At 40.2% G+C, this 72089-nt stretch overlaps 3 protein-coding genes across 10 annotated transcripts; 2 read left to right on the forward strand and 1 right to left on the reverse strand.

Annotated features, from left to right (window-relative positions):
* Nucleotides 1–2738: 2738 nt before the first annotated feature.
* On the reverse strand, nucleotides 2739–10052 carry LOC132398977 (pentraxin-4). The gene is made up of 3 exons (XM_059978814.1): nucleotides 9975–10052; nucleotides 9111–9693; nucleotides 2739–3629 (listed from the first exon to the last, which is right to left on the reverse strand). Exons 1-3 carry the CDS (start codon nucleotides 10050–10052, stop codon nucleotides 2989–2991), a joined length of 1302 nt encoding a protein of 433 aa, XP_059834797.1. The 3' UTR covers nucleotides 2739–2988.
* Nucleotides 10053–19639: 9587 nt separating this feature from the next.
* On the forward strand, nucleotides 19640–40820 carry eci1 (enoyl-CoA delta isomerase 1). 5 transcript variants are annotated; one of them, XM_059979423.1, is made up of 9 exons: nucleotides 19731–19939; nucleotides 21063–21088; nucleotides 23681–23822; nucleotides 28501–28638; nucleotides 29359–29486; nucleotides 30639–30785; nucleotides 32671–32792; nucleotides 37895–38073; nucleotides 40378–40820. In XM_059979423.1, the coding sequence occupies exons 4-9, from the start codon at nucleotides 28611–28613 to the stop codon at nucleotides 40542–40544; spliced, it is 771 nt and encodes a 256-aa protein (XP_059835406.1). In that variant the 5' UTR covers nucleotides 19731–19939; nucleotides 21063–21088; nucleotides 23681–23822; nucleotides 28501–28610; the 3' UTR covers nucleotides 40545–40820. The 5 variants fall into 5 exon arrangements, with proteins under 5 accessions (XP_059835402.1, XP_059835403.1, XP_059835404.1 ...); XM_059979419.1 differs by lacking the exons at nucleotides 19731–19939; nucleotides 21063–21088; nucleotides 23681–23822 and adding an exon at nucleotides 19640–19724; XM_059979420.1 differs by lacking the exons at nucleotides 19731–19939; nucleotides 21063–21088; nucleotides 23681–23822 and adding an exon at nucleotides 19640–19724 and having other exon boundaries at nucleotides 29362–29486.
* A 10497-nt stretch (nucleotides 40821–51317) lies between these two features.
* ints15 (integrator complex subunit 15) lies at nucleotides 51318–71251 on the forward strand. 4 transcript variants are annotated; one of them, XM_059979425.1, is made up of 7 exons: nucleotides 51318–52078; nucleotides 57587–57779; nucleotides 59338–59445; nucleotides 59797–59962; nucleotides 64182–64712; nucleotides 65833–65872; nucleotides 69523–71251. In XM_059979425.1, exons 1-7 carry the CDS (start codon nucleotides 51915–51917, stop codon nucleotides 69692–69694), a joined length of 1374 nt encoding a protein of 457 aa, XP_059835408.1. In that variant the 5' UTR covers nucleotides 51318–51914; the 3' UTR covers nucleotides 69695–71251. The 4 variants fall into 4 exon arrangements, with proteins under 4 accessions (XP_059835408.1, XP_059835407.1, XP_059835409.1 ...); XM_059979424.1 differs by having other exon boundaries at nucleotides 51320–52078; nucleotides 59224–59445; nucleotides 69523–71247; XM_059979426.1 differs by having other exon boundaries at nucleotides 51324–51676; nucleotides 59224–59445; nucleotides 69523–71242.
* Nucleotides 71252–72089: the final 838 nt, after the last annotated feature.

The raw sequence follows: 72089 nt of genomic DNA on the forward strand, positions 1-72089 counted from the left end.
CATTTAAGAGTTGATTGTTTTGCTGTGAAAGTATGCAAGCAGCCTTTAGGAGTTTAAGCTGTTCTCTACATAACAGAATTCGAACGTGGTCAGATAAAGTCTTGGGACAATCAGGTTCCTTGCTTAACTTCTTGTTTACAAATAACACAATTCCATCTTTAAATTCAAATATATTTACAGAATAATTCAAAACTTGCCCAGTTTGTTCTTACTCTGAGGAGGAGATTTGCTAAAACCCACAAGTGTCAATGTTAGTGCACCTCTTTTGGTATAGTACATATTGTAACCTTTACTTTGCATCAGGATTTGGCTGACAATACCATTCTAGTTCACAATGAACTTTACTGAATTAAAGATAAGTCTGCAATATTGAAACACACTCAAAGAAAATAATTTTAACAGCTGGTACAGATATTAGTATCCCTGCATTTCGCAAAAGGATTTAGATTCCATCCATTGTTATGTCGCAGGAGTAATTCAGCATGTCAGCTTCCTTCTTTCTTCTCCATTTTGTCTCTGAGACTTTTTCTTTCGTAACTGTCGCACTTTATTACTTTAGATGTGATGCACCATCAATAACTCTCTGAGACATGAGGCAAGATATCAGCTTTTATTGACTGGAAGAAAGAACAAGCAGCAATTGACCACCATGCTACATCCTGGAGACTGAGAGGCAGGGCTCAGGCCCCAATCGCTTTTATACCGGGGTCTGTGGGAGGAGCCATAGGAGCAGTCAGCGGGGGCGGGGGGGGGCGTGTCCAGACAGGTATATGTAGTTCACCACAAGATGCTGGTGAATCCTCACGTCAATCACCCACCTTTTCATTGCCCAGTTTCTATTCAGATGTGGCAAACCACATGACAGGGCAGTATCCTACCAAGATAGTACTCTTTATTTGTCATATTGCAAAGAAATGAACTGACCTTGTTCTGTATTTAGTACAATTAAATAAACTATGAAACATTTATATTATTAATTAATATAAAGATTACATATCTGTACATGCTCTGGTTTATTTTAATTAACATTATCATTCAATTCAATTTTAATTTTTGTCAAAATACCTTTATATATTTCTTAAATTTAGGAACACATTACCTGACAAAATTAATGTTTCTGATCAATTCTACACTTGTTTTGGGTCCATAAAAAGGGTGTATGAGGGGGTGGTCCGGTGACCAGCTGTTCTTTCTGCTCTTTCAAACCTCCAAGGGTCTGGGTTGCAATCTGATCTCAGGTGCTGTCAGTGTAGAGCAACAAACAACATGCTGAAATAGCTCGGTGGGTTGAGCAGGATCTGTGGGAGAAAAGGAATTGTAAGCGTTTTGGGTGGAAACCCAGGGTTGTTGCTCCGGTTTCGAGCATCTGCAATCTCTTGTGTGCCAAGCTGTCAGTGCAAAATGTACATGTTCTCTGTGACTGCATGGGTTCCTTCTGGTTTCCTCATTTAATCTCAAGTGTATGGTAATTGGCTACTGAAAATAATCCCTAGCAAAATCAATCAATGGGCAATTGATGGGAATATGTTAGTGAGAATACTTTGTAGGAGTGTAGAGAAAGTAGAGTAAGGGTACTGAGACTGATGGAACTGCTCCCCTGGGAATTGGTATCAATCTTCTTTCCATATTATTAATAGATAAAATTATCCCAGAGATAGTGCCTTCTATGATTCACTAACAATGGAAAATTGATTTATGCAAATTCATCAACTGCTGCGGCATTTTTTGACTGCTATTATTATCTCAATTCTTTATTTCAAAAAAACAGTAACAAGTGCTATGATGTTCAATATATTCATCAAGCATCAGTTATTACATCACCTCTCATGAATTTTGAATTAGTTTTCAGTTTAAGCAAAGTAAATTCCCAATAGCATTTTTATTGATGTAATTATTGGTAAGTTACAGAGATCAAGTTCATGTACCATAATATATTTTCAAAAATTATACTTGGTAACTTCTACTGAAGCTTCCCGGTATTCCCAGTTTATGCAAGAAAATTGTAGACTTGGAAGGGGGAAATGTTTATGATCTATCCACTGAAATCTCAATCTTTTATGAGTGGTTAGATCATAAACATATCCCCCTTCCAAGTCTACAATTTTCTTGGATAATTTTCCAATTAATAGAATGTGCTCCTTAAGCTAATAATTAGTCTAGTAGCCCTCATCTGAACTGTTCAATAGCTTTCAAAACCGGAAGCATTTTTATTGATATAACCAGTTCAAAACAACTATAGGAAACAGATTCAACATATAGTTTATTTAAAATTGTTCTATCTGTGCATACTAGCATTGTATTTTATTTTCAGTGTCCTAGCACTAATGATCATGTACTGAATTGTGGACTATTACTCTGTAGCCTTAAATGGACAGCCAAAAATTGATCACTGTAATTGACTATAGTGCTTTGAGTATTAAGAAAATGCAATTCGGTTAGCAGCTGTCTGATATCAAATCAGTTTATGAGTAAAATATATTACAAAAATACAATGCATGAGTATAATTAATGTGCCATTTCAAAAGGAGCCACCATACAAATCCATGAAAATTCATAATAATAAAGTACTGAAATACACAACAAAGTTTAATTATCAGTTTTCAAATTAGTATGACATGATTAAATTTATAAGTTATGAGTATTGTACAAAAAATAGATTCTGCAAGACTATCTTAGTCATTAAAATTGCAGTATCCTCATAATTGGTCATATAAATATTTCTATGTTATATTTTGTAACAATCATTACAAATATGTCAAACTTATTTTAATATATGTCACACAAGTGTTTTCTTTATTGTACTTGTTTATAATCCCACTATAATCACAAAGCTAGACAAATAATAGTTTGATTTCTGAAGTTATTAATTTTAAACTGTAAATCAGATTGCTGGGGATAAATAATTCAATTAAATTTCCATATGGTAAACTTTGCCTATGACCACAAAGGCTGTATATTGTTAATGAATCCCTATGCAATACATTGGTTTTAATAACAATCATCTAGGCATGTACAATTAAAATGCTGAATAGCACCACTGAGAGTGGAAATATCATTGAAAGTTAAAACTCTGCCTCCAGGTAATGCCTTTCCTGTAGTAATGCCTGAGATTTCCCCAGGAGACAAAGCACGGTTCCAAATTGTAAATCCGGCCAAATTTCCCACAAAGGACTCAGTATTATCAAATCCCCCTCCCATTTTATCCTGTTCCTGACCTATTATAAGTATTCCACCAGCTGGAATCTCATATCCTTTTTGAAATTTGGATCCAGCTGCTATCAGACGTCTGTCTATATAGTACCAGTATCTACCCTCAAAGGAAGACCATATAATGCAGACGTGATGCCAGTGGCCATCTAAGAGTGGAATCACAGGAAGTTCCCTGAATGCTGGATCTCCAATTACAAAATGAATAGTGCTCTGTTTGCTTGTATTTCTGCCGTGCAGTACCAATTTGTTGTCATTATCTTCTGTGGCATAGGATAATATGGTTCCTAAGTAATTTGAATTGGTGCTGATCCAAGAGCAGATAGTCATTTCAAAGAGCCCAGTTGAAAAACCTCTGCTGAAACTTGCATAGTTTTCAATGGAAGAATTGGGAAAATGCATCATTGATTTCACATTACAGACTGTAATACAAGAAAACAAATAAATAATAAATATGCATAGTATGAATAACAAAAAGGCATTCTGTTCAACATATATGCAATTGTTATTTGATCCCTATTTTACAGACTAACTTTTGATGCTTTGGCACCAAACATGCTTGAATGGTTAGAGTCTTTCATATGATTCTAACATCTGTTAAGTTATAACTATTTACATCATGTAGTAATGCATTTTTGTGTATATATTTATATCGGTTTTAAGGGATATTTTGTTGCATTCTGTAAACAAATTTAAGAGTTTTTGATAGAAATTTTAAAATTATGTAAGGATTTCAGAAGCTGAATTGTGAAGGATTTTTTATGTTTGTGGATCTTTCAGAAATTGCATAGCCCTTGGATTATCAGAGGAAAAATCAGAGGAAAAGTTTTCATAGAAGGAATTGTTCTAGTATAGAATATTTCACCTCAAGACTTGTGTAACAGAGATTGTTGTACAATGTATTCCATTTGATCCCATTTGTAGAGTACTGACAATTTTAAGTTTTATTGTGGATTTCCATTATTTGAACAGTTTGACTGAAATTCTTAGAAATTACAAAGAAAGCTTTGCAAATCATGCTGGATCTTATGGATGATATACAATTCTACTTCCCAGAGAGATTTTATAATACATATTCTCATTTATCTCTTATATGCTTAAACTTGGGAATGCAAAGTAAGTAGAGGACAAACAATATTACAGTAATGATAACTGAACCAATTCCTGATGAGCAGTTCATAGTAGCACAGGAATGAATGTTTGTCTCATGTTGAGCTTAATATTATAATTACAACACAGCACATAATATCAATCAGAATGTATTCTTGGTTGAGATAGAGTTGTTAAATTGAAGCCCAAATTCTGGTTTACACCTGTCTTAACTTTGCACAACTGTACACGTATTCAGCGACAAAAGAGTGCATGTACAAGTGCTATTTAGAGGAAGTATTTAAAAATCAGCATATAATTGTACATCAAGTGCTGAAGGTTGTTGCCCTCATTTCAAGTGTTGCTTTCAAGCACCTGGTTATTCTGTCCCAATCATATTGCACAATTGGAGTGCAGCATTACTTGGAAAATTAACTGAGGGCATGCAGAGTAGGACAAGCTACTACAAATAGGAATCCTCAGTAATGGGGCAAATTCAACAAATATGTTCAGAGAGCAGTTTCCCTAAATGAAATTCATGAAGAAACAAACTATGAGACATATGCACCTCAGCAGGAATACCTCCAATGTAATATTCAAGTGCAAGTTGCTTAGTCAATGCCAAGACTTTGAAGCTTATGCCTCAAATGTCTTCCCTGCTAGATCTGGCTAATATCTCACAGTTAATCTTTACTACTGCAGAACCATGCCAAAATTCTGTTTCAGGAGCAAAAGGTGAAGTTAAAGGCATCCTTGCAATATTTGGATTTCTCCATGGTGCTGGGTGTCATTGACTGTGTCAGTCCGGATTTATTAACACACATGTCAATTTGTATGTACCACAAACAGAATGGTTTATAGCCCTTCACTGGTGTATGCCCACATAAAGTGCCTCAGGGAACGTTTATCGGTGTATTGCTGGTGTGCAAAGCAAGGCCAAGTGTGCTTGCACACAAGTCAGAATCAGAATCAGGTTTAATATCACTGGCATGTGTCATTAAATTAGTTATAAATGTGATTATATTACATGAATAGTGCAAAAAGAGAAAAAAATAGTGAGGTGGTGTTCATGGGTTCAATGTCCATTCAGAAATCTGATGGCAGAGAGGAAGAAGCTGTAACTGAATCATTGGGTCTTTAGGCACCAGTACTTCCTCTCTGATGGTAGCAATGAGAACACGGTGTGTCCTGGGTGATGGGGGGGGGGTGGTCCTGGGTGATGGGGGTGGTCCTTAATAATGAAGGCTGCCTTTTTGAGGCATCACTCCTTGAAAATGTTCTGGATGCTGGGAAGGCAAGAGCCCATGATGGAGCTGACTGAGTTCACAACTTTCTGCAGCTTATTTTGATCCTGTGCAGTGCCTCCCCCCACCCCCCATGCCAGTCAGAGATGTAGCCATTTAGAAAGCTCTCCACAGTTACATCTGTAGAAATTTCTGAGTGTCTTTTGTGACATACTAGATCTCCTCAAACTCCTAATGAAATATAGCCAGTCATGCCTTCTTTGCAACTGCATCGATATGTTGTGCCCAATACAGATCCTCAGAGATGTTGACACACAGGAACTTGAAACTGCTTACCCTTTCCACTACCGGTACGAAGACTGGTGTGTGTGCCCTCATCTTAACGTTTCTGAAGTCCACAACTAATTCTTCGGACTTACTGACATTGAGTTCAAATAAGTTGCTGCAACACCACTCAACCAGCTGATCTGCCTTGCTCTTGTACACCTCCTCATCACCATCTGAATTTCTGCCAACAATAATTGTGTCATCTGCAAATTTATAGCTGGCATTTGAGCTGTGCCTAGCCGCACAATCGTGGTTGTAGAGAGAGTAGAGCAGTGGACTAAACACATATCCTTGTGGTGCATCAGTGTCGATTATCAGCAAGGTGGAAATGTTATTTCTGATCCGTACAGACTGTGGTTTTCCACTGAAGAGGTCGAGGATCCAGTTGCAGAGTGAAGTACAGAGACCCAGGTTTTGGAATTTTTTGATCAGAACTGTAGGAATGTTTGTGTTAAATGTTGAGCTGTAGTCAACGAACAGCAGCCTGACATAAGTATTAGCACTGTCCAGGTGGTCCAAGGGCCAATGAAATCACATGAACTATAGACCTATTGTTGTGATTGGAAAATTGCAGTGGGTCCAGGTCACAAGTCACTGAGAATCAATTTGCAGGTCCAGTAAGCATTAGAAGGCAAATGGTATACAGGCCTTTATGATGAGAGGATCTGAATCTTACGGTAATTGTATTTCAACTGGGTGAGGCCACAGTTGGGAGTATTGTGTGTTTTTTTATCTGTTGTCATGAGAAAGGATGTAATTTCCAAGGAAGGACTGCAGTGATATGAAAGGTTGGTGATGAAACATATCAGCTCCTGCCTGTGAGGTGACTTGGATCTGCTCCAATTTGCCTACTGGAGAAACAAGTCCACGGCAGATGCCATCTCATTGGCTCGTTACTCAAATCCTGAACACCTGGTTCAAGAGATGGAAAAGTTTGTTGCACGTGGAGAGTTGAGTGGAATGGCACTCAACTCTGGAGCTTAAAAGAACAAAAACTCTCACTGAAGTTCCAAAATTCTAAGAAGGCTCCACAAGCTGGATGTAGTGGAGGTCTGGCAGCAACGTCTACAACCAAGGCTCAGAGACTAGGAATAAAGGAAGTGTCAGTACCTCCAGTTGAACTCTGTCTTTTTGTGTGTTTCCCCCTAGCTGTCAGTCTGTGGTTTTGTATTGCCATGTGCTCCTGTCCCCACTCCTGCTCTACTCTGGCCCCTGTATTACTGAGCACTCTGTCTCTCATCTGCTTCTCATTATTACCTGTTTTGCTGCCACCTGTGTCTCATTCTGCTCCACCTATCATCTGCCTCTCTGTTTATTGCTCAGTGTATTCCAGTCCTGTGTTTTCACCTGTTTGTTGCCAGATTGTACCAGTGAATTTTCCTGAGTCCTTCTTACATTTGTATCTGTACTCTGTCTGTCCGAATAGCGACTCTGCCTGTTTCCTGATTCTGGTTTTTGGATTTCTCTGGATGTTTTGATCTCTGCCTGAAGTTTGACGCCAACTTCATTTGCACCTTGGGGTTTGGTACTCAATTAATATCACTCTGCGCGCAGTACTGGGTCTGCGATTGAATCCCTGACAGGAAGGCCGTTTAGGATTGAGTTGAGAAGAAATTTCTCCATGTTGAAGGAGGTGAATTTTCAGAATTCTCTACCCAAGAAGGCTGTGGAGGATCAGTCAAAGAGTTCATTCATAAAAGATAAGAATAAGAAATTTGAGAATAGTACAGGAAAATAACAGAGGCAGATTAGCCATGACCTTGATGGAAGGTGGAAGAGACTCAACAGACCAGATTATTTCTTCTTCTTTAGAATCAGATCCAGGAAAAGGTGGTTTCTGAACAACAAATACCTTCCATTGATGAAATGCCTCTTGACTCAATTCCTGCAGAGGTACACAGCACCCTACATCTTACCTTCTTAAAATGATATGCCATGTAAAAGAGTAACCTCAATTTCAATTTCACTGAAGTTGACAAAATCTTATTCATCACTAGCAAATGTCATTTCGTTCCATCCTTTTCTGTGGAGTAATTTCCCAGTGCAAACAACTTTTCCTCATAACTCAGCCCTCAAATTTCCAGAAGTACTATACTTGTTTTAACTCCGTGAAATAATTCTGCATTTTTCCCTGTATACAGAAAACAAAATCTACAATGTACACAGTATACTTACACGTGACGTCAAAGTGATCAACACTACAGTAATTCCGAATGACAAGTCACATTCGTGGGTATCCATTCATCATTTTGTTTTCTCACCTGAGGATGCTGAACATATAATTTGAATCGCCTTGTACAGGTTCACGAAGATCCGCATATTTCTTTCCTGAGTATAAATACTGGACTGGTGAAAGTGTTTCTGCATTTTACTAAATAAGTTTTAATTTTTCACTGCGAACCACGTAAACCTCATTTTCTCATTATCCACTTACTATCCATCGATCAAAAGTAGTTGTATATATTTACTTACTTAGAGACACAGCGTGGAACATCCGCGCCATCACAGGACATTTTACAATGACCATTTAATCTACCAACCTGTATGTTTTTGGACCGCGGGAGGAAACCCTGTTTAATTACATTTCTACTCTTTTGCATTTACAGAATGTTAACCAAGACACTTAATGGAAGTAATTTAGCAGCAACTGTACACTGGGTTATTTCTGACCTTTCATCATTCTGCCTGCTGGGTTCTTGAACACATTACTATTCTGAGATTGGGTGTTGTGGGCGGGGTAGTACTAAAGTGTCCGCGCTGTATAGCAATTATAGCGAAACATTTAATCGTTCCAATGCTGTATAAATGGGATACAGAATGACCTGTCCATAAGCACTCCTCACCCGCTGCCTTGATTAAATCACTAATTGCTTTTACAAAACATACAGTTATGTCATTTTCGATTTTTTAAAAATCCTGATTTAAGTATTAGCTATCTATTACCATCTCAATGCAAGAGTCAAATCCCCTTCGCTTTAACGGGGTAAGAGTTACAGCCGAATGATTTATTAACTCGATTTTTTTAAACTTTGCTTTGGAATTGGAGGGAGGTTGGGTTAAATTATTGCAGCGGACAACCATTAAATTACATGTTAAGGGAAATTCCAAGATGATTTACATAAACAAAGGAGAATCTGAAATTATAATCTGGGAAGAATGACGTTTGGTTGGTTCGTGTTAAACCTTTAAATAGCCTTGTAAACATAGAACCTGCGCCAGATTGCTAGGAGAATTTTGACATACTTGACCCTTCTTTTCTGGGCATTCGCTGCTTGCCCCTGGGCGGTTGGTTAAAGGACTTCGTATGGGGGCCTCGCGGCTCGGACAAATCAACGGAACTGGGTTTGGCCGAGAGCGCGCCATTCTGCAAAGCGCCCTTCATCTGATCCTGAAACCTTGCTATCTTAACATGTTGCCCCCTAACTTCTTCTTGAATACTCTCTACTTCCTTTCGCAGTTTCTTCTTGCCCGCAGCCAAGGAGATGATTTCATTCCTCTGATGTTTTACTTCGGCTGTCAGGTTAGACGTGATCTCGCTCTGGTCTTTCTTGTCTTTCAGGATTTGCTTGCTTCGCTCATTGAAGACTTTCTCTAAGGTTGACATTTTCAGGTCAATCTTCCTGGTTTCCTTCTGTAATTTTTTGATCCATGATTTCAAGCTCCTGATGTCGTTTTCTGTAACCGTTTGGAAGCCCTGCACCATTGCTGTGATATTATTGTACTGTTCTGTCAGAGATTGAAGGCGGGCGTCCATGTTAGAAGACGCATTGAAGTTCTCAGAAATTATTTGCAAACGTGTCAAGCTAATTTCTTGAAATCGGCGGAACTGTGGGAATAATGTGGGGGAGAATACGCATTACAACAAGAAATAGCAACAGATGAAGTTTACGGGATATATTCGCTCGGACTACCCTGACAGAGATCCCAGAAGCTCCCAGTTTAACACTGTAAATTCTAGGACATTCGAGCATCGAAAATTGTTCCAATTCGCGTTTAAATTCTAAATATCCACCGGGAGAAATCGGAACGACCGCGCTTCTCACCCTGATGTGTACAGCGATCCGACCGACCAATTCCTCCGACCCTCCGAAGTCTGTTGGGACCTACCTGCTCTTCCAGGCGCCGAAACCGTTCGAAAAACGGTTTCCTCTGTTTTACAGCCTCAGGGTATTGTGAGCAGGTCATAGGTAGGTTACAACACATCCACATCAGGAAAGTCCAAATAATCATTTTGCCGAAACCCATTTTTAACATTAGGATTCCTCTGTCACCCGCTTCAGGGTAGACCGATGACAAAGCCTGGAAATGGCTCGCTATGGCAAGCAATATTGCTTTATATAAGGCATGTCTATCTTTGAAATGAATTACGTTTTCATTCCAGCAGCACCCTCACTCCGGCTTCTGTTACAGGGAAAACGGAAATAAAGAGAGTCGCTTAAGAGGAGGAGGTTTCCAGACTTGACTCACTGGGCTGTCTAAGTGCATTGACATAGATTCCAAGTGTTATTGTAACTTGGCAATGGCAACGAAATGTGTTCTTCAAGGAATGCACTGGCGGGCCACTCAAGGTAACTTGGTGTGTTCTGCTTGAGTAGTTTTCCAGGTGTACCAAAGGGAGCCTGCACATTGTAAAGATAAACGGAACACACAGCTAAGTCAACACCTATAAAGAAAGGCAAAGGAGAAAACAGTGTAGGATAAACGGACTAGAGCCATATCCTCCTCTTCAGCAGTTCTGGCTATATGGGATGAGTTGTTTCCATTCTGGTTTAGTGGGTTCTGAACTGTCTGACATGATGCACACTGCAATGTTGGAACCCAAGTGTGGAGTAAAGACTGATTCCAAAGTACACACAGCAACTGGAGTTCATTCATAAGAATTCCAACAGAATGTTGGTTGCTCGGCCAAGTGACAAAGGCGTGACGTTCTCAAAACGAGGACCCCACGATCTGCACCTATTGGGTGTCTGCTTAAATAATACAAGTAACATGGAATCCCTGTGCCTATCAAAATAAATTTAACAAGCTTAAACAGAAGGCACCAGGAGAACGCATTGCAAAGAGCAAGTCACTTGAGAGAAAAAAAATCAAGGAATTCTAAAGGGTTATAATCCTCATTAATCAACAACTAACCAATTCAGGTTCTCTGAAAACCTTGGAGCCCAGTGGTCTCTGGCTTTCTGCACAAGCCCAAAGAGCTCATTACAAGACCACTGTGTGAACAGGATACTGTTCCATTATTGATTCGGGAGGTGGTAGGCGAGTGGGTGCACTCCTTGCACCATGCAAAGCTTCTGTCTGCTTCAGATGTCTGGAGTTCTCAATTCCAGTCCAGATCTGCTTTCTCCATTTTAGGCAACATGGGCTAGGTGTCAAGAAATGAATAGAACAGCTAGCAAAGAAATGAATTGGAGCATTTTCAAATGTATATTTATTTGTCGTACAGAAGAACGCTATTTACCCCTTGAATCTAAGCCAGGTCACAGAGCAATGCTATTCCTTTATTTCCATGAAATTTATTGTCTCATGTACTGTGTTCCCATTAAATCCCACCAATTCCCTTGCAACATATCTACATGAGGTAATTTACCAACAGGGATGTGGGGGGAGGGGGGTTGAATTTGAACGTCTGAGGAGAACCCATGTGATCCAAGGACGAAATGAAAACTTCATCCTGGAATGGTCGGTTACAGCCGAATCGAGGCGGTCCAGGCCCCAGAGCATATTAAGATAATTAAACCCAATGTTTGGACATGGATTTAGGCACTGGGCCAGCGTGAAGAGGGAGACTGGAGCTGACAGTAGCACCACGTTCTGCACCACCGGCCAGTCCTCAGATAAATGTTGAGGAAGCGTTTTTATGGCAAAAAAAAAACCTCACAGTAACAAACCTGCAATCAAGTGTAGGATGGAATGTTTTTCATCTTGGCCAAAATTGGGTTTTGTTTTGTGTCTTGGACAAAGCCAATTGTGGATGGAAAAACTTCCAACAAAATACTTTAACTAGACATTAAACTGAATTGAAAATACATTTGTGAAAGGAATTGTACACATATCATTGGTATTTACTTAAATATCCAGACTTCCTCTCAGTCCCTCTGCTATTGCCATTATACTGCTTCATATGATGGCCAAGAAAAATAGTTAATGGGCACACGAGTGTCCTAGCAGGAATAATAACAGAGCTCTGGCTAGGACTGGACAAAAGGTGGAGTGGAGGTTTTGAAATCTAATGATAATAATACAAACCTATCAATAGAGTGGTAAATATTATTCATTAACTTCCAACACCAACTGATACCACTATCAATTGTTCCATTTAATTTCTCCTAAATTCCATCCCACTCATAGACTTTCCCTTTTGTTCTTGCCACCACTCCCATCTTATCTCTAATTTAAAGATGCTTTTATGTCTGATTTTTCCCAGTCTTCTGAAAGACAATAGGCTTCTGTGTGAATTCTGATTGTCTCTCCACTGTTGCTCGACTTGCTAAGCATATAACTTAATAATAATTAAGAGAGATTTTGACAATTGTAAATAAGATGGGAAGCAGAGGAAGTGAAAAATAAGTGAATACTTTTTTCATGCATCCACTATACTTTTCTGAAAGAGCAGGAGAAGCCCAAGTAGGAGATGGAATTGAGGGTGGGGAGTGCAATGCATAATATATCTAGTACAGGGAAACAAACATGCAGAAAAAAGGAAGCAAGCATCAAACTATGTCTAGAAATAGAGAGTACAATATTTTATGAGACAAAATAATGATTCTCAAATTTTGAGAGAATGGGAAATGAAGTTGCACAGGTTGGTTGTTTTCGACCATGGATATTATGGAAACATAGAAATCTACAGCACATTACAAGCCCTTTGGCCCACAAATTTGTGTCAACCATGTAACCTACTCTAGAAACAGCCTAGAATTTCCCTACCGCATAGCCCTCTATTTTTCTAATCTCCCTGTACCTATCTAAGAGGCTCTTAAAAGACCCTAATGTATCCACTTCCACCAATATCACTGGCAGTGGCAGTGGGTGGCACACACACCCACTACTCTCTGTGTGAAAAACTTACCTCTGACATCCCGCTCGTACCTACTTCCAAGCACCATAAAACTATGCCCCTCGTGTTAGTCATTTGAGCCCTGGAAAAAAGCTTCTGGCTATCGACATGATCAATGCCCCCATCATCTTATACACCTCTCTCATGTCACCTCTCATCGTCAGTCGCTCCAAGAAGAAAAGACAAAGTTCACTTTACCTGTTTTCATAAGGTAAGCTGTCTAATCTAGGCCCAATCCTTGTAAATCTCCTCTGCACTCTCTCGATAATATCCACATCCTTCCTGTAGAGAGGTGATCAGAACTGATCACAGTACTTCAAGTGGGGTCTGACCACTGTCTTATATAGTTTAACATTGCCTCTTGGCTCTTGAACTCAATCCCACAGTTGATGAAGGCCATCACACCACACGCCTTCTTAACAACACTATCACCCTGTGCGGTATCTTTGAGTGCCTTATGGACACGGACCCCAAGATCTTGCTGAACCTCCCCACTGCCAAGAGTCTTACCATTAATATTATATTCTGTCTTAAAATTTGACCTATCACAATGAACCACTTCACACTTATCTGGGTTAAACTCCATCTGCCACTTCTCAACCCAGTTCTGCAACCTATCGATGTTCTGCTGTAACTTTTGACAATCCTGCAGACTATCAACAACACTCCCAACCTTTGTGTCATCAGCAAAATTACTAACCCACCCTTCTACTTCCTCATCTAGGTCATTTATAAAAATCACAAAGAGGAGGGATCCCAGAACAGACCCCTGCAGAACACCACTGGTCACCATCCTCCATGCAGAATACGAACCGTCTACAACCACCCTTTGCCTTCTGTAGGCAAGCCAATTCTGGATCCACAAAGCAAGGTCTCCTTGGATCCCATGCCTCAATACTTCTTAAAGGAGCCTTGCATGAGCCTTATCAACTGTCGTACTGAAATCCATATACACTACATCCACTACTCTACTTACGTCAACGTGTTTTGTTACCTCCTCAAAAAATTCAATTAGGCTCATAAGACACGGTCTGCCCTTGACAAAGCCATACACTGTAATTTAGAAGGATGAGAGTGGATCTGATTGAAACATATAAGATGATTAAGGGATTGGACACGCTAGAGGCAGAAAACATGTTCCCGATGTTGAGAGAGTTCAGAACCAGAGGCCACAGTTTAAGAATAAGGGGTAAGCCATTTAGAACAGAGTTCAGGAAAAACTTTTTTACCCAGAGTTGTGGATGTATGGAATGCTCTGCTTCAGAAGGCAGTGGAGGCCAATTCTCTGGATGCTTTCAAGAAAGAGTTAGATAGAGCTCTTAAAGATAGTGAAGTGAAGGGATATGGGGAGAAGGCAGGAACGGGGTACTGATTGTGGATGATCAGCCATGATCACATTGAATTGCGGTGCTGGCTCGAAGGGCCAAATGGCCTACTCCTGCACCAATTGTCTATTGTCTAACAATCCCTTATCAAATTATGTCTCTCTAAATGCTCATAAGTCCTGCCTCTTAGGATCTTCTCCAACAACTTTCCCACCACTAACTTAACACTCAATGGTCTGTAATTTCCTGGGTTATCTCTACTCCCTTTCTTGAAGAAGGTAACAACACTTCCAACCTTCCAATCCTCTGGTACTTCTCCTATCCCTATTGATGATGCAAAGATCATCACCAAAGTCTCAGTAATCTCCTCCCTCGCTTCCCACGGTAGCCTGGGGTATAACTTGTCTGGTCCTGGTGTCTTATCTAACATAATACCTTTCAACAGCTCCAGTACATCCTCATTCTATACGCTCAAGTGTTCAAGTCCGTTGTAAGTCACCTCCACAATTGCCAAGGTCCTTTTCACTGGTGAATACAGAAGCTAAGTATTTATTAAGTACCTCTGCTACTTCCTCCAGCTCCATGCACATATTTCCACTATTGCACTTTGGTTCATCCTATTCTCTCACAGCTAAACCTCTTGCTCTTCATGTACTTGTAGAATACCTTGGAGGTTTCCCTTAATCCTTAATCCTTCTCACAAGGCCTTCTCATGGCCCCTTCCAGATCTCCTCATTTCATTCTCGAGCTCCTTCCTGGCACCCTTGTAATTTTCTAGAGCTCTAACAGTACTTAGTTTCTTGAACCTTTTGTAAGCTTTTCTTCTTAACTAGATTTTCCACATACTTTGAACACCATGGTTCTTTTACCCTAGCATTCTTTCCCTGCCTCAATGGAACATACTTATGCAGAATGCCATGCAAATGTTCCCTGCAAACATTTGCCACAGTTCTGCTGTGCATTTCCTTGAGAACGTCTGATCCCAATTTATGTTCCCAAGTTTCTGCTTAATAGCATCATATTTTCCCCTACCCCAATTAAATGTTTCCCAAATTGTCAGCTCCTAACCCTCTCCAGGGCTATGGTAAAGGAGATGGAGTTGTGATTACTACTCCAAAATGCATGTTGCGACCCAGCTGTTTAATGTTTAGTTGATAAGCAAGTTGGGGCAGTATGATATGGAGTGCAAGTTGTTGCCCTTTCAGCAGGCACCCCCTCTCCATAGAAACATAGAAAACCTACAGCACAATACAGGCCCATCAGCCCACAAAGTTGTGCTGAACATGTCCCTACATTAGAAATTACTAGGCTTACCCATAGCCTTCTATTTTTCTAACCGCCATGTACCTATCCAAAAGTGTCTTAAAAGACCTTATTGTATCCGCCTCCACCACCATTGCTGGCAGCTCATTCCATGCACTCACCACTCTTCACATAAAAAACTTACCCCCGATATCTCCTCTGTTCCTACCCCCCCCCCCCCCCAGCACCTTAAACCTTGTGCCCTCTTGTGGCAACCATTTAAGCCCTGGGAAAAAGCCTCTGACTATCCACACGATCAATGCCTCTCATCATCTTATACACCTCTATCAGGTCACCTCTCATCCTCCATCGCTCCAAGGAGAAAAGGCCAAGTTCACTCAAACTATTCTCATAAGGCATGCTCCGCAATCCAGGCAACATCCTTGTAAATCTCCTCTGCACCCTTTCTATGGCTTCCACATCCTTCCTGTAGTGAGGCAACCAGAACTGAACACAGTACTCCAAGTGGGGTCTGACCAGGGTCCTATATAGCTGCAACATTACCTCTCAGCTCCTAAATTCAGTTCCACAATTGATGAAGGCCAATACGCCGTGCGCGTTCTTAATCCTGAGCCACAAAGTTATTGTAGATAATGTTACCAAAGTGCTAAATTTAAATTAAAAGAAGAGTAAATGTGATAAAGAGGCTGATTTAAGCATCATGACCCATGTAATCCTTTCCTTTCCTCCATTTTGTGGCCAAAGGTTGGGCACAGAAAGAGTTGGTAGATTGAATGGAGCTTGAAAGGATAGTGAGTTCACTAAGGTCTTTAACCTTTCACTTCAGCAGTGTGTGGTACCCACCTGCTTCAAGCAGACTTCAGTTATACCAGTGCCCAAGAAGAGTGTGGTAACCTATCACAATGACTACCACCCAGTTGCACTTCCATCTACAGTAACAAAGTGTTTTGAGAGGTTGGTGATGAAACATGTCCACTCCTGCCTGAGAGGCGACTTAGATTCGCTCCAGGTTGCCTATCAGAGCAACAGATACACAGCAGATACCATCCCATTGGCTCTTCAATCAACCCTGGAACATCAGAACAGCAACGATGCATAAATCAGCATGCTTGTTATCAACTACAACTCAACATTCAATGCCATCATCCTCTCAAAACTAATCAATAAGCTCCAAAACTTTGTCCTCAATACCTCCTTGTACAACTAGATCCTGGATTTCCTCACTTGTAGAAACCAGTCAATTCGGATTGGCAACAACATCTTCTCCATGATCCCCATCAGCACAGCTGTACCATAGGGCTGTGTGCTTAGCCCCTGCTCTACTCACATTACACCTAAGCCTGAGTGGCTAAGTACAGCTCTAATACCTTACTCAAGTTTGATGATGACACCACTGTTGTGGGCTGAATCAAAGGTGGTGATCAATCAGCTTATAGGAGGGAGGTTGAAAATTTGGTTGAGTGGCGTCATAACAACAACCTCTCACTCAATGTCAACAAGACCAAGGAACTGATTATAGACTTCACGAGAGGGAGACCGGAGGTTTATGAGCCAGTCCTCTTCTGAGGATCAGAGATGGAGAGGGTTAGCAGCTTCAAATTTCTCGGTGTTACTATTTCCAAAGATCTGTATCCATCATATAAATATAATTGCAAGAAAGCACAGCAGCACTTCTACTTCCTAAGGAGTTTGTCGAGATTCGGTATGACATTTAAAACTTTGACAACCTTCTATAGATGTACATATAGTGTAGAGTATATTGACTGGTTGCATCATGACCTGGTATGGGAACACCAATGCATTTGAATGGAAAATCCTACTAAAGGTAGGATTCAGCCCAGTACATCACGGTAAATCTCCCAACCATTGAGTACATCTACATGAAATGCTGTCGAAGGAAAATAGCATCCATCAGCGAAGATTCCCACCACCCGGGTCATGCTCTCTTCTCACTGCTTCCATCAGATAGAAGGTACAAAAAGTTTAGGACTTGCACCACCAGGTTCAAGAACAGTTACTACCCCTCAACCATTGGGCTCTTGAATAAAGGGGATACCTATAATCACTTGCCCCATCACAGAAATGTTCCCACAACCAATGATCTCACTTTAAGGACTCTTCATCTCATGTTCCCGTTATTTATTTTTGCATTTGCACAGTTTGTTGTTTTCTGCACTCTATTGATCCTGTTAACATATTCTGCAAATTTGCTGAGTATGCCCACAAGAAAATGAGTATCAAGACTGCATATGGTGACATATATGTACTTTGATAATAAAATTTACATTGATCTTTGTAAGGAAAATTCTTCTATATCTGTAATTTCATAAAACCACACTTTTGGACAAGTTTTAACTTCTTCCAAACTTTACACAATTGATGAAGTTAAATGTAATAAATTCATCAACATTGAACACAGAATTTACTTGGATGACTTAAGATGTACATATGCATTTAAGTTGCTGTCCATGCCAATATTATTTCAATAATTTCTTCATTATTCCTGTTCAAACTTTTGAAGTTAATGTCTGTAGAATATTTGACAATGGTACCATCACAGGAAAACAAAATGGCAAGCAGAAAATGCTGAAACTACTCTGCAGATGAATACTATTTGTGGAGGGAAAGAAAATAATCAGTGACGTTTCATTAGAACCCAAGCATTCAGTTTAACCATGCCACAAACTTTTCAAAGGTAACATCTGTGCTGTGGATGAATTAGAAAGACAAATTATTAATATGTAATTTATTTTTAATCACTTGTTTGTTTCAGTAGAAATGCAAATTAATAAAATCTGCTTCGTATATAATAACATGGAAATTGTATAAGTGCTGAAGTTTTAAATATATTATGCTGAAGCTTGTGTTTACTTAGACTGCAAACTCCAACAAATGTGAATAATCCACTGATGGATGACCATCTACTCACATACTCATATCAAATATTGTAAATCCAATTTGTAAAGGTGCACATTCCTATCCCATAATATAATCATTAATTTTTATAAACAAGGAAAAAATTCTTACATTCTGTAAGATTTAGTGATAATCACATTACACTCCATTATCTTAAAATTCCTTCAAGCCTTACTGAACACAATGATTTGACTTAAAATCCCACTCAGCTTCACTCCACTGCTTACTCCCAAGCCCCATGATCTCCAGATGTCAAGATCCCTGTCATTTTCCATAAACCCCTTGACTGTATTTCTAGTGCTCCTTAATCCCAGAACTACCCAAATGTTCCAGGCTTCAAAATCGCTAATTTACACGATATCTCTCTGGTTGATTTTAGTATCGTGAGCTCCACTCCAGCGTGCTTGGAATTCATTCTTCTAGTTTACTCTCAGAGATCACTAGATCCCGAATCTCATAATTTGGCCCCAAATTGGGTTCTCTTCCCAGTGCTCCTACGTGGCAGAGTCATCCCTGCACCTACTTCTAATACAGACTAATGCCATTGAATCTCATTCAGAATCCCTTACAAAAATGTAAACTTGATTATGTATTAAAGTATTATTATTCAATCAGAAAAATAAGCAGAGTTTAGTTGTGTAAAATTAACGCGGGGAGTTGAAGTCGAAATTGCTAGCAATCTTTTTTTTCCCCCAGAAAATGTATCTCATCTCATTGTTCTCAGTAAATTGGTGAGGCAAAGTATTCAATTTTTCTGCCCCTTCAGAATCATTACCTGTGGGTTTTACTTGTGCAACCTTTAGTGGACCTATACCCATACATTTTTTTGTTTTCATAACAATAATTCACTCCTCTTCTCTCTAAATTGCCACTCCTCTTTTACGAACCGTTTACTCAAACTGTATTTCATAGTTTGCTGATTTGTCATAGAAAGTAACAGTGGTGTTTTCAATCATACAAATCAAATGATCAGCGGCATATGTTAAAAATCCGTGTGATGCTATGTGCATACTTGAAACTGGACGGGAGCAATCAGCGAATGTATGATAGTTTCGGAGATAAAGCTCAGAGTGTGATTTTCGAAAAGACTTCCTCACCATCTGCAGGATCATCGTGGAGTTGCAGGCTGGGCAACACAAGCTGCAGTTTCATCGCAGCTCGAAAGGGGGCGCTGCTTCCGCCCCGCAGCTCGAAAGGCAGAGCTGCTTCCGCCCCGCAGCTTCCGGTTTGTGTTCCCCACTGCCCGGCAGAAAATGGCGGCGTTGTTGAAGGCGGTTCGAGGGTTTTATTCAGGTCTGTGATACCGGGGTCCAGCGGGTGGCGGCCTCCGGGTGCAGGCCGGAATTAACTGGACCGGTACCAAATATTGGAGGGAAATTAGGAATTGCAAGCTCGGCCCCCGTTCTTCGCTTGCCCGGTACCAGGGCACCAGGGATTACTTTAATGCTCTCTGCCTACCTGGCATCAGTGGACTGCCTGGTATTATTACTAGCGGCAATGAAGTGCCAGTATCCTCTCTGGTATCACCACAGTGCTCTTACCCTACCCAACATCTCCACAGTTTGTACCATACATAAACGAGAAAATCTGCAGATGCTGGAAATCCAAAGCAACACACAAAACGCTGGACGAACTCGCAGGCCCGGCAACATCCATGGAAAAGAGCAAACTGTTGACGCCTCCGACCGAAACCCTTAGTCAGGACTGCTCTTTTCCATGGATGCTGCCTGGCCTGCTGAGTTCCTCCAGTGTTTAATGGCAGTTTATACCATTGCGCTACCCAATGTCAGTATAACACTACACTACCTAGTACATCACAGTGTCAGTTCTCACTCCGTACTGCATTCACCATTGCTAATCTACTGCATTCTCTATTGACACAGTGCTATCATTACTGATCACAAATTCTAAACCTAGTATAATGTTGAATGTACTAGGTCTGTGCACTTTTTTACTGCCAGTATGTGGATCATCTCCAGTAAAAACAGTAATACAGTGATTGTCAATTGCCATATCCCAATAGAAAATGATCTATATCTTTAGAAGGTATATTTTTGGCTTTGTGTCCTTTCCATGTACTGTACAATCTTTGTGCAATTGACTTCATTTCTATTCCAATTAAATGCCAAACTTTGTTCCTGTGCTACCTAACAAACTAAACCATTTAATTTATAGCAGTGTGGGTCAACTTGCTAACCTTCGGAGCAATTCAATGATAGAAGTTTGAGAGCTGCAAGGTATACATTTTTACTGCAGAGACTCCAACTTCTAGAAAGATTTTAAGCATAATCTTCCTCTATCCTAACTACTTACGATGGAATTGGAGGCCTTGTGATTCTCCAGTATGGTTGTGTTTGGGCAAGTTCTCAAATGATCTAGGGTTTCTCAGCCAAATGTTAAGGAAACTAATCTGATGAATTTCATCAAAGAATACTGTGATTCAAGACAATATACTGTTAATTAAGGTGAGTCATATGATCCTATTCTTGTAATGAGGATACTGGTCCTGGTACTTGCTTCTAGAATTCATCCGTAGACTCTAACATGCACATCATGTTCAGAGCTTGCACTTCTTGGAGTTCCAGTAATTCTATCTATACAGTAAATGTTTCCTTAATCATCTTTTTGAAGATAAGACTCCTTCAATCATAATCAAGGTAGGAGAAGCAGAGTCTGAACTTCAGCAAATCTTTAAACCTGGCCTGAAAGTTCTTGCAATTTACCTTTGTATTTATTACTTCTGTAGTTTTTTACCTGGCTTTCTGGTTGCATGTTTACTCTAGTTTGAATTGTAGAAGTGTCAAGTGATTACACCTCTGCAGATAGTTTAACTGTTATAGAAGCTGATAGCCGTGAATAGGGACAGAATACAACTTTATTCTTGTCTTGGACAGCTAAATGGAGAGCTTAGTATCAGTAAGGAGTACCAGCTCCTAGTCCATTACTCATATTCAAGTTGCAGATAGGATTTCCTGGTTTCTTTAAGGAAAGCAATAATAGGCTCCAACATTTCCACAAAGCTATTCAAGTTAAATTTCATACCTTTGTGGATATTTTAGTGTTGGAATTTATATTGCAATTGCCTGCTTATGGAAATTGTGATAGCTGATGCAATGATCAGAAGAAATCCTGAATGTTTGCGATGGATTTCAAGAGTTTAGTAAAATCTACATACAGCGTAACAGAAATATTAATGTAGGAAACACTTGATACTTTCCAATGATTTGTCAGCTAGAATCAGAATCAGGTTTAATATCACCGGCATATGTCGTGAAATTTGTTAACTTTGCAGCAGCAGTACAATGCAATTCATGATAAATAAATTGAGATAAGTAATACAAAAAACAGAATTTTTAAAAGAATTTGTGAGGTAGTATTCATTGATTCAATGACCGTTTAGAAATTGGATGGGAGAGGGGATGAAGCTGTCCTGAATCACTGAGTGTGCACATTCATCTTTCTGTACCTCCTTCCTGATGTTAACAATGTGAAGAGAGCATGTCCTTGGTGGTCGGGGACCTTGATAAAGCCACTTCTCTGAGGCTCCTTGAAGATACCTTGGATACTACAGAGGCTAGTACCCATGATGGAGCTGACTAATTTTGTAGCTCTCTACCATGTACTACGATCCTGTGCAGTAGCACCCTCCCCCCCCCCCCCAAACCTGACAGTGATTCAGCCAGTGAAAATGCTCTCCATTTTTCGTTTCTAGAAGTTTTTGAGTGTTTTAGGTGACAAACCAAATCTCCTCGAACTCCTGATGAAAATATAGGCACTTATAGTCTTTACATAAGCACCATGATTGCTTATTTTATCGCCACTATATCCAACATTTTTCTTTTATCCAGAAACAATGACAAATATTTTTGTAATTTGTTTTCTTTGTGGCTTCATCGAGCAAGGCTGATTACTTCAAATTGCCTTGCATTCTGTTCTGAATATTAGCACCAACCTGGGAGATCAAGAACACTGTTTCTCTGTAATGAGGACAAAATTGATGTTTGATTTATTAGTTATAGAAATGTTGTGTTGTCTTCATCTAAAATTAAAATAAGATTTTAAATATTTCCTTAGCGAGGTTTCCATTCAAAATGGACAATTATTATGCTATTTAATGCAATAATTTTTAAATCATACAGGGTAATCACCTTATATTCATACAAGGTAACCATAGGTGACAACTTGTGTTTGATTTTAAAGTGACAAATGAAGTTGCTCTGTTTGTACTGACTGAGTAATGATATGTAGATAACTCACATTTAATCAGTACTAGTTTAAAACTTATGGCTGTTTCTTAATAACTTGATTTCATATAAGATGATGATTTAATTCATTATCTGCAGTTGATATAAGTGTTTTGAAAGCCACATATGGTATTTTTAAAGAAAAGGTAGTGAAAATAATGGCTCATTACAGTGCAAATCTGAAGGAAGCTGCCACTTGCATGCAAGACCATGCCATTCTGTGTCCTACCACTGAATTCCATATGGAATCAGAGAATAAGTGCTAAGATGCCTCTGCATCATCCAACGTACTGTAGGATAGAAATCCTCATTTGTCATTTTAAATACTAATGAATGTTTATTAGTGTATTTAAATATTTATTCATGCTATAATGTGTTTTAATAACTTGAATACTTTTATATATAAACAAATAATGTATTTATTGTTTCTTAATTAAAACAGTTTATTTGTTTCACATGCGTCTGACTAGCAGAGCTGTTTAAGCCTTCACAGAACCCCTCAGACTGACAAGGGAACATTGCTCTGTCAAAGGCTGCCAGAATATTCAGAGGGCAATCATCTGTGATAGGTTGTGTGGGATGTAATTGTGCCCTGTCACCTGACTCTGAAATTGAAAGTCCCAAGACAACATGACCTGGCATGCACAAACACTTAAACGTAGGGGTGGGGACTGAGTCAGAGCAGTGGGCTGAATCATTTGCAGTTCAGCCAAGAAAATCTGCCTGATTGATAGTTATTGCAAGCAAGGTTGTTTATGGCTGAGATAAAAATTCAAAAATAGTTTGACCCTTTTTTCAGCTTTCTCAGTTAAACAAAAAAAGTCAAGTCCAACATAAGCTCCTGCGTTTAATAAGACACTTAGTTCCACTGCCTAATGCAGTCTCTTATCTTCTGAGATTTAGTACTTTGTGAACTTGCTGAACATTTTCTATTTTGTGTATTAATGGTGTACTGGTCCACTTCTATTTGGATTCTCTCCTCTTTAATTGCTCTTCCTCTAACAGGCTATTCTACTCAATACACACAAAGTGCTGGAGGAACTCAGCAGCTCAGGCAGCATCTATGGAGATGAAGAAACAGTTGATATTTCAGCCTAATCCCCTTCTTCAGGACTGAGAAGGAAGGGGGAAGATGCCAGACTAAAAGGTGGGCAGAGCAGAAGGAGGATAGCTGAAAGGTGAAGGGTGAAGCCAGGTGGGCAGGAAAAGTCAAGGGCTCAAGAAGAAAGAATCAGCTAGGAGAGAAGAGTGGATGATAGGAAGTGGCGACCCAGGGGATGTAATAGGTAAGCGAGAAGAAAATAAAAGGGCCAGAGTGGAGAATAGAGGGGTGGGGGGATTTTATTTACTGGTTTCTTCCCACATTGCAGTTAGTAGGTTAACTGGTCATTGTAAATTGTCCTGTGATTAGCCTAGGGTTAAATTAGGTTGGTTGCTGGGAAGGGCCTGTAGCGTGCTGTATCTCTAAATTTAAAAAAAAAATGAATAGAATTTAAGTAGTTCCAAGGCAAATCGCTGGAGTCAATGTGGCTTTGTGTAAAGGGAGTGGGGCTTAATATAGCTATCCACTTATTATAGCTCTGTGAAATTATAACTATCAGGTCAGAGAAAGCTGAATGAGGATCTGGATTTTTGAGGGGTCTTTGGTGAGGTAGCACGAGAAGATAAGAGCTCATTGCTCTGGGTACAATAGAACAGATAGAAGATTAGACACCCATTCACACTGAGAAGGGTAGGATAACTGAGTCATCTCATACTGATGAGCCATGATTAGTGAAGTCTCAATTTATTCCTGTCACAATGATCTTTAGGAAAGCAAGTTGTAGGAAAATGATGCAACATGTCTGCAAAGGGATATAGATAGATCAATTGAGTGATCAAAACTATGGCTGATGAGGTATGTGATATTATTCATTTTCAAAGTTAAAATGGAGAAGTAGAATACTGTTTAAATGGACGGACTACTGAATGCTGCTGCATAGAGAGATCTGTGTATCATGAAACACTTTCCAAGATGAAGGCATGTTCAGACGCAGTGACCACTTTGTTCTCTGGATGTAATAGCTCGTCCATTTCCTGTATGTCTTTGTCACGACTGGAAAATGCAACTAGTTAAGAAATATACTGTGCACTGCAATTCTACCTCATTAATGAACTGTTGAACTGCAGAGGAGCTCTGCAGTCTGGGCTTATCATGCACACCATTGCCTGCTACAGATCTCCGTGAGGATGGCAAAGAAATGAGAAAGGGGAAGACATGTTGTAATTCAGGAACAACTTAAGTTGAAGCCCTTCAGGCCAGCTCTCCCCTCATTCTTACTGCCAAACATCCGCTCACTTGAAAAACTGGACTACCTGCGCCTGAGACTAAACCTGTGATGGGAAAACCTCTGTGCACACATTCTCATGGAATTCAGAATCTTCATGAATCCATCCCAGGTGCAGGGATGGATTTCAGTGTGTTTCAGGAATCCAGTGATCTCAGGCAAGACATGTGGTGGCAATATCTATATTTACATAAATAAGAACTGGTGTACGGATGCTTTAGCAGTGGTGCCCCATTGTTCACCGATGATTGGGTGCACTTTTGTGGAGAGCAAACCATTTTATTTACTGAGGGAGTTCACCACAATTGCATGGGTAGCTGTGTATATCAGCACACACCCTCTGCTAATGCCAGCGAGACACTACGTTGGTGTACAGCGCTATCAGTACTTTCAAACCAAGCACCCTGATGGTATCCTCATTATCACAAGTGATTTTAACCATGTGAACCTAAAGACAACCCTGTCTAAATTCCACCAGCATGTTGATTTTTCTACCAGAGGTGAAAATACACTAGACCTGGTTTACACTAACATACCAGGTGCCTATAAAGCAGTCCCTCAATCCCACATTGGACTCACAGATTGCGTATTTATAATGTTAATTCCAGCATTCAAACCAGTGATCAGACGGGTCAAACCAGTTCTAAAGGTGGTGAAAACATAGTCTGATGATGCAGTCTCTGCACCGCAGGACTGCTTTGATAATATGAACTGAAGAATATTCAGGGAGGCTGCTACCTATGGCAGCCATGTTAATATTGAGGAATATGTGGACTCTGCGACCAGCTACATAGAGAAATGTAGAGAATGTTACCATCATGAAACACATCCATGTGCGGGCAAATCAGATGCCATGGCTTACTGCAAAGGTCCGTGCCAGGCTGAGGGATCATGACACACACAAAACACCAGAGGAACTCAGCAGGCCAGGCAGCATCTATGGAAAAGACTATAGTTGATGCTTCCGGCCTTCATCAGGACTCATGATGCTTTACCAGGATGCTTCACTCCCTGAGATTCAATATCCTCCAGGTCCAGTTTGATGCGCAGAACAACGTGCTGATGAGGAGGAAACCCCTTCCCCCAGGTGAGCAGATACTCTGTATGACTGAAGCTGAGGTGAGAAAGACCCTGGCCAGGGTCAACCCACACAAAGCTGCGGGGTCCGAAAATGTACCAGGTCCAGTTCTGAAAGACTCTGCAGCTCAGCTAACGGATATATCAAACATCTCTCTGGAACAATCCATTGTCCCTTTGGCTTTCAAGGTGGCAACCATTGTTCCAGTGCCAAAGAAGGAGACAGTAACCTGCCTAAATGACTACTGTTCGGTGGCATTAACATCAGCCATTATGAAATGCTTTGAGCAGCTGGTCCTGGAGCACACTAAAGCCTTTCTCCTGGCTACATTAGACCCTTTCCAGTTCACTTCTCACTCAAGTCGATCCACTGATGATGCAATAGCCTCTGCTGTCCAATTGTCCTGTCCCAACTAGAAAATGGGGTCTCATATGCCAGACTGCTCTTTATATATTTCAGTCTGGCATTCAACACCATCATACCCCAGAAACAGGTGGAAAACTGTCTTCACTGGGTCTCAACACCTCCCTCTGCAATTGGATACTGGACTTCTTAACAGTAAGGCCACAGTCAGACTGTGTGGGTGGCAACATCTCTCGTCCCATTCCGTTGAGCAGTCCGCTACTGTTCACATTGCTGACACATGACAGGATCCAGCTCAAACTGTGTCATTAAGTTTACAGGTGCCACAACAGTGGTGGACCTTATCAAGAATGATGATGAATGGAGTATAGAGAGGAAGTGGAGTTGCTTGTGTGAGAACAGCCACCTAAGCCTGAACGTGGAGAAGACAAAGGAAATCACTGTGGAGTTAAGGAAGGTATAGATGAACCATCCCTCTCTGCGAGTACATGGCTCCATGTAGAGAGAGTTATGTGCACTAAATTCCTGAGATTTCACATGATGGATGACCTCACCTGGTCCCTTAATATTATCTCCCTGAACAAGAAGGCACAGCAGCACCTCCACTTCCTAAGAATGAGGCAGACAAGGCTCCAAGCCCCCATTTTAACTGTGTTTTACAGGAGCACCATTGAGAGCTTCCTGACAGGTTGCACCTCCATCTGATATAGGAGAAGTTGAGTATCAGACCAGAAGTCCCTACAAGGGACTGTGAGAACAGCTGAGAGGATCATAGGGGTCTCCCTAACATCCATTGGAGACGTTTATCAGGAGTGCTGCATATGCAGGGTCCTTACTATTATTAAGGATTCCACCCAGCCATACAGCATTCTCTTTGACTTTCTACCATCAGGCAGGAGACTCCGATCCATAAAAACAAGAATGGTCAGGATGAGAAACAATTTCTTCCCCCAGGCCATTAGGCTTCTGAACTCCTGGCTGCATCGTATTCAAAGTGTCGCTGGTTAATCTGTTCTGTACCTTCCAATATTTAAAATTTATTGATGTGTGATTATTGATTTATTGATCGTTATTGATGTGTGATTCATCTGTAGATTTATTCGTACCGTCATAAGTTATCGTGTGTTTTATGTACTACTGTGCTTTACACCCTGGTTCGAAGAAATAGCTCATTTCGATATACGTTGTATGGTTCTTTACATTTTATATATATATATATTCTTTTTTAAATGACAATAAACTTGACTTTGAAATTAACATGCAGATGCAGCAAGTTATAAAGAAAGCAATGAATTATTACCCTTTATTGAAAGGGAAATAGAATACATGTGTACAGAGATCTTGCCACAACTGTGCTGGGCTTTGGTGAACGCTGTATTTACTGTTGGTCTCCATATGTAAGTATACTTAAATATATTGGAGTTACTTTAGAGAAGGTTCAAGAGGTTGATTCCTGGAATAGATGGGGGCAGGGGTTGGATGAAGAAAGGTTGAATCTGTATTCAGCAGAGTTTAGACTCAAGCAACACACAAAAAATGCTGGTGGAACGTACCAGGTCAGGCAGTGTTGCTTGAATTTCCAGCATCTCAGATTTCCTCGTGTGAGAGTTTAGACTCAAATGACCTTGAAAACATTAGATTCTGAGAGGAAAGTAGAATCAGGACAAAATTTCAGATTAAAGGGAATTTGCTATTTAAGAGGAAGATGAAGAAGACTTGAATCTGTGAGTTGAAAATATTTGGAATTCTCTACCACAGAGCCTTGGAAATGGAATTACTGAATAGATGGATTTTTAGACAATTGGGGAATTGTGCATAAAGGACAAGGGGTGGGAAGGTGGCATTGAGTGCAAGATCCTATCATCTATGATCTTATTGATGGGCCATGTGACCTAGTACTGTTCATGTTTCTTATGTCCTCATGAGATCAATTTAATAAGAAATGTAAGGTTATTAATGTACCACCCAATGGAAGAGATAGAGATTTAATTAATCAATGGATTAGATTTTCGTATTCCCTATCCATTTAACAGCTGAAATGATTTTTTGTGTTTTAGGACATGCATCACTTAACAGTATTAAAAGTTTACAGTATAAGCCAGGAAGGATTTTATGCCTGCTACCTTGTAAGGCATCAGGTCAGAGGAGATCATTCACAAATAAGAACATGATTGTGGAACTTGACAACAACTCAGGTAAATACAGAATAATTTGCCTTTGTAAACCTTTGCAGATATAATGGAGGGTGGGGTGGATTATGGGCTCCCTGCAGAAAGGAACAAGAGAATTTTCAATTGAAAATAAGAAAAGAGTTAAACAGATTGCTTTGTTTTCGGTTTTCTGCATCTTCCTCTGACAACTAAAGAGCTGGGGGATAAGTGAGAACTGTAAGCTGAAGGATTTTTTTTAAAATGTTACCAGTGAAGATGTTGATCTTGAAAACTTAAAAATCCCAAAATTACTAATTTCCCAGAGAGTTTTGAAGGATTGGCCTTAGAGATAGTGAATGGTCTGGATCTTCCATGATTCTATAGAAGGGTAATTACTTACCTTTTACTTACTGAATCTCACATCAACTGTGGAACTAAAACAAAATTAAACATGAGGTTATTGATGCCTGAAATTATGTGCTAACGTTCAGTGGTAGGGATTGAATCATGTATCTCAAGAAGTCAGAGATTTCCAACTGTGCTGAGTATACAACCATTTCAAGACTGTAGACAGTGAATTCATTGTAGCAGAAATGGAACAGCTATCGCTATAACTCTATAAATGTTATTAATAGATGTGCAAAGCCTCCTTACCCTCTGGTCAAAATCCATTATTTGTTTCCTGTTTGCCATCAACTTCTGACTCCCTTTTCATTGCATAAAAGGATGACAAAAAAAACTTTAAAACTTATCATTTATTTTCAGCAGTTGCTGTGATTAAAATGAAGAGGCCTCCTGTTAACAGTCTAAACCTGGAATTTCTCACAGAGTTTGCAATTAGCCTGGAGAAACTTGAGATGGACCGAAGATGTCGTGGAGTTATCCTTACTTCTGTATGTATGGTCGATCATCCTGGTTAATTTATTCATAGAATAACAGCACTTATTCTATCAGGATTATGCAGGCTTTTAGGTAGAATGACTAAATTCATTGTGCTCTTTATACAATTCTTTTGTAGACTTCTTTTGTTCCAAGTGAAACATACAAATAATTATCTTTTAAATGTTCTAATTGAATCTGTTCTCAACACTGTTATATTTTGTAACTTCAAAACATGAAACTAATTACAAGAAAAAGATGGGAACCTAGGAGAATGTGTCTAGTTTTGTTTTTACTTTAAGTGAGGCACGCACACATCATGTGGTTGCATCATGACGCATGCAATTCATGTATTTTTACAGTTAACCCATTATAAATTATTTAAACAAAGAATGCTTACTCAAATATCACTGAAATATTAAATCCACAACACTCCTCCCTGCTTAACTATAAACTCCAACTAAATACACAACATATCTACAGTATACTATACTACTATATAGAAACATCCACAGCATAGTCAATTTTAAGTCTTCCCATGCATGCCTAAAGATTTAATTGCTGTGGAGGCTTTGTTACTCTTGTGGGATAATGTCTTTCCTGACAATGAGAGTGGGTAATTCTGCTTGACAGGAGAGAGTTGTGGCTGTGAAACAATCTCATATTCTGTGGCCCCCTCCATGGTGGTTGTAGGACCTGGCTCTGGGACTGCAGGAAGTGGTTCTGACAGCTCTGGATAGCTTTCTTCTGGACACGTTGGCATCCCAAGCAGTGCATGGCAAGCTTTACGGGATGATGTGAAGCATAATGTGTGAGCAAAGTGTCTGACATAACCATTTATTTTACCTTTTGGAAAGCCACCTCCCACTGCTTTGTGCATTGCCATTTCTTCCGGATCTTTAGTAACAAGTTCAAAGGGTGGAGCACAGCAGCCAGCTCCTCATTGGCTGGTGTATTAAGCATATGTTCACACAGTAATGAATCTGTTCCCAAGGAACATAGCTTTTTGAATTAATGGAGTGGCCTGAAGAAACAATATGTAAAATAAGGAATTTCACCTTAAAATGAAATCAGTCTAAAGTACAGGTTGATCATAGTAAGCTTTCTAAGTGTTTGAATTTTTCTACCTTTCATAAGGATGAAATATAATTATGCTTCAATTTTAGTCTATCCCCAACATCTTTTCTGCTGGCTTGGATATCACTGAGATGTATGGGAAGTCACCGGAGCATACAGGAGAGTTCTGGAGATCTGTTCAGGAAATGTGGTTGAAGTTGTACGGATCTAACTTGGTGACCATTGCTGCAATCAATGTAAGTGATCCAATAGTCATTACAATTTGCAAATTGTTTGTTTGGATTGTTATTTATCCTGACATTGTTCATAAAGGAAACAATTGAAGTGGAACATGAAATCCTACAGAACCATGTTTATTTAAGAATTTCACATTTATCATTTACTTCAAAAATCAAACAGATTTTAGATCTGTTTGAATGGATAATGTCTATCGATAAAGCAACACCAACTTTGATGGACAGGTTATGTCATCCGAGTGCCAAACTCATGTTTCCTCCAACAGATCCTTTACTCCCAGTTGAAGGAAGGTTATTGAGCCTCTGGTGGGCAAAGGAAATGCTTCAGAGATAACATCAAAATCAGCCTGAAGAAATCCAATGTTACATCTAAAAACTGGGAATATACACTTGGAGGAAATCTGATCAAGAGGGAACTGTGTTACATGAGAGTGACTTCCGCTGTGCTGCAGACAGCAAACCAAAAGACTCAACCACTAACCACAGCCACCACTTACTTTTGGCCACACTGCACCAGAATATGTGGACCTTAGTTCAGCCTCTACAGACACCTGAGGACTCATAAATAGACAATCTCTCAAAAGAACATCATACTCAACTCGAGTGATCACACTACTGGGTCCTGAGTACCTGTGCAAAGGGCTATAAAGTGAGGAGAGGTAAAACAAAATTAAAAAATGTCGTAACTACACCGCAGGTTGGTCTGTATCTGCAGGAAGAGAAATGGTTACTACCTCTATTTAGAGACTCTTCATCAGAACTGAAAAGAAGACAAAAGAAGTTTGTGAAGCTACAGCAGGGATCAGGGAGTAAGAGGTGACACCAAGCTGATAAGAGGGTGAAACCATAGCGATAAACTGTGAATAAGGTTATTTGAGGTAGCATAGAAGTTTGAGGGACTGTTACTCACTTACAAGATAATGGTGGATACCAAAGAAATCAATGAGTTTGCTTTCTTATTCAATCAAGAATGGACTACAAAGATATTTTCATAAAGTAATATAAAATGCTGCAGGTGTTGTAAATCTGGTAAAAAGGCACAAATGATGGAAATACACAATTGGTCTGGTAGCATCTGGATAGAGAGAAATAGATTTAGTATTTCAGATCAAAGACCACTCATTTAATTTCCACATTCCTTCATACTAAGGAAGCTGTTTTGTAAGGCATTGCCTATTAAGTTGAAAAGCAAAACTTTGGCTGTGTACCTTTAAAACTAGCATCATCCGCCATCAGATTTCTGCGTAGGCATTGATCCCATGTATCCTACGTCACTATTTTTCTTTCTTGCTCTCTTGTTGCTCTGATATAATATTTTATTAATTTCTTAACATGATTTTCTAGTTTTTCTTTTATTATCATATGCTCCAATGTACTGCTGTCACAATGCAACAAATGAAGGGACTGGGAATGTGACTCTCACTAAACACTGATGAGACCAGCCAGGCCCAGGATTAATTGGAGGAAGAGACTGCCAAATTACATGGGCAGGTCAGTGAAGTTTTGCCAGTTAGGACAGAGTATACACTGCAGTCATTATTGTCTCGTGAGAGGTCAATGCACAGTATGTTGTGTATTGAACCCTTTCTGGTCTCTACTGACTCCCACCTGCACACTTTGCAGTTCTTGCTCAGAAATAGACTGAGGTGGTACCCAAGATATTTGCACACCAGTCTCTAAGTAGAACTTGCATAGCCCTAGACTCAAAACCAAGATTACTATCAAATGAGTCATTCTGTCTTTTGCTTTTAACTCTTCATAGCCGTTCTTGTAAATGGGACTTTTATTCTTAAAAGTAACAATTGAAAACTTATTAAGTATAACTCAGCTAATGTAGTAGATAGTGGTGCATGTTTTGAAATCGGCATTTCGATTATTATTCTAGGGAGCCAGCCCTGCTGGAGGATGTCTCATGGCAATGGCTTGTGACTACCGCATTATGACAGATAATCCAAAGTATGGGATTGGCCTTAATGAGACAAAGCTTGGAATTGTTGCACCTTTCTGGTACGCAATCAAATATGATTCAGCTAAATATATTATTATTATTATTATTGTGTATTATGTGATTTGTCATGATTCTCATTCTCATAATTTGAACTGTGTAATTCTTTGATTCTTGGAGTTTACTTGTCTCCACCATTTATGTGCATAATTCTGTCATGTCTTTCTAACTCTTCAATCTCCCTTTCCATTTAGTTTGATATTTCCTTTGCTATCCTTTTTCGTGTTTCAAATTTCCTTTGTATTCTGATATCTATAACTCTCTTTCTTGCTTGTTTCCTTATGGATGTTGTTCCGTTTTGTTCTACTTTCTTCATTCCCAGAATCAGAATCAGATTTACTATAAGACCATAAGATATAAGAGCAGAATTACGCCGTACAGCCCATCGAGTCTGCTCAACCATTTCATCATGGTTGATCCATTTCCTTCTCAGCCCCAATCTCCAGTCTTCTCCCTATAACCCTTCATACCTGAATAATCAGGAATCTATTAGCTTCTGCCATAAGTATAGCTAATTACTTGGCCTCCAGAGCCACCTGTGATGTCAAATTCCACAGATTTACCACTCTCTGGCTAAAATAAATTCCTCTGCATCTCCTTTCTAAGTGGATGTCTCTGTTCTGAGGCTGTGTCCCCTGGTCCTAGACTCCCCCACCATAGGAAATATCCTCTCCACATCCACTCTGTCAAGGACTTTCAACATTTGATAGGTTTCAATGGGATCACCCCTCATTCTTCTGAATTCCAGTGAGTACAGGCCCAAAGCCATCAATCAGTCCTCATACGGTAACCCTTTCATTTCCAGACTCACTCTTGTGAACCTCCCCTGAATCCTCTCCAATGCCTACACATTCTTCCTTAGATAAGGGGTCCAAAACTGCTCAGAATACTCTTGTGTGGCCTTTATAAACCCTCAACATTACATCCTTGCTTTTATATTCTAGTCCTCTGGAAATGAACATGAACATTGTATTTGCCTTCTTCACCACCAACTCAACCTGCAAATTAACCTTTAGGGAATCCTGTCTGAGGTCTCCCAAGTCCCTTCTAATTTCTGATACTTGAATTTTATCTCCATTTAAAAAATAGTCTGTGCTTTTATTTCTTTTACCAAAGGGCATGACCATACACTTCCCAACACTGTACTCCATTTGCCATTTCTTTGTCTATTCTCCTAATCTATCTAAGTCCTTCTGTAGCCTCTCTGCTTCCTCAACACTATCTGCGCCTCCACCTATCTTTGTACCATCCACAACCGTGGCCACACAGCCATCAATTCTGTCATCCAGATTATTGACATATAACATAAAAAAAAGCAGTCGTAACATAGACCCCTGGTGAACACCTCTAGTCATTGGCAGCCAATCAGAAAAGGCTTCCTTTTTTCACTCTCTTTGTCTTCTGCCAGTCAGCCACTGCTTTATCCATGTTAGTGTCTTTCCTGTAATAACATGAGTCCTTAACTTGTTAGGCAGCCTCGTGTGCAGCACCTTGTCAAAGGCTTTCTGAAAACCCAAGTACACTATATCCACCGATTCTCCTTTGTCTTTCCTGGTTGTTATTTCTTCAAAGAATTCCAACAGATGTGGTCAGGCAAGATTTTCTCTTGAGGAAACAGTGCTGACTTTGGCCTATTTTATCATGTGCCTCCAAGTACTCTGAAACCACATCCTTAACAATCACATTCAGCATATTCACAACAAATGAAGTCAGACTAACTGGCCTATGATTTCCTTTCTTCTGCCTGTCTCCCTTCTTGAAGAGTGGAGTGGCACTTGCATCTTTCCAGTCCTCCGGAACCATCTCATGACTCTTGAAAGATCATTACTTATGCCTCCACAATCTCTTCAGCCATCTCTTTCAGAACCCTGGGGTGTACACTATCAGGTCCAAGTGATTTATCCACCTTCAGACCTTTCATTTTCCCAATCACCTTCTCCCTAGTAATGGCAACTTCATTCTCTTCTGCATCTGGACACTCTCGAACTTCTGTCATACTGCTAGAATCTTCCACAGTGAAAACTGATTCAAAATATTTATTCAGTTCGTCTGCCATTGCCTTGTCCCCTATCTTTCTAAGCAATGCACACAAAATGCTGGAGGAACTCGGCAGGCCAGGGAGCATCTATGGAAGGTGTCTAGGCGACGGTTCAGGCTGAAACCCTTCATCAGGACTAGAGGGGAAAAAAAAGATGAGGAGTCAGCGTTAGGTGGGGGAGGGAAGGAAGAAACACAAGGTGATAGGTAAAACCGGAAGGTGGGAGGGGTGAAGTAAAGATCTGGGGAGTTGTTTGGTGAAAGAAATACAGGGCTGGAGAAGGGAGGAATCCAATAGGAGAGGACAGAAGGCCATGGAAGAACAAAACAGGGAGGAGCACAAGAGGGAGGTGCTAGGCAGGTAAGGAGATAAGATGAGAGAGGGTAAAGGGAATGGTGAAGGGGGTGGGCATTACTGGAAGTTCGAGAAATCGATGTTTATACCATCAGGTTGGAGGATACCCAGATGGAATATCAGGTGTTGCTCTTTCAACCTGACTGTGGTCTCTTTGAGATAATAGAGGAGGCCATTGACATACATGTTGGAATGGGAATGGAAAGTGGAATTAAAACGGGTGGCCATGGGGAGATCTTACTTTTTCTGGCAGACGAAACATAGGTGCTTGGGAAACTGGTCTCCCAATCCGTGTTGGGTCTCACCAATATACAGAAGGCCACACTGGGAGCACCAGATACAGTAGATGCCCCAACAGGCTCAGAGGTGAAGTGTTGCCTCACCTGGAAGGACTGTTTGGAGACCTGAATGGTAGTGTGGGAGGAGGTGTAGGGGCAGGTGTAGCACTTGATCTACTTCAGAGTCGGCATCCTTGGAAGAGACTTCACAGTGTAGTAGCCTCTAGCTCATTTTCCAGCAGTCCAATATGTACACTCGCCTCCCTTTTACTCTTTGTATATCTGAAGAAACTTCTGGTATCCTCTTTAATAATATTGCTAGCTTATCTTCATATTAAATCTTTTCCCTCTTTATGACTTTTTAGTTGCCTTCTGTTGATTTTTAAAAGCTTCACAATCCACTAACTTCTCACTAATTTTTGCTCAATTGTATACTCTCCTTGGCTTTTATGTTGGCTTTGACTTCCCTCGTCAGCCACAGTTACATCATCCTGCTTTTTTTCTTGTTGGGAATGTACATATACTGCACCTTCTCAATTGCTCCCAGAATTTCCAGCCATTGCTGCTCTGCTGTCATCCCTGCTTGTGTCCCCTTCGAATCAACTTTGGCCAGCTCCTGTCTCATGTCTCTGTAATTCCTTTTACTCCATTGTAACACTGTGGAGTTGACTCGAGCTTCTCCCCCTCAAACTGCAGGATAAATTCTATCATATTATGATCACTGGCCCTTAAGTGTTCCTGTACCTTAAGCTCTTAATCAATTCCAGTTCATTGCACAACACCCAATCCAGAATAGCTGATCCCCCAGCAAGCTCAACCACAAGTTGCTCTAAAAAGCCATCTTTAAGGCATTCTACAAATTCACCCTCTTGGGATCCAGCACCAACCTGATTTTCCCAATCTACCTGCATATTGAAACCTTCTTTGACTATCATAACGTTAGGCTTTTGACATGTATTTTCTATCTCCTGTTGCAATTTATAGCTTTCATCTTTGCTACTATTTGGAGGCATGTATATAACTCCCATTAGGGCCTTTTTTAGCTCTACTCAACAATTCTACATCCACTGGTCGTATGTCACCTCTTCCTGACGATTTGATTTCATTTTTTGCCAACAGAGTCACCCCACTCCCTCTGCCTACCAGCCTGTCCTTTTGATACAGTGTATCTTTGGATGTTAAGGTCCAAGCTATAATCTTATTTCAACCAACACTCAGTGATGCCCACAATGTCATACCTGCCCATCTTGAAATGCTCAAAATCCATCCACCTTATTCTGTATACCACGTGCATTCAAATATAACACTTTCAGTCCTATATTCATCACTCTTTTCTGACTTTGGCCCCTTTTTACATTGCAACTGATCCTGTTGACTGCAATTTTGCCCTATCATCAGCCTGTCTTTGCTAGCAGTCCCTCTACACTCTGCCTCTGTTTGTAAACCAACTGCTTCATCCACAGCACTATTACTCTTGTTCCCATCCCCCTGCCAAATTAGCCTAAAGCCTCCCATACTGCTCACGTAAATCTGCCTGCAAGGATATTGGTCCCTCTCGGGTTCAGGTGTAATCCGTTCCTTTTGTACAGGTCGTACTTTCCCCAGCAGAGATCCTAATGATCCAGAAATCTGAACCCCTGTACCTTGCGCTAGTCCTCAGCCACATATTTATAATGACAAATGCTCCTATTCTTACCCTCACTGGCACATGGCACAGGCAGCAATCCAGGGATTACTACCCTAGCAGTCCTGCTTTTCAGCTTTCTACCTAGCTCCCAAAAGTCACTCTTCAGGACCTCCTCACCTTTCCTATCTATGTCATTGGTGCCAATATGTACCAAGACTTCTGCCTGTTCCCCCTCCCTCTTTTGAATGTTGTGGACCCGATCTGAGACATCCCTTGACCCTGACACCTGGGAGGCAACGTATCAACCAGTAGTCTCTATTGCATCCACACAATCTTGTCTCTACCTCAAACTATGGAATCTCCTATCACTACTGCAGTCCTCTTCAGCTCTCTTCTCTTCTGAGCCACAGTGTTACAGTGCCAGAGACCCAGTCGCTGCGGCTTCCCCGCGATACGTGATCCCCCTCAATAGTATTCAAAATGGTATATTTATTACTGAGGGGAACAACCACAGGGATACGCTGTACTGGCAGCTTATCTCCTTCCTTCTCCTGGCAGTCACCCATAACCTGCAACCTAGTGGTGACTACCTCCCTGTAGCTCCTATCTGTCATTTCCTCAGTCCCCTGTATGAGCTAAATGTCATTGAGCTGCAGCTTGGTGCACCAGAAAAGTCGACTATGTCTTCGCCTCCCCAGATGCTGCCTGAGTTCCTGAGTTCCTTCAGCAGTTTGTTTTTTCTTGAGCCATTCATTAAATACTGAATGGATTTTAAAGTGTAGCTTTTTCTCCATGTCACCATCAAAGGTTCAAGGACACCATGAAAAGTACTATTGGAAGGAGAGCTACAGAGCATTCTCTTCAACTTGGCATTTTGTACAGTGCTCCAGAGGCTTTGAAAATTGGACTTGTTGATCGCCTAGTGGCACAAGATAAAATTATGTCTACTGCTTTGAGCACCATGTCTGAATGGTTGACTATTCCAGGTAAAACTTTTCTAAATTTAAAAATGGTAAAATGTTAAATAGTTCTGATGAGCCTTTTTGAGGAAGATCTTATTTTATCATTCCTGCAAAAAAATTAAAGAAAAATGTTTGTTAAGAGGTGCTGAACATGTGCTCAGTTGTAGTTAAAAATTACTTTGGCACTGCATAAATTGAAAAAAAAACAAAACTAATTTTGTAAGCTCTGAATTTCATGTGATTGTTTCACATTGAGAAAGCCTTTGAAATGTGGTTCCATTAGAGTGTTAAAATTCAGCTGCTATGTTCCTTATTTGCAAAATATGTTTTTGTATGCCAAAATCAATAACTCTACTTGGGTATAATAACCTTTGGCCTCATCTGAGGTTCTAACCAGAACACAATGCTTTTATACTAGCTAGGGCCATGAAAAATTTACACAACTCTGTACACTAATCATCGAAAAAGGGAGCCTGCAATACCTGGAAATATTCTTAAAGCAGTCATCTTTATGTAATTATCCTCTACATTTTTATCTGTAGTCTTGTAACTTTTACATCCTCAAGTACCTTTTTGAGTTACATTATTTTCTTTTATGAAATCAACTTTTCAGATCAAGATTTAAGATTCTGAGGACTACTGCATTAAATAAATAAATAAATGTGTCTTTTGTGATTTTGAGTGTGTATTTTTTGATTATCTCACTAGGGGAAATAGTTTCTCTCCATTTCTCATCTCCCTTTAAAGCTGTAATCATTTTATTCTGACTCACCTCTTTGTTCCAAGGATGACAGTTCTAACTTACCCCCATTAAAGATTTTAAAGATTACCTTTATTTGTCACATATACATCAAAACATGCAGTGAACTATGTCACTTGTGACAATGATCAACACAGTCCATTGGTGTTCTGGGGCAGTTCACAAATGTTGCCATGCCCACAACTTAACAACCCTTACCCGTATGTCTTTGAAATATGGGAGGAAACCACAGCACCCAGAGGAAACCTATGCAATCATGGGCAGAATGTACAAACTCTGTATGGACAGCAGCAGGAAATGAACCCCAATCTTACAGCTGATACTGTAAAGTGTTGTACTAGCAGCGATACTACCATAACATCCTCTAAAGCCCCTTATCACTGCTAACTTATGGTAAACCTCCCTTGTTTTAAACCCCTAACTTCTTAACCTACATCTAGAATTCTCCACGGTACTCCAGCTAAAGCCTAAGCAGCAATTTACAAAGTTCTAGTCTGACTTCTTAGTTTTCTATTCTGTACATCTATAAACCAAAGTAACCTATCCAGTGCCTACATTAAAGTTGTTTGCATACACACCAAGCTCACCCTTGCCAGTACTTTTTAAAAATCATGCCATTTGTATTGTGCTGAATTTCCATAGTTGGCCTCCAAAAAGACACACTGTACACTTCTTTGCATCGATAACCATCTTTCATGCTTGTAACTATGTACTACAGTTAGAGAACCTAAACTTAAAATGGTCTGTTGTCTGAGTTCATCTCTACCTACTAATTTTTAAGAAGCATTTGATCATCCATTTTTTAAGTAACATTTTAGTTTTACCATTCATGACCAGAGTATAGAAAATGCATGTGAACATGTGAATTGGGTGCAGAAGTAGGCACTTGGCCTCTCAAGCTTGTTCCTCCATCCAAAAAGGTCATTGCTGATCTGAATATAACCTCATCCACTCTAATGGTATTCCAGAAAGCCTTTTGCTCCTTCACATCTAAAGTGCATGCTTAACTACACAGCTCTAGTTAGGTTACACATCTTTCAGTTTTCCATGTCCACATGCACTCTTTGAACTTAGCATTCTGTGCTAGTCACAGCACTCAGCTAGTCCTCTGCACAATTCTATTTGTACAAAGGGGCCTCTAACCTCTCCTCAGGACTATTTCTTAAATGTGACTGAGGGCAGGAAATCAGTGGTATGGCAGATTGAAGTTCTTCATTTAATTTGTAGAATATCCCTGTATTGCTACTAATTAATCATTTCTTGGTGTACTTTGCCAAGCCCTAATGAGCTATATGTTATTAACCTACTCCTATGGATCCTTTTGTGATCAGCAGTTTATCAGAGTAGTTTTCACCCCTCATGGCTTCAAAATGTGGTAAATTCAGTCAATACACATAGCTTGATTGGCAAGACCTAAGATGTGACATAACTCCAGAAAGCTTGAATGTACTTTTTAATTCCCATTTCTTAATGTAGGATTATTTATAATTAACGAATTGCTTCAGGGAAGGTTTTCCCTTTCATTTCCGTTTTGGATCCCTTACCTTCTTAAACCATTTATCTTGCAGATCATGCTCGGCAAATAACCAAGACCATGATGCGGAAACCAATACTTGAACGACTTTTGACTCAAAGGGAAGCAGATATACAAAATTTTGTCAATTTTATCAGTAAAGATTCTATTCAGAAGTCTCTTGAGATGTACATGGAGATGCTGAAACAAAGAAAAAGCTGAATAACTGTGTTCTTAAACAAGGTGGCAAAAACTCTCTGAATATCTAATTGTATTTTTCTGTATTTGACCATTCCATTCTGTAATTTCATCAATGAAAATTTGCATCTTTTCCAAAATGAAAGACAAATGGAAATTTGTGTCTAGACCCTTTACGTTTTAAAATGTGAAAGTGCCTAATTCTGCTGCTAACAGTCTCCTGATCGTGCAGTTTACTCAAGAAGCTTGTTGAATGCCTGAGTAGCCTAATAGTAATTAAAACAATATCTTTCAGTGTAATGTTTACTTATTTGGTTGAATCTTTACAAAACAAGTCCGGGAGTTTTGGGAATTCAGAATTTAATTTTTGTAGGAACGCTGAACTATTTTTTATTTTCAGAAGAGATTTTTTAAAAGATGCCAATTTCAAGTGAAAAAGTAATTTGTAGGAAATTGGCAAAGATGTGGAATCAAGTTTACAAAATAACTTGCAGTTGGGGATAGAATTAATCTTTATACAAACTGGTTTTCTCGGTGATCTTAACACAGTTTTAGTTAAGTGAAAGATAGCCAGTAAACCGATGGTTAAAATCAACTTCTCATTGTGAGGCATCTGGTCTTCCAGACTCAGAATTAGGTTTATTATCATTGCTTATATGATGTGAATTGGTTGTTTTGTGGCAGCAATACAGTGTAAAGGCATAAAACTCCTATGAACTAAAAAATAAATAGTGCAAAAAAAGGAATAATGAGGTAATGCTTTCATACGCTGTTCAGAAAACTAATGGCAGATGAGAATTTAAAGAGCAAGAACGAGGAAATCTGCAGATGCTGGAAATTCAAACAACACACACAAAATGCTGGTGGAACACAGCAGGCCAGGCAGCATCTAGAAGGTAGAAGCACTGTCGACGTTTCGGGCTGAGACCCTTTGACAAGTCCTGACGAAGGGTCTCGGCCCGAAATGTAGACAGTGATTCTACCTTGTAGATGCTGCCTGGCCTGCTGTGTTCCACCAGCATTTTGTGTGTGTTGGCAGATGAGAAGCTGTTCCTGAATCATTGAGTGTAGATCTTCCAGCTCCTCTATAATGGTAGTAATGAAAAGAGGACATACCCCAGATAGTAAGAATCCTCAAAGATAGATTCCACTTTCTTCAGGCACTACCTGCTGTAGATGTCCTCAACGGTAGGAAGGGTTGTGCCCTCGATGGAGCTGGCTGAGTCTATGCAGCTTGTTGGAACCCTATACGTTGGAGGCTCCATATAAGGTGGTGATGCAACCGGTCAGAATGCTCACCATTGTCCTGCGGGGGTCCAGGCTGTGTTGGAGGCTGGACCGTCCTGTCAGTGGTTCCCTCTAGTGTTCACTTGGAGCAGGACAAGCTGGATTCCTTTTCTCAGTTGCTGCACTGGTGTGTGAATGTGGCTCCAGGACCAACATCCCGTGCCATCATACAGGCCACGACACTCAGGAACTTGGGCTATATTATTATTTTTTGTGACTGTATGTTTTTCTGCTGCCATAATTATATTGCTGTGTATGACTGTTGGTATTGTGCTTTGCATCTTGGCCCTGGAGGAACGCTGTTTCGTTTGGCTGTATTCACGTGTATAGTTGAATGACATTGCTATTCTAGCACAGGGTATCGGAGTTCAGAGTTCAATCACGGCGTCCTCCATACGTCCTCCCATGGAATGCGTGGGTTTCCTCTGCGGGTTTCAGTATCCTCATACTGGGTAGTAGGTTTAATTGGTCAGTGTAAATTGTCCCATGATTAAGACAGGGTTAAATCTGGGAGTTGCTGGCAGTGCAGCTCAAAGAGCCAGAAGGGCTTATTCTGCACTATATCTCTAAATAAATAAAAACAGTAAAATAAATAAATTCCATTATAGGTAATCAAGCCAAAAGGTTTAGGATTGGTAATCTTAATTATAGAAGTTCAATGGTATTTAGCATCATGAATCAGAATATATAATGAAATCTACATCAAAATATTCGTAGTCTGAAACTCACGTTAATGTTAGAAAAAGTAGCTTTTAGACCTTTGTAGTCTTCAATGGATTTAATGTTGGAAACAGATTTGGATTGAGCAGACTGTTAGCATGTGAGATGGAATTAATAAAGTTCAAAGTTTTAAGTAAATTTGTTATCAAAGTGTGTACCATGCAGGGGAGAACCGTAACCGCATGGGTTTCCTCCGTGTACTCCTGTTTCCTCCCACAGTCCAAAGATACATGGGTTGGTAGGTTAATTGGTCATTGTAAATTGTCCCGTGATTAGGCTCAGATTAAATTGGGGGATTGTTGGGCGCCACGATTCAAAGAGCCAGACGCTCTTATTCGGTACTCTATCTCAGTAAGTAAACTGAACTGAAATGACTTTATTTCTTACATCCTTCACATACGTGAGGAGTGGAAATCTTTACATTGCATCTCCGTCTGAATATGAAATGTACAAATTATAGTAGTTTGTAATAAATAGTATATACAGTAAAATATACAACAGAACAGTCGATATAGCATAGAAATACAATTACATCAGCATGAATTAATCAATCTGATGGCCTGGTGGAAGAAGCTGTCCTGGAGGCTGTTGGTCTTGGCTTTAATGCTGCGGTACAGTTTCCCGGATGGTAGCAGCTGGAACAGTTTGTGGTTTGGGTGACTTGGGTCCCCAAAGATCCTTCAGGCCTTTTTTACACACCTGTCTTTGTAAATATCCTGAATAGTGGGAAGTTCACATCCACAGCTGTGCTGGGCTGTCCGCATCACTCTCTGCAGAGTCCTGTGATTGAGGGAAGTACAGTTCCCATACCAGGCAGTGATGCAGCCAGTCAGGATGCTCTCAAGCGAGCCCCTGTCAAAAGTCCATAGGATTTGGAGACTCATGTTGAACTTCTTCAACTGCCTGAGGTGAAATAGGAGCTGTTGTGCTTTTTTCACCACGCAGCCAGTACTTATAGACCAAGTGAGATCCTCGGTGATGTGTATCACCCTCTCAACCCCAGATCCATTGATGTCAATAGGGTGAGCCTGTCTCCGTTCCTCCTATAGTCTACAACCAGCTCCTTTGTTTTTGTAACATTGAGGAAGAGGTTGTTTTCTGGTCACTACTGTGTCAGGGTGATGTCTTCTTCTCTGTCGGCTACCTCGTTATTACTTGAGATAGGGCCAGTCAATGTGGTAGCATCTGCAAATTTAATTAGCAGATTGGAGCTGTGGGTGGTGACACAGTCATGGGTATACAGAGAGTAAAAGAGGGGGCTTAGAACACAGCACTGGGAGGCTCCTGTGTTGAGGATCAGAGGGGCAGAGGTGAGAGAGCCCACCCTTACTACCTGCTGGCGATCAGACAGGAAGTCCAGGATCCAGCTGCACAAGTCAGGGTGAAGGCCGAGGTCTCTGAGCTTCTTGTCAAGCCTGGAGGGAATTATGGGATTGAATGCTGAACTGTAGTGCAAGAACAGCATTCTCATGTAAGCATCCCTCCTCTCCTGGTGTGTAAGGGTGGTGTATAGAGCTGTGGCTATTGCGTCATCTGTCAGTCGGTTGTGTCGGTAGGTGAATTGTAGGGGGTCCAGTGTGGGTGGAAACATGCTGCAGATGTAATCCTTGGCCAGCCCCTCAAAGCATTTACTTATATTGAGGTAAGTGCGACAGGACGCCACTTGTTCAGACATGTTACCGAGGTGCAGGTCTCTCCTCGGGGGCCCAGTGTTGTCGACATCGAACCGTGTAAGAAAAAGATTTAGCTTATCTGGGAGAGAGGGAGCGATATTGGCAGCACTGCTGTGCTTAGCTTGATGTTAATTTGCTTGCAGGCACCCACAGGAAAAGAAGGCAATAGAATCTGTGAAAAGCCATACATAACAAAGACCAACAAATATCCAATATGCAAAAGAGGACAAAGCGTGCAAATAATAAAACAGGTAAACAAACCATACTGTGAACATGAGCTGCGGAGTCTCTGAAAGGGGATCCACAGGCTGTGGAATCAGCTCAGCACTGAGGCGAGTGAAGCCACCCATGCTGGTCCAGGACCTCAGTGCTTGTAGAATAACAACTGTTCCTAAACCTGGCGGCATGGGACCCAACGCTCCTGCACTTCCTGCCTGACAGTAGTAATGGGAAGACAAGGAGATGGGTCAAATGCAAGCAGACAGGACAGATTCAGGTGGGAGATCTTGGCTGGCACAGAGCAGTGGGTCAGAACACTGGTTCATTTTCCATTCTTGGGCCTCAATGCCCTCTTTTCCAGCAATGACTGACCTTTGTCAAAGTGCCACACCTGCATTCCTAAGAATCAAGTTTGCCAAATCCTTCAGGAGATCGTAAAATCACTAGATCATTTAGACAGTTCAAAAGTACATTTCTTAAAGGAAAATTATAGGCTGCAGATTGCAGTGAATATAGTTCATATAAATATATTTCATACAATGCCATTGTCATAGTAGATAAACCATGATTATCTCCTGCCAACTTTATTTGCTGATGACATCATTGTTTGCTGGCCGAATCAAAGGTGGTGATGAATCAGCCTTTAGGAGGATGATTGAAAATCTGGCTGAATGATGCCACAACAACAACCTCTCACTCAATGTCAGCAAAACCAAAGAGCTGATTATCGATTACAGGAGGAGGAAGCTGAAGGTTCATGAGCCAGTCCTCCTCCAGGAATCAGAGGTGGAGAAGGTTAATAATTTTAAATTCCTCAACATTATCATTTCAGAGGATCTGAACTGGGTCCAGGACATCATTCTGCCATTACAAAGAAGCAGCTCCACTTTCTTAGAAGTTTGAAAAGATTTTGGCATGTCATCTAAAACTTTGACAAACTTCTTTCGATGTGTGGTGGAGAGTATATTGACTGGTTGCATCATGGCCTGGTTTGGAAACACCAATGCCCTTCAGCCTGATGACTGAAGGGAAATAACTGTTCCTGAACCTGGTGGTGTGGGGTCTGAGGCTCGTGTACCTCCTTCCTGACGGCAGCAGTGAGAAGAGAGTATGGCCTGAATGGTGGGGGTCCTCGATGATGGATGCTGCTTTCCTAAGATGCCACTCCTCGTAGGTGTGCTCAGTGGTGGGATGGCTTTACCTATGATGGACTGGGCTGTATCTACTACTTTTTGTGGGCTTTTCCATTGAAGGGCATTGGTGTTTCCAAACCAGGCCATGATGCAACCAGTCAATATACTCTCCACCACACATCGAAAGAAGTTTGTCAAAGTTTTAGATGACATGCCAAAATCTTTTCAAACTTCTAAGAAAGTGGAGCTGCTTCTTTGTAATGGCAGAATGATGTCCTGGACCCAGTTCAGATCCTCTGAAATGATAATGTTGAGGAATTTAAAATTATTAACCTTCTCCACCTCTGATTCCTGGAGGAGGACTGGCTCATGAACCTTCAGCTTCCTCCTCCTGTAATCGATAATCAGCTCTTTGGTTTTGCTGACATTGAGTGAGAGGTTGTTGTTGTGGCATCATTCAGCCAGATTTTCAATCATCCTCCTAAAGGCTGATTCATCACCACCTTTGATTCGGCCAGCAAACAATGATGTCATCAGCAAATAAAGTTGGCAGGAGATAATCATGGTTTATCTACTATGACAATGGCATTGTATGAAATATATTTATATGAACTATATTCACTGCAATCTGCAGCCTATAATTTTCCTTTAAGAAATGTACTTTTGAACTGTCTAAATGATCTAGTGATTTTACGATCTCCTGAAGGATTTGGCAAACTTGATTCTTAGGAATGCAGGTGTGGCACTTTGACAAAGGTCAGTCATTGCTGGAAAAGAGGGCATTGAGGCCCAAGAATGGAAAATGAACCAGTGTTCTGACCCACTGCTCTGTGCCAGCCAAGATCTCCCACCTGAATCTGTCCTGTCTGCTTGCATTTGACCCATCTCCTTGTCTTCCCATTACTACTGTCAGGCAGGAAGTGCAGGAGCGTTGGGTCCCATGCCGCCAGGTTTAGGAACAGTTGTTATTCTACAAGCACTGAGGTCCTGGACCAGCATGGGTGGCTTCACTCGCCTCAGTGCTGAGCTGATTCCACAGCCTGTGGATCCCCTTTCAGAGACTCCGCAGCTCATGTTCACAGTATGGTTTGTTTACCTGTTTTATTATTTGCACGCTTTGTCCTCTTTTGCATATTGGATATTTGTTGGTCTTTGTTATGTATGGCTTTTCACAGATTCTATTGCCTTCTTTTCCTGTGGGTGCCTGCAAGCAAATTAACATCAAGCTAAGCACAGCAGTGCTGCCAATATCGCTCCCTCTCTCCCAGATAAGCTAAATCTTTTTCTTACACGGTTCGATGTCGACAACACTGGGCCCCCGAGGAGAGACCTGCACCTCGGTAACATGTCTGAACAAGTGGCGTCCTGTCGCACTTACCTCAATATAAGTAAATGCTTTGAGGGGCTGGCCAAGGATTACATCTGCAGCATGTTTCCACCCACACTGGACCCCCTACAATTCACCTACCGACACAACCGACTGACAGATGACGCAATAGCCACAGCTCTATACACCACCCTTACACACCAGGAGAGGAGGGATGCTTACATGAGAATGCTGTTCTTGCACTACAGTTCAGCATTCAATCCCATAATTCCCTCCAGGCTTGACAAGAAGCTCAGAGACCTCGGCCTTCACCCTGACTTGTGCAGCTGGATCCTGGACTTCCTGTCTGATCGCCAGCAGGTAGTAAGGGTGGGCTCTCCCACCTCTGCCCCTCTGATCCTCAACACAGGAGCCTCCCAGTGCTGTGTTCTAAGCCCCCTCTTTTACTCTCTGTATACCCATGACTGTGTCACCACCCACAGCTCCAATCTGCTAATTAAATTTGCAGATGGTACCACATTGACTGGCCCTATCTCAAGTAATAACGAGGTAGCCGACAGAGAAGAAGACATCACCCTGACACAGTAGTGACCAGAAAACAACCTCTTCCTCAATGTTACAAAAACAAAGGAGCTGGTTGTAGACTATAGGAGGAACGGAGACAGGCTCACCCTATTGACATCAATGGATCTGGGGTTGAGAGGGTGATACACATCACCGAGGATCTCACTTGGTCTATAAGTACTGGCTGCGTGGTGAAAAAAGCACAACAGCTCCTATTTCACCTCAGGCAGTTGAAGAAGTTCAACATGAGTCTCCAAATCCTATGGACTTTCGACAGGGGCTCGCTTGAGAGCATCCTGACTGGCTGCATCACTGCCTGGTATGGGAACTGTACTTCCCTCAATCACAGAACTCTGCAGAGAGTGATGCGGACAGCCCAGCACAGCTGTGGATGTGAACTTCCCACTATTCAGGATATTTACAAAGACAGGTGTGTAAAAAAGGCCTGAAGGATCTTTGGGGACCCAAGTCACCCAAACCACAAACTGTTCCAGCTGCTACCATCCGGGAAACAGTACCGCAGCATTAAAGCCAAGACCAACAGCCTCCAGGACAGCTTCTTTCACCAGGCCATCAGACTGATTAATTCATGCTGATGTAATTGTATTTCTATGCTATATCGACTGTTCTGTTGTATATTTTATTGTATATACTATTTATTACAAACTACTATAATTTGTACATTTCATATTCAGACGGAGATGCAATGTAAAGATTTCCACTCCTCACGTATGTGAAGGATGTAAGAAATAAAGTCATTTCAGTTCAGTTTACTTACTGAGATAGAGTACCGAATAAGAGCGTCTGGCTCTTTGAATCGTGGCGCCCAACAATCCCCCAATTTAATCTGAGCCTAATCACGGGACAATTTACAATGACCAATTAACCTACCAACCCATGTATCTTTGGACTGTGGGAGGAAACAGGAGTACACGGAGGAAACCCATGCGGTTACGGTTCTCCCCTGCATGGTACACACTTTGATAACAAATTTACTTAAAACTTTGAACTTTATTAATTCCATCTCACATGCTAACAGTCTGCTCAATCCAAATCTGTTTCCAACATTAAATCTGTTGAAGGCTACAAAGGTCTAAAAGCTACTTTTTCTAACATTGACGTGAGTTTCAGACTACGAACATTTTGATGTAGATTTCATTATATATTCTGATTCATGATGCTAAATACCATTGAACTTCTATAATTAAGATTACCAATCCTAAACCTTTTGGCTTGATTACCTATAATGGAATTTATTTATTTTACTGTTTTTATTTATTTAGAGATACAGTGCAGAATAAGCCCTTCTGGCTCTTTGAGCTGCACTGCCAGCAACTCCCAGATTTAACCCTGTCTTAATCATGGGACAATTTACACTGACCAATTAAACCTACTACCCAGTATGAGGATACTGAAACCCCCAGAGGAAACCCACGCATTCCACGGGAGGACGTACGGAAGACGCCGTGATTGAACTCTGAACTCCGATACCCTGTGCTAGAATAGCAATGTCATTCAACTATACACGTGAATACAGCCAAATGAAAAAGCGTTCCTCCAGTGCCAAGATGCAAAGCACAATACCAACAGTCATACACAGCAATATAATTATGGCAGCAGAAAAACATACAGTCACAAAAAATAATAATATAGCCCAAGTTCCTGAGTGTCGCGCCTGTATGATGGCACGGGATGTTGGTCCTGGAGCCACATTCACACACCAGTGCAGCCACTGAGAAAAGGAATCCAGCTTGTCCTGCTCCAAGTGAACACTAGAGGGAACCACTGACAGGACGGTCCAGCCTCCAACACAGCCTGGACCCCCGCAGGACAATGGGGAGCATTCTGACCGGTTGCATCACCACCTTATATGGAGCCTCCAACGTATAGGGTTCCAACAAGCTGCATAGACTCAGCCAGCTCCATTGAGGGCACAACCCTTCCTACCGTTGAGGACATCTACAGCAGGTAGTGCCTGAAGAAAGTGGAATCTATCTTTGAGGATTCTTACTATCTGGGGTATGTCCTCTTTTCATTACTACCATTATAGAGTAGCTGGAAGATCTACACTCAATGATTCAGGAACAGCTTCTCATCTGCCAACACACACAAAATGCTGGTGGAACACAGCAGGCCAGGCAGCATCTACAAGGTAGAATCACTGTCTACGTTTCGGGCCGAGACCCTTCGGGCTGGACTCATCAGTTAACTACTCATCAGGGGTGATTAATAAGTTCATGGCCTAAAGTAGAAGATGAGTTATTAACTTCAAACTTTCTGCGTAATCACTCAGAGTTGAACTGCATGTGCACGTAGAGAGCTCGATAACTCATCACCGTCTACCTTAGGCCACGAACTTATCAATCACCCATCTGTGGACATTCTCTGGAGGTCCAAGATCCGTATGCTCCATGACCGCTGGACTAAGTGTGTAAATGTAGAAGGGGACTATGTTGAAAAATAAATGTGCTAGGTTTTCTAAAATAGACGCCTTCCTCCTTAGGCCACGAACTTATCAATCACCCCTAGTATGTATAGCCTGGAATATTAAGCACATAGTGCTTTTCACTATGTAACCACATTTCTGTAATAGCTATTACATCAGCCAATTTAATGTGTGTTTCTTTAAATTTTGTGAAACATCAGGTGTTTGGCTTGTTATCCTGATGAAGGGTCTTGGTCCGAAATGTTGACTGTTTATTCATTTCCATAGATACTGCCTGAGAACTGCTGAACTTGCCACCTCCTGCAAACCATGGTGAACAAGCTCATACTCTTGTCTAAATACACCATTGTGCAATGCGATGTTTGTCTTCCTAATGAACAGAGCTCAGATAGTCAGGATGCACATCTGCCCCTCCCTCCACATCATCCTCAACACGGGTGCCAGCCAAAAAACTCTTCCTTAATGTCAATAAGACAAAGGAGTTCCAGGAGAACCCATTCCATTCACCTACCCCCCTCCCTTTACATCGGGGCACAGCAGTGGACGCTGAAAGCCGTTTCAAACTTCCACAACCGCTCAAGGCCCAGAATACATCATGCCCAGTTAAGAAAGGTCACCGAAGCCTTTACTTTCAGAGGAGGCTGAAGAGAGTTGGACTTTGCACATCTGCCGCAAGTCATTCGACAGATGCGAAGTAGAGAACATCCTAACAAGCTGTATCACTGCATGGTATGGAAACTTCACTACGGCAGACAAGGAGGCTCTGGAGAGGGTTGTCCAAACTGCCCAAAGCACCATCTTATCTGGCATTAATGACATTTATACAAAAAGATGTTAAATAAGGGCCAGTATCATCATGAAGGATCCCACACACCACACACCCAGCTCATGGACTGTGCTCCACTACTATCAGGGAGGAGGCTACGTAGCAATGACATCAGGATCACTATACTCAAAGTAACAGTCACTTTTGCAAGCAGCAAGGCTGATCAACACATTCACCCACTAACTCCAGCTCTACTTTATTATTTTCCATCAGTCACCTTTTGTACAACCTAGTGTCACTATATGGACATACAATCAATTTATGTATATAAGCTATTTTATGCATTCATGTTTATTGTGTTTATTATATTATCATTGTGAGCTTAATTTTTTGTGTTGCATCGGATATGGACTAACAATTACTTTGTTCTCCTTACACTGTATACAGGAAATTAGATTAAACAATCTTAAGTCTTGTATCATTGATTTGCTCCAGGATCTGCAGAATCTCTTGTGTTTAGACGTTTGACATGATTTCCAAACCACCTGTTTACAAAATTTTCTATCATTCCACTAACTATTTAATCACTATTTCCACCCAGAAACTTTGCTTTAGAGCGGAGTATGACTCGCTCAGTCTGCAAGCGTTATATTAACATAAAGGCATGGTGCATTGGTTCAAAATAAATAACAATATCCGAAAAGAAACCTCAACAATTTGAACTTAACTAAAATGGAAGTATTAAGGTTCACTTGACTGATGTGCTAACAGAAACTTAACATGTAGATAAATAGAGTGTCTGGCATTTAGTAGAAGCCAGTTCAATGCATGTGCGGTTTGGATCCGTGCGGCCGCCGTCCGTCCCATCGGCCTCTGCTGCCGTTGTTGGGAGCGAGTGAGATTCCGGTGTTGGGTTCCTAGTGGCTGTCGAGATGTGGGGTTGAGCTACCGGTCTGCCCACCTTCGGGATCCCGCCGTGCGCCATCCAGTCTCCCTCTCACCTGCTCCGGGCCGGAATCGGGTGAGTGCTTCTGCTGAGCGGCGGAAGGTTTGGGCCCCCCTCCCTAGGACTTGCAGCCGTGGAGCGTGGACTGGGCCTCTGTAACAGTTGGGGACGGACTGAGAGAGTCAAGGCCTCCATGCTCACGCCCTTTTCTGAAGAGAAGTTGTTTGCAATGGCGTCACGCTGCACACAGCATGTGTCCACAAACAGAAGGTCGATCGTGACCGAAATGTTTCTGAGGTGAAAAGTCGTGGTTATGACACCTGCGAATAACGCCTCCACCCTTCTTCCTACAACTTTCTGTCCTCGATTTCAAATGACATTGTACTTTTTTCATTTGTTATTAGTCTTGAGCTTATTTTGTTCTAAAGTAGTTTTTGGACACAAACATTTCTGCCTTAGAGTGGAGATTATTACCAAGTGAGTCTGCAAACACAAAGGCTTAATATGTTGATTCAAAGCAACACCTCAGCTCTACCAATCATAACTTCTAACTTTATTTTGATGCCCTGATCTGTGAAGGTGTAAGCTATTCGCAGGCACGGTCAACATTCCTGTTCCATAAGGTTACTTGTTCAGAACATTTTTACGATTAGGAGGTATTTTTCACCTTTTCAAATCTGAAATAAATATGTTCTTAGTTTAAATGGTATTTGTTTAAAATCTGCTGTGGCGTACAGAATATTATTGCAGGATGCGCCCATTGAGATTAGGTTAAATAACCAATAAGGAGAAAATAATTACTGTATACTGACTCAGTTTGCAGCTTAAGAGACATCCTTTCAAATGTGCAAGTCCTCACATGCAATTTGAATAGCTTCCTGTCATTAGTCAAGTTTCATTTTGGTATACATCTGGAAGTTTGTGGATCAGCCTGGCAAAGGTACATAGAAACAAAATATTTTTTGTTTATTTGGACACAGAACAAAATTGTTAAGCAGAAAAATGAAGTAATTTCAAAAGGTAAGCTAGAGTATGGTATCTACAAAACCTCCGTCACTGGAATTTGGCTGCTGTCAGAATAGCCTAGGCAAATAACTACAATGCATGTGTACATGATGGTCTTGTCAGAACTGAACAAATTTGTCAAGGCAACTTACCTTCTTGCTATAGCTGTTAATTAATGCATTTTGGAACTTTGTTATAATTTCATGGACAATATTTGTTATTCATTTTTCAGCACTCATGGCTCATCCTTATTTGCCCTCAAGTACACGGTAGTGAGCTGCCACCTTCATGCACTGTAGTGCTTTTGGTCAAGGTGCTTCCCCAATACAATTAAAACCATGACCATAGAATTACAGAACAGAAGTGGGCCTGTAGCCTGCCACATCTATGCCAACTATTTTTGCCCATCAATGCTCATCCTAATTGCCTGCAATACACCTGTATCTTTCTTTGACTTTAAGTGTCTTTCTATTTATCTCCTAAGCAGATGTTTGCATTCAATTCCTTCATCATCTCCTCTAGCAGAGTTTTCTAAATATAAACCACTATCTGTGATGGTATGAGTATCAGTTTCTCCTTCTGGTAAACAATTCACCCCTCCTCTTCCTCTATTCCCTACTCTGACCTTTTACCTCCTCACCTGCCTATCATTTCCCTCTGGGTCCTCCTTCCTTCCCTTTCTCCTATGGTCCACTCTCCTCTCCTATCATCTTCCTTCTTTTCCAGCCCTTGACCTCTCCTGCCCACCTGGCTTCACCTATCACCTTCTAGCTAGCATCCCTCCCCTTCTCCCACCCCTTCTCCCATATTTTTACTCTGGCATCTTCCCCCTCCCTTCTCAGTCCTGAAGAAGGACCGTGGCCCAAAACAGTGACTTTCTATTAATTTCTATAGATGCTGCCTGACCTCCTGAGTTCCTCCATCATTCTGTGTGTGTTGATCTGTGTCAAATAAAACTTTTCCCTCAAATTTCCTTCAAAACTCTTCTCTCACTTTAAACCCATGTCCACTTGTTTGTGATTATACCTACCATGGGTAAAAGATACTGACTTTATAATTTTATATATCACTATCAGGCCACCCCTCCATTTCCACTGCTCTTGGGACATCTCTCCTCCAATCCAGTCAAAGTGCTGATGAATCTTCTCTGTATTCTCTCCAGCACAACCACACCCTTACTATGGTGTGAAAAGCAGAACTGCACAGTACTGCAAGTGCAGTCTTACCGCTGTTATCAAGTGTCCTTTATGTTCTTGTCATGATCTATGTCACCTTTGTCACCCTGTGTGACCATTCAGGGAATTATAGTTGAATCCCGAGGGCTTTCTGTTGATCAACGTTCATTAGCACCTATCATTTGCTGTAAATGAATTGCCCTTCTTTTGAGTTCCCAGAATGCATAATCTTCCATTTGTGGTGCTTAAATTCCATCCGCCAAAATTCTGCCCAACTTTTTATGTGATCTGCATCCTTAGGCAATCTTTGTGGCTATTCATAACATTTCCAACTTCCATGACATACACAAATACACTAATTATCCTGATCCTTATATTGGGAGTTTTGGAATCTGTGACCAGGCATGATCGGGAAATGGGGATATATTGTTTGACTTGAATGGTGCAGTTGGTGATGTTTTTGTGTGCCTTTACACTTATTCTGCATTGGTAGATGTTTTGGGTTCTGGATGTGATGGAATTGTCCTGGTATGCAATTGTACTGCATTTTTGTAGATGACATGTACTTCAGTCATGGTGCTCAGCTGGTGGAGAGACTGAATGCTTAGGGTGGTGCTTGGGTTGCAGTCATGCAGCCTACTTCGTTCTTGATGGTGTTGAACTTCAAAATGTTGTTGGAACTACATTCATGTAAGCATAACTGGTACCTAACTAGTACCTTGTGAGTTGTTGAAGACTTTAGGATAAGTTGTGGTTAGCAGGAAATCCAGCCTCTTACTGTGTTCTTAAACCCACAACATGTAATTGGCTGAGCCACTTGAGTTTTCCATCAATTATGTTGATGGGAGGGGGATATAATGTTGACATTGCCATTGAATATCTACAGTAGGTGGTTATTGTACACTTGTTGAAAATGGTTATTGTTTCCCACTGTTGTGGGATAAACGTTACTTGTCATTATCAACCCATGCCTGTTAACGTCGCCTAGATCTTGCTTCATATCTGTGTAGATTGCTTTATTTTTTGAGGAGCTGTAATAGCATTGTACCGTCACCAATTCTGACCTTGTGATGGATAGAATGTTATTGAAGATCATTGTGAGTAGGACACAGTTTGAAGGAACTTACACAGTTATGAGACATTAACTATTTGACATGGGAACAGAATTAGACCATTTAGTCTTGGGCTTGTAAAGCTAGAGATGAAGTGACATTCAGTACAATAGCTTATCTTACCATTGCTCTTTCTTCTTGGACAGTAAGATTCCTCCTTAATGCCAGTGCTATCTTCATTTGGCTGATATAAAATGCAGTGATTTAGTTGTTTCTGGATGTTGCACTGGATGTAGCTGATACAAGCAGAAGTTAGTAGATCAAATTTTCCTCTTGAACAGTTTCATAATATATATTAATTTTTCAGTTTAAAATATCAATACCTTTTTTAGACCAAATCACCATGATTTTATGAATAATATGTTATATTGTGCCAAGACAGTTTCTTGTTAAAGATGTCACTTCTAATATTTTCCATTTGCTGAAGATCACCATCAGCTTAAAAGTTTTAATGAACAAGTAATAGCCTAGAATATCCAGTGCTAAGAAAAACTCTCAAAATTCACTTTTATACCACACAACTCAAAGCACTTAAGACCATGAGACATGGAAGCAGAATTAGGACAATCATCCCATTGAGTCTGCTTTGCCATTTGATCATAGAAAATTGATTTTCTCTCAAAACCCCATTCCCCTGCCTTCTCCCTGTAATCTTTGACAACCTTTCTAATCAAGAACCTATCAACTGTGCTTTAAGTTCCCATGGTAATAATCATGCTGGAGTATGATGGAAGTTCTCAGTGACAAGGGCATGAAGTATGTGAAGTTACCATAACTAGAAAGAAGGTTCTTGAGGAAACTGAAAGATTCAATGAGGGTGGCCTCACTGAAACCTGTCAAATGGCGAAAGGCCTTGATATAGTGGATGTTCTCTATGGTGGGAGAGCTTAAGACCAGAGGACACAGCCTCAGAGTAGAGGGGTGTCCTTTTAGGATGGAGATGAGGAAGAATTTCTTTAGCCAGAGAATTCTTTGCCACAGGCAGCTGTGGAGGCCAAGTGTTTATGTATATTTATGACAGAGGTTGATAGATTCATGATGAAATGGCAGAGCAGACCTGATTGGCCACTCTGTCTAATTCTGCTCCTATATCTTATGGTAATAGGCAAATTGCTGACTGCTATTCTGTGGGTTGGCTTTGACGGTGACTGTAATTAATATAACTTCATTAATTTGAGGTGAACTTGACTATTTCTGTGCTTTACTTGTATAAAAACCAATGAAAATGTTGAATAAGGTGAAATTTTAATGGCTTATTAAGGGAAAATTACTGTAATCAGTCTCTTTACTGCCAAGGAACAAATTCTATTAATTTGTGTGTCATTCTCTCCATATGTTGACAATAAATTCCATTTATTTTGAAATGTTTGTTATTAACTTAAATATTTCATAATTCAGCTTCTGTCTCAATCCCCATATTAACATATCAAACTTTTCATTTTATTTTTTGTAATATGATTTAAAATATATTTATTTAGTGTTTATTATTTATTTGCTGACAGCCAGAGCCGTTACTGTGGAGCTCAGCCTGTTCCTCGACCTGTAGGTTCCCTGTTGATCACTGTGGCGTGAAAATCTCACAAAAAATGGAAGAAATTAAAATTGAATTTCGGAGACCTTTGGGAAGTGTTGTCCCTTTGTCACTGGCCACAAAATATGGGGCAGTAAATGACAGCTTTAATAATACAGATTTTCATAGGTTCCAGTTTCACTTTCATAGTACAGATTTTATAGGTTCCAGTTGGTGACTACTTATAAATCATATTAAATATTTTTTCAAAACTTTTGTTATTGTATTTCAAGTAGTTACAAAATAAAAGTGGAAAAAAATTGTATATTACCCATCCCCCCTCCCTTTAACCCCTCCCCCCTAGCATCCCTATAGAAAAAAAAGAGAAAGGAGGAAAAAAAAGAAAGAAAGAGTGCCTGGATATTGGAAGATCCCCACATGCTCCATGGAGTTCGTAATAACTTTAGTATATATATGTATTTCTTTCCCCAAATGACTAATTATTTCATCTTCGGAGCACCTATATATTTAATCCTGTCTTTTGTAAATAAGGACATCATATTAAATATTTAAGCAACCTAGGTACATTGCGCTCTTATCTCAAACTGTCAGGAAAATTGGTTATTAATGCGTAACTGTCAGTGTAACAAAATAAAACAATCGGGCAGAAGTAGTGGAAGTAGGAAAAATATATTTACACCTTTTACATCAGAATATTTTAAATCATGTGATGTAATTGTTTAGACAAACAAGAATTACAGTGATAATATCTTGATAGTTTAGTATTTTATCTGCTAAATGATTGAACTCTAGAAAAAGATTTGATGCTTATTTAAAAGCGCTTGGACATTATATCTACTTATAGAAAATCTGACAGGTCATGTGGTGCTAGGTTACTTGTGAAAATGATTAGATTAAATTTGTTAAATGTTAAAATGTGTTTTCCATAAAGTGATATTGAACATATTTCACAGAAAGGTAGGTTTTATATTAAAGTGACCTTGAGGTAAAATAAAGATTATAGAAATGGCTTGGAATAAACATATTTAAACTTTTGTAGACCCTAAAATTAAGTTCTAATTTTACTTGTCCTTCTGCAAAATAAGGTGTAAACTACTGAAGTAAATAAAATGAAAATGTCCTGTATTTTATTGCACTGCTAACTTATGTGTCTACTGAACAGGATGACTGATATTCGCCATTCCCTTTTGAGGCGAGATGCTTTAAGTGCAGCAAAAGAACTCCTGTATCATTTGGACATATTCTTCAACAGCCAGCTGCAGAATGTACCTGGTCCACTGGTTGACAAGTCCACCATTGAACTGGTGGAGGAATTTATTTTTCAGCTTCCAAAAGAACGTAATACACAGCCAAAAGTAAGTTAAATAAGTAAACTGTACAAGATAATTTCAAAAGACCTATAATTCAGACCATAATTCAAACTGGACCAGCGTGTCCAGTTTGACTCCTATAACAGAGCCAGCCTTTCTAATCAGTTTATTGAGCCTGTTGGCATCACTGATGTGCCATTGCCCCAGCACACCACTGCATAGAAGATTGTACTGGTGACAACAGACTGGTAGAACATGTGAAGGCGAGGCCTGCCTACTCCAAAAGACCTCATTCTTCTCAGGAAGTAGAGGCAACTCTGGCCCTTCTTGAATACAGCCTCTGTGTTGATGCTCCAGTCAAGTCTGTGATCCAGGTGCACACGCAGGTACTTGTAGGTCCTCACCGTCAATAGTAACAGGGAGCTGTAGAGGCTTTGTCTTCCTGAAGTCCATCACCATCTCTTTTGTCTTACTGATGTTGAGCTGCAGATGATTCAGCTGACACCACTTGACAAAGTCCTTGTGTCCTCCCTTTATGCACCCAGCTATTGCTTAGTCATCAGAGAATTTCTGCAGATGACATGGCACTGTTATATCTAAAGTCTGAGGTATACAGGGTAAACAGAAGGGGGCAATACTGCCCCCTATTGGCCCCCAGTGCTGCTTATTGCCACGTCTGACACACAGCTCTGAAGCCGTACAAACTGTGGTCTGCCAGTCAGGTAGTCCATTCTCCAGTTTACAATGGAAGTGCCAACCTGCATTGAAGGGAGCTTTTCCTCTTGTAATGAGGGCTGTATGGTATATGAGATCTGCAAACTTTGGAAATGTACAAAAACAAATTAGAAATACATGGAAAGAGTGGAATAGTTAAATGTTTCAGGCAGTGCCCTTTTTGAGAATAAGGATGAGGCTTAAAGAATTTGTTCTTTTCATGTATGACAGATCTGGAGAATTTACCATGATGGACAGCAAATTTGGGACTTTGGCATAAGCATGTAAGAATGAGGACGTCCCAAATTTCCATTTGATAGGAAGCATACCTATTTGACTTCTTGATTTTAGTGTGCAGGAATGGAATAAACTTAAGATAATTTTTTCTGATAACACTAAATTAAATTTTTACTGCTTTCTAGTGTTTTAAACATTTAAAATTTATGTTAGTTTAATTTTCAAATATCTGTGAATATTGTAGACATTCTCCAATATTCAAGCTGTTTGACAGGCTGTTGGGTTTAGGATGAAATTTGTTGGGCTACCAAAAGCATTTCTGTTATCTGTGCAGAACCTCTGTTGAAGAAGAATTAGCTGGGGGTATCTGCTTAGTAGGGGAAAAAACTGATGTGAGGGCAGGTGAGTATGCTATTCTTAGTAAGTGTTAGGCCATTAGTTTTCCAATGATATGTATCTTTTTAAAATTTATTTTAATTGTGCTTTCTTCTGAGAGGTCTATTTCTACTGTGTACTAATTATATTTTTTTATTGTAAGCGGTTAAGTTCATTACAGGAGCTACAATTGCTGGAGATCATGTGTAGTTACTTCCAAGAACAGAGTAAAGATGCAGTTCGACAGATCATCTTCTCTGCACTGTTTGGTCCTCAGGGTAATAAAGCTGATGAAAATAGGCTGGCTATGTTGGGAAAACTTGTATCCATGGCAATAGCAATTTGTCGTGTTCCCATTTTGGAATGTACTGCATTATGGTTGCAGGTATGTTTCACCTAGTGAAAAAGCAAATTTTAAAGGATATTGTAACATAGATTTTTGTACTATAATAATGAATGGATATTCTAATAAATTGTCACCATCATTTGTATGTTTTTGAGGAGTACAAGAGATTGGTAATTAAAGTTGCAAAAGAAAATCCTTATGATTATCATGTTTATAAAAGTAATGTTTTATATACATAATTAAAACTTCGCTGTGTTTTACCAGGTTGCTTGCATGATTTACTGTATCCATTGCCAGTGTTGTATTATTAATTTTTAAATATGGTTAAATCAATCATTTAATGATACTTAACATTAAAAATGTTTGAAATTACATTGGTTGGATTTGCAGCGAACGCATGCGGTATTCTGTGTGAAACTTGCAAAGGTACTTGTTGAGGATTACTGCATATTGGTACCAGGATCTGTGCAGACATTAAAGCGAATTGTTCATGCCAGTCCACGGTTTTGCTGTCAGCTGATCACTGCTGTCACTGCATTATATGACCTTTCAACAGGTATGCTATTTTTCTTAATGAAGTCTCTGATTGTGCCGATATGAATGGCTTAATTTTATACGATTTTAAATTATATTTTTCCCGTCTGCGTATTTTCATGCTCTACTCTGATTATGCTACTGCACTCAATTAGTTGGCAGTATTTCAAGGGAATGTTGAAATTTGGGGGAAAAAAAGTTTCTTTTTTTCTCTCTCTCATTACAATAACTTAGAACATTGAATATAGAAAACCTACGGCAAAATATAAGCCCTTCGGCCCACAAAGCTGTGCCGAACATGTCCCTTTCCTGAGAAATTACCTAGGGTTACCCGTAGCCCTCTATTTTTCTGAGGTGCATGTACCTGTCCAGGAGTCTCTTAAAAGACCTTATTGTATCCGCCTCCACCACTGTGGCCAGCAGCCCATTCCACGCACTCAGCACTCTGCGTTTTAAAAAAAACAACTTACCCCTGACATCTCCTCTGTACCTACTTCCTAGCATCTTGAAACTGTGCCCTCTCATACTAGACATTTTAGCCCTGGGAAAAAGTCTCTGACTATCCACACGATCAATGCCTCTCATTATCTTATATACCTCTGTCAGGTCACCTCTCATCCTCCATCGCTCCAAGGAGAAAAGGCCGAGTTCACACAACCTATTCTGTTAAGGCATGCTCCCCAATCCAGGCAACATCCTTGTAAATCTTCTCTACACCCTTTCTATGGTTTCCACATCCTTCCTACAGTTAAGCGACCAGAACTGAGCACAGTACTCCAAGTGGGGTCTGAACAGGGTCCTATATAGCTGCAACATTATCTAAGCTCATTCCCGAGATTGATGAAGGCCAATGTACCATATGCTTTTTTAACCACAGAGGCAACCAGTGCAGCAGCTTTGAGTGTCCGATGGACTTGGAACCCAAGATCCCTCTGATCCTGCACATTGCCAAGAGTCTTACCATTAGTACTATATTCTGCCATCATATTTGACCTGCCAAAATGAACCACCTCACACTTATCTGGGTTGAAATCCATCTGCCACTTCTCAGCCCAGTTTTGCATCCTATCATGTCACACTGTAACCTCTGACAGCGTTCCACACTATCCACAACATCCATAACCTTTGTGTCATCAGCAAATTTACTAACCCATCCCTTCACTTCCTCATCCAGGTCATTTATAAAAATCACGGGGTTCCAAAACATATTCCTGAGGTACACCACTGGTGACCAACCTCCATGCAGAATATGACCCATCTATAACCACTCTTTGCCTTCTGTGGGCAGGCCAGTTCTGGATACACAAAGCAATGTCCCCTTGGATCCCATGCCTCTTTACTTTTTCAATAAGCCTTGCATGGGATAAAATATCAAATACCTTTACTGAAATCCATATACACTACATCTACTGCTGTACCTTCATCAATGTGTTTAGTCACACCCTCAAAAAATTCAATCAGGCTCATAGGCCTGACCTGCCTTTCACAAAGCCATGCCAACTATTCCTAATATTATGCCTCTCCAAATGTTCATAAATCCTGCCTCTCAGGATCTTCTCCATCAACTTACCAACTACTGTAAATAAGACTCATTGGTCTATAATTTCCTGGACTAACTCCCTCTCTTGAATAAGGGAACAATGTCTGCAACCCTCCAATCCTCCAGAACCTGTCCCGTCTCCATTGTTGATGCAAAGATCATCGCCAGAGGCTCGGCAACCTCCTCCCTCACCTTACACGTAGCCTGGGGTACATCTTGTCCAGTCCTTGATGCTTTCCAAAAGCTCCAGCGTATACTCTTTCTTAATATCTACATGCTCAAGCTTTTCAGTCCACTGTAAGTCATCCCTACAATCGCCAAGATTCTTTTCCATGGTGAATACTGAAGCAAAGTACTCGTTAAGTACCTCTGTTGTCTCCTTTGGTTCCATACACACTTTTCTACTGTCACACTTGATTGGTCCTATTCTCTCACATTTTATCATCTTGTTCTTCACATACTTGTAGAATGCCTTGGGGTTTTCCTTAATCCTGTCTGCCAAGGCCTTCTCATTGCCCCTTCTGGTTCTCCTAATTTCATTCTTAAGCTCTTTCCTGCTAGCCTTATAATCTTCTAGATCTCTATCATTACCTAGTTTTTTTTTTGAACCTTTCGCAAGCGCTTCTTCTTGACTAGATTTCCAACAGCCTTTGTATACCACTGTTTCTGTACCCAACCATCCTTTCCCTGTTTCATTGGAATGTACCTATGCAGAACTCCACGCAAATATCCCCTTTCTGCTGTACATTTCCCTGAGAACATCTGTTCCCAATTTATGCTTCCAAGTTCCTGTCTGATAGCCTCATATTTCCCCTTACTCCAATTAAACATTTCCCTAACTTGTCTGTTCCTATCCCTCTCCAATGCTATGTTAAAGGAGATAGAATTGTGATCACTATCTCCAAAATGCTGTCCCACTGAGAAATCCAACACCTGACCAGGTTCATTTCCCAATACCAGATCAAGTACAGCATCTCCTCTTGTAGGCTTATCTACAAATTGTGTCAGGAAACCTTCTTGAACACCCCTAACAAACTCCACCCCAGCTAAACCCCTCAATGTAGGGACATGCCAGTCAGTATTTGGGAAATTAAAATCTCCCACCATGACAACCCTGTTATTATTTCACCTTTCCAAAATCTGTCTCCTTGTCTGCTCCTTGGCATCCCTGTTACTATTGGGTGGTCGATATTTTAAAAAAAAACACCCAGTGGAGTTATTGACCCCTTCCTGTTCCTAACTTCCACCCATAGAGGCTCCGTAGACAATCCCTCCATGTCTTCCTCCTTTTCTGCAGCCATGACACTATCTCTGATCAACAGTGCCACTCCCCCACCTCTTTTGCCTCCCTCCCTGTCCTTTCTGAAACATCTAAAGCGTGGCACTTGAGTTAACCATTCCTACCCCTGAGCCATCCAAGTCTCTGTAATGGCCACAACATTGTAGCTCCAAGTACTGAATCACGCCCTAAGCTCATCTGTTTTGTTCATAATACTCCTTGCATTAAAATAGACACACCTCAAACCATTGGTCTGAGCGTGTCCCTTCTCTAGCACCTGCCTATCCTCCCCCTCACAGTGTCTCCAAGCTTTCTCCATTTGTGAACCAACTGCCTCTTTCTCCCTCTCTTCAGTTTGGTTCCCACCCCCCAGCAATCCTAATTTAAACTCTCCCCAGTAGCCTTAGCAAATCTCCTCGCCAGGATATTGGTCTCCCTTGGATTCAAGTGCAACCCGTCCTTTTTGTACAGGTCACTCATACCCCAAAAGAGGTCTCAATGATCCAGAAATCTGAATCCCTGCTCCAATCCCTCAGCCACGCATTTATCCTCCACCTCACTCTATTCCTATACTGTCATGTGGCATTGGCAGTAATCCCGAGATGACTACCTTTGTGGTCCTGCTTCTCAACTTCCTTCCTAACTCCCTGTAGTCTGCTTTCAGGACCTCCTCCCTTTTCCTACCTATGTCGTTGGTACCAATATGTACCAGGACCTCTGGCTGTTCTCCTTCCCACTTCAGGATTTCATGGACGCGATCGGAAACATCCCAGACCCTGGCACCTGGGAGGCAAACTACCATCTGTGCTTCTTTCCTGCGTCCACAGAATCGCTTGTCTGACCCCCTAACTATGGTGCTACTGTCCTCTTCCTTTCCCTACCTTTCTAAGCCACAGGGCCAGACTCTGTGCCAGAGGCACAGCCACTATTGCTTCCCCCAATTAGGCCGTCCCCCAACAGTTCTCAAGCAGGAGTACTTATTGTTGAGGGGTACAGCCACAGGGGTACTCTCTAGCCTCTGACTCTTGCCCTTCCTATTCCTGACTGTTAACCACTTATCTCTTTCCAGAGGCCCCGGTGTGACTGCCTGCCTATAGCTCCTCTCTATCACCTCCTCACTTTCCCTGACCAGATGAAGGTCATCCAGCTGCATCTCCAGTTCCCTAACTTGGTCCCTAAGGAACTGCAGCTTTTCCCACATCTGATACCAAGCACACAACACTGGCCTCACACACATTCTTCCTGTCTATATTCTACACAGATAACCTACCTCACCTCGACCTGCTATCTTCTATAATAATCTATCTCAGTAGACATTATGATTGCAGTGTCTTTAAGAATAAAAATGATAGTAGGGTTGTGAAGGGAATGGGGTGACATAATATTGTGATGTCTTCTCTGAGCACTTATGTGTTGTTCCAGATGATCTGATTCCTCCTCAAGATTTACTGGAGATGGTTGTATCGTGGGTATACGAAGATCCACGGTTGACACTTATTACATTTTTGAACAGTGCTGCTAACCTGCCCCGTGGATTTTTGGAACTAACACCTCTTCCAGGCCTGATACGATGGTGTGTGCTCGCACCTTTGGCTTACAAAAAGAACTGTAACGCTTCTTCAGCACAATCCTTAGTGAATGGGCATACCAATAAAGTATGCAAGGAGGTTGAAAGTGATGGAAATAAGGACTTCAAAATCCTTTATTCAAAGTTGCATTTAAGTGTTCTTCAAGTTCTTATGATACTTCAAGGTCATTTAACAGAAAAAAACTTGTATGGACGATTAGAACTCATCATGTTTGATCATGTAGAACGGCTTGTTGGAGACATTAACAAATTAGTTAAAGAACTTAACCCTTCAAATCCTGTGAAAGAGGTTGAACTCACATTGGATAGATTAGCTCAAGCTCTGCAAGTTGGTATTGCTTCAGGAGCACTACTGTGTGCAAGAGGTAAGAGGTAACTTAATTGCTAACCATCGAATGGAATCTAAGAATCTTTCAATAAAGCTGTTCAATATAATTCAGTTACAGTCCTTAACCAGACTCTTGCCTATTTGACACATTAAACAAAATTTACATTGTGGAAAATTTTTCTGGATTTTTTCTATCATTGTGAAATCAAGACTGGAAATGTTATTGTAACACTGATTGTAGGCATGACTTTCCAACTTGGCAAGTTTTATTGATTAGATAGGGTAAACCTTTATTGTAGGAATTTTAGTGACCCACTTTGAGTAATTAGCTCAAACATTACTTTAGCAAACATCTGTAGGCATTTTGTTGTTGAGTCTTCTAATAAGAGATGGTAGGCAATAACTGAAAAAGGGGAAATTTGTCTAAACTTCAGTATTCTTTTGACTATAATTTTCTACACTTTGCTGTATTACATCTTTTAACATTTTGTGACTGAATGATTGTAATTAATCAGATCTTTTGTAAGACTCCCATAAGTTTCATTAATTCAACAATTTATCTTTTATAATTCAAGTTCGGTGGTTCTTGTCAAGTTTGTATATTTACATATACTAATTCAATTAATTTAAATGCTTCATTAAATACTAGTAAATTAAGCATTGAAAGAACAAGAAATTAAGTAATCTAACAGTATTGTTTGCCATTTAAAGTAGCTGATTTCAGTTTTATTTAAAGCTTAATCTTTCTCTTGTTCTGAGTTTTGAATGGAATAACACTATGAAATGCTTACTTCATATGTGTCATGAAAATTTAGCTAAGCGACTTGATTTGTAAACTATACTGATTCTATATAGAAAAAAAACTGGTCCAAATTGTATGATGTGTAATTTTATCCTACTTTGAAGTACAATTGGAGATCTACTCTTCCAAAGATAAAATACAATCTAGGATGGGCATTCTCTGATGTAATATTATCAATTCAAATCTCAGAAATTTTAGTAAATTTAATAAAAAACTGAAAGTTTTGCCCTAGTAGAGCTTTGTTTTGTTTTAAAATGTAATTTCAGAAAGTATAAAAAGAACTTAAAGCATTACATATATAAAAATTTTGATATTGTCAACTGAATTTTGTTTATTCATATAATTGATTTTCCAGATGACTTGCGATCCATCTGCTCTGCACTTCCACATAACAAGTAAGTATACGTTGTCTACATGACAGTTAAATTTTTTTGGAAAAGCATTCATCTAAATTGGTTGGGATTGAAACAAGTTGATGTGAATTTCTTTAAAATGTAAATTTACTCATCTTTTTAAATATTGATTCCCTTAAAATAACCAGAGAATTCATATGAATATATTAGGCAGTGAATAAGCAGTGTAGAAACAGAGAGAAAAAAATTGTTAAAGGGTCCTTTATCTCTAGCATTACAAGTATTTTCATTATCCTGTCATTGGTATTTTTTCAAGCTCTTATCATGCAGATCTTCTGATGCATCAGTAACTTCCAGTACCTTCATTTCACAAGGGATCAATGAGGTTACATACAGTCTCCTGCCTTCACCATACTACTAGGAGCTTAATTTCTGTGTCTAGATGATAGGCATCTTTCCTCTTCAGTAATCAGGTTTTCAGCTCGACTGAATTGCTGAGAGGGGAGAGACCTCTGAATGAGATCCAGATGGTTACGGCATCTCAAATTCAGAATGAGGTTCTATATTCTGTCAGGAGAAGAGAGGAAGGCTCTGAGAGTGTGCGTTCTGTCTAAAGAGAAATTGGTTGGGGAGTGGATCGGGGGTGGGGAAGAAAAATAGTGCTGTGCTTTAGTGTCATAGTTAACAGGGTTAAGGATGTTGGGAACAGTGGAAGAGTGATTTTTTTTAAATGGGTATTTCTAATGTTTTTCAATTAAGTTTGCACTTGGGGTGGTTGAAAGGTATAAGAAATAACTTGGATTAAAAATGTGTCCAAAGACATCCTATGAATCATGTAGAAGGACCGACCAATCATTTTTATTGCAGTGGTTGGTCATGTGGCTTCTCCCATGCCTTTGTGTTCAAGTGGTATGAGTTTACCAGAGGTTCAACTTGCCAGACTCAATCAGGAGTTTGTCATAAAGCTAAGCTGCAAACTTAGAGTCAGAAGAGGACATCCATTTTATTATTTGGGTTATATTTGTATGCAGGGATACCAAACAACATTCTTAGGCATGATTTTTACCATTTACTGTGATACATTTTGACTGCAGTGTCACAACTCAAGGATTTATCTCTACATTTTTGGTCGAAGATTTTTTTTATAATTTTTAAAAGAATAGTGTAAATAAAATTAAAATTTAAGATGTACAGTCGTATGCAAAAGTTTGGGCACCAGCAAGATCAGTGTATTATTTTTGTTGTGTACAATTTTAGAGTGGAAAAAAAGGAAGGGAGCACCATGCAAAAGTTTGGGCACCCCAAGAGATTTGAGCTCTCAGATAACTTTTACCAGAGTCTCAGACCTAAATTAGCTTGTTAGGGCTATGGTTTGTTCACAGTCATCGTTAGGAAAGGCCAGGTGATGCAAATTTCAAAGCTTTATAAATAACCTGACTCCTCAAACTTTGTCCCAACAATCAGCAGCCATAGACTCCTCTAAGCAGCTGCCTAGCACTCTGAAAATTAAAATAAATGATGCCCAAAAAGCAGGAGAAAGCTATAAGAAGATAGCAAAGCGTTTTTAGGTAGCCGTTTCCTCAGTTCATAATGTAATTAAGAAATGGCAGTTAACAGGAATGGTGGAGGTCAAGTTGAGGTCTGAAAGACCAAGAAAACTTCCTGAGAACTGCTTGTGGGATTGCTAGAAAGGCAAATCAAAACATCCATTTGGCTGCAAAAGACCTTCAGGATGATTTAGCAGACTCTGGACTGGTGGTGCACTGTTCTACTGTGCAGCGACACCTACACAAATATGACCTTCATGGAAGAGTCATCAGAAGAAAACCTTTCCTGCGTCCTTCTCCGCAAAATTCAGCATCAGAAGATTGAAAAGGAACATCTAAACAAGCCTGATGCATTTTGGGAACAAGTCCTGCGGACTGATGAAGTTAAAATAGAACTTTTTGGCCCTAATGAGCAAAGGTATGTTTGGAGAAAAAAGGGTGCAGAATTTCATGAAAAGAACACCTCTCCAACTGTTAAGCACAGGGGTGGATCGATCATGCTTTGGGATTTTGTTGCAGCCAGTGGCACGGAGAACATTTCATGGTAGAGGGAAGAATGAATTCAATTAAATACCAGCAAATTCTGGAAGCAAACGTTACACCGTCTGAAAAAGCTGAAGATGAAAAGATGGTAGATTCTACAACAGGATAATGATCCTAAACACGCCTCAGAATTCACAATAGACTACCTCAAGAGGTGCAAGCTGAAGGTTTTGCCATGGCCATCTGTGAAAGACCAGGGTAAGCATAAAACTGGGAGAGCAGGTAAAGGTGAAAAAAACAGGTTTTATTTACCCAAAGTGTTTACAAACTCAACAGAACTGTCCTAGAGTCCAAACTTGAATCATCTAAACAGAACTTGGTTACAACAACATAGTAAATACTCCTCAAACTAAGAAACACCACTCACCTCCTGACTGGGTTTATATTAGTTGCTGGCCAGTCCATAGTAAATTGCAGGGGAGAGAAAACATTCCTCTCCTTAATGGCATAAATGAAGCAGCTCTGGAGAACACCCCTCTGGCTGTAGTAGAATGGCACAATCCAATTATCCAGCCCCATCTACTCAGACTGGTGTAATGCTCAGTCGTTTGCCAGATTATTTGGAGGTTGTCGGTTACGGGGCACTTTAATATACATGGTTGATGGTGCAGCTGGTAATTGCAGCTGCCACACCCTCACAGTCTCCTGACCTAAACATCATCGAAAATCTGTGGGTAGACCTCAAAAGTGCAGTGCATGCAAGATGGCCCAAGAATCTCACAGAACTAGAAGCCTTTTGCAAGGAAGAATGGGCGAAAATCCCTCAAACAAGAATTGAAAGACTCTTAGTTGGCTACAGAAAGCATTTACAAGCTGTGATAACTTGCCAAAGGGGGTGTTAGTAAGTACTGACCATGCAGGGTGCCCAAACTTTTGCTTCGGGCCCTTTTCCTTTTTTGTTATTTTAAAACTAAAAGATAGAAATAAAAAAAGTAATCTTAAGATATTAAAGAAATGTGTCAGCTTTAACTCTATGCCTTTTGGAAATCAGGTCATCTTTTACTCGCTTAGCTATTCACAGTAACAGAAATTTTGACCGGGGTGCCCAAACTTTTGCATGCCACTGTATTTGCTTAATATGTATTTAGTTACATATTAGCTTTACTTGCCCCTCATACTTGTTCTAACTTTTAGTACATCACAGTTGGGAGAATTTTTTTAAAAATTGGTTCAGACCAGTCTGAGCATATAACGTTGTCATGAATCCTTGGTAGGTCACTTGTGGTTCAAGAGAAGTTACAGGAAAGGAAGATTTATTTCCTCATGTTTTATCATATGAAAACATTGAATGAAGCAGGAGACTGAATTTCAGCTTTTAAAATTTCATTGCAGGGATGAATTTATTTTAAATGCTACAATAATACATTTTTAGTGTGAATGTCTTAAAAGCAATCATGAATAAATAACAACCACAGAAAATTACTTTAAATTCACATCTTATTTTATATTTAAATGGATCACTATTAAGCATGTTTCATCTATCATATATTTATCAGAAGAATCCTTTGTTGTGAGATTTTATTTTTTGATCATATTTATCACACTGTAAATTAAAAAATGACTAAAGGAAAGCTCAAAGTATGATTTTTCTTTTCTTGACAGCTTGCTTCAGTTGGTTTTGACTGGACCAGTACAACAGTCTTCACACACTGCATTGCCACCGGGATTCTATCCACATATACATGCATCACCTGCTCGATATCCCATGTACTCAACTCACCCAGTGCAGACATATATGCCGGGTATGGCTTTTTCATATAGACCAATCCGATGAAACATTGACCATTTACAAAAATTTGATGGGATACCTCTTGGATATGTATAATTTTGCAGTGAAACTAATTGTGAAGAATAGTTTCAGTACCCTTTTTTTTACTGAAAATTTGTACTACCAGTGAAGATGAAATGAATTGGTGGAAGCCTGCTGTGCATTTTATATTTTCGTAATGAAGTTTACCGAACTTTTACATACAGCAGTAAGATGGTTAGGGTTTTTTCACATCCACAAGACTACCACAGATTTCAAAGCAGAAGATTTTCTTATGAATTGATTGTATTCATTTGTTAATTATCTGTAACTTAATATTGTTTGAGTATGTTGTTAAATTGCCTTGTCTACAGAACCTTTTTTATAAAGGGGTGTCTTTTTAAAAAACTGTTCTGTTACCTCCTCTGGTAGTTATTCTTGGATAAAACTGGTATATTCTGTATATTGTATCATAAAGCCAGCCTCTTTTAAATAATAGGTTTTATTTTAAATTTCCTTCATTTTATGAAGCCTCTGCATTTTAAGAGAATATGTAAAAGGTTACATCAAGATTTGTATCTTTCTTTATTTGGATCAATATTGAAGAAACTGCATTTAAGTCATCGATATTTTCAAGAGTAAACAAAGGAGCATTGTCACATAAGAATAACAGTTAAACTATATTCAAATATCTGTTGTAAAAGATGGGACCAATGTACAGATTACAAAAACGAAATCACTTTCATCACTCAGGGATTATTACACTTCTGGTTCCAATTCTAAAAATCTTCCATATGACCAGTCAATTTAGTTGATGTTCATAGTAGAATGGAGAAAATGGATTATGCAATCTATGATAATGATGTATTTCTCTAACTAAAAATCAATTTTGGAGATAGGTTCTGGACAGTCATTGAAACTGCTGGCTGGACTCTGCAATGTTTAACTTGACAGAGGATTTCTGCATTCAAAGCACATCTTTTTCAAGGCCTTCAAGCACCATACTCCCTATCTGTCTTAAGCCAAGTGAAATATTTCACTTTTCACTGATTCTTTGAAGCATCAGGACCTTACAAACTGTTCATGTTGGCAATTGGATCTTCCTATTCAAAGGCCTTATTAATGACTTTATTTAAAATGCACCTAAATGAATACCAACTGTAATTTGGAATATTTTGGACGTCATTACTGAGGTCTGGACCCTTAATGATTTTAAATATTTCTCTTGTCTGTCAGACTCCTCTGTACCAAGGAGAATAACTCCATCTTCAGTTTGACCATGTACCTAACAGTCCCATATCTGTTGTGTTATTTAAAAAATTCTTCTACATTTTCTCTCAGCTTTTTATGAATTTCCATATATAGGTTCCCAACATGAGTTAATGCTGCATTTATGGCTAAATCACTGTTTTATGAATGAAAATAAATAAACTGCAGATGCTGTGTGTTGAAAGATAGAGGACCTTATAACATCAGTTTTGTAATTGTTATTCCTGCTTTCCTGCTGTTGCACTCCATTCAAACAAGTGGACAGATTTCTATCTCTAGCACACCTCCCCCACTAATGCCTTGATGTTTGCTGTTCTAGCCATTGTTTTATTTCACAATTACATTGTCGTATTTGTGTATATATCAATCAATTTATGTATTTGCCCCAGCAATAAGGTGAGATAACTAGCTACACTGAAATAGCAGAAACAAATTGGTATTATTTGTCATGTTAGACAACTTCATTGTGGAAGGAGGAATATCAGATAGCTGACCTATTTGGACTAAAGTTAGTAGTTTACATGAGAAACATTGCCCTGTAGATCAGTCTGCAGGGGTGACTCTTGAGTTCCCTGTTGCATGCCTTTGAAAATTCTCCATCTCACTCCCATTCCAACTTACTTGGAGCCTTAGAGTGAAGCCCAATGTAAACTAGAACAACAATATCTTAGTTAGCAACCTTTTGCAATAAACATTTAAGTTTCTATAGGCAGAAGGCTCTCTCAACACTGATCCTTACATGTTTGTGCTCTTGTCTCAACCTGTTTCTTTCTCATACTCGTGCTCCTACTCATCTGATTTGTCTCAAGCTACCTACAATTTTGTCTATCTTTTTTGCCTTAAAATGTGTCCCTTCCGCTCCATGTCCCAGCTTTGCTTTGCAAACTAAACTGCACACACAGTTGGGGGCAGCACAGAAGCATTGTGGTTAGCACATTGCTTTACAGTACCAGTGACCCTGGTTCAATTCCCACCGCTGTCTGTAAGGAGCTTGTACATTTTCTCATTGACTGTGTGGATTTCCTCTGGATGCTCCAGTTTCCTCCAGTTGGTAGGGTTAATTGGTCATTGTAAATTGTCCTGTGATTAGGCCAGGATTATATTGGAGGATTGCAGGGTGGAAGGGCCCAAGGGCTGGAAGGGCCTACTCCAC

This window comes from Hypanus sabinus, chromosome 9 (assembly GCF_030144855.1).
Source record: "Hypanus sabinus isolate sHypSab1 chromosome 9, sHypSab1.hap1, whole genome shotgun sequence".
Taxonomy (NCBI): domain Eukaryota; kingdom Metazoa; phylum Chordata; class Chondrichthyes; order Myliobatiformes; family Dasyatidae; genus Hypanus; species Hypanus sabinus.

Bases quoted from the DNA above. Each gene is read 5' to 3' on its own strand.
- LOC132398977 (XM_059978814.1), bottom strand. From the start codon at position 10,052: ATGACCTGCTCACAATACCCTGAGGCTGTAAAACAGAGGAAACCGTTT. The intron at 9,694-9,974 runs GTAGGTCCCAAC...TTATTCCCACAG, and splicing joins TTCGGCGCCTGGAAGAGCAG to TTCCGCCGATTTCAAGAAAT. The intron at 3,630-9,110 runs GTATGTCAAAAT...CTTGTATTACAG, and splicing joins GCCCAGAAAAGAAGGGTCAA to TCTGTAATGTGAAATCAATG.
- ints15 (XM_059979424.1), top strand. From the start codon at position 51,915: ATGACACCTGCGAATAACGCCTCCACCCTTCTTCCTACAACTTTCTGT. The intron at 57,780-59,223 runs GTAAGTTAAATA...TTTTATTGTAAG, and splicing joins AACGTAATACACAGCCAAAA to CGGTTAAGTTCATTACAGGA. The intron at 65,873-69,522 runs GTAAGTATACGT...TTTTCTTGACAG, and splicing joins TCTGCACTTCCACATAACAA to CTTGCTTCAGTTGGTTTTGA.
- eci1 (XM_059979419.1), top strand. From the start codon at position 19,685: ATGGCGGCGTTGTTGAAGGCGGTTCGAGGGTTTTATTCAG. The intron at 19,725-28,500 runs GTCTGTGATACC...TTTGTGTTTTAG, and splicing joins GGTTCGAGGGTTTTATTCAG to GACATGCATCACTTAACAGT. The intron at 29,487-30,638 runs GTATGTATGGTC...CTTCAATTTTAG, and splicing joins GTGGAGTTATCCTTACTTCT to TCTATCCCCAACATCTTTTC.